At 48.9% G+C, this 68115-nt stretch overlaps 6 protein-coding genes across 10 annotated transcripts; 3 read left to right on the forward strand and 3 right to left on the reverse strand.

Moving 5' to 3' along the window:
• The first annotated feature begins 4673 nt into the window (after positions 1–4673).
• TMEM91 (transmembrane protein 91) lies at positions 4674–10249 on the forward strand. 4 transcript variants are annotated; one of them, XM_063111689.1, is made up of 5 exons: positions 4674–5109; positions 6128–6357; positions 9193–9342; positions 9708–9789; positions 10039–10249. In XM_063111689.1, exons 1-4 carry the CDS (start codon positions 5097–5099, stop codon positions 9783–9785), a joined length of 471 nt encoding a protein of 156 aa, XP_062967759.1. In that variant the 5' UTR covers positions 4674–5096; the 3' UTR covers positions 9786–9789; positions 10039–10249. The 4 variants fall into 4 exon arrangements, with proteins under 4 accessions (XP_062967759.1, XP_062967757.1, XP_062967760.1 ...); XM_063111687.1 differs by lacking the exon at positions 9708–9789 and having other exon boundaries at positions 9891–10249; XM_063111690.1 differs by lacking the exon at positions 9708–9789.
• Positions 10250–11495: 1246 nt separating this feature from the next.
• Positions 11496–21014, reverse strand: EXOSC5 (exosome component 5). The gene is made up of 6 exons (XM_063111990.1): positions 20798–21014; positions 16743–16856; positions 16070–16191; positions 14453–14593; positions 13183–13272; positions 11496–12202 (listed from the first exon to the last, which is right to left on the reverse strand). The coding sequence occupies exons 1-6, from the start codon at positions 20913–20915 to the stop codon at positions 12110–12112; spliced, it is 678 nt and encodes a 225-aa protein (XP_062968060.1). The 5' UTR covers positions 20916–21014; the 3' UTR covers positions 11496–12109.
• A 232-nt stretch (positions 21015–21246) lies between these two features.
• BCKDHA (branched chain keto acid dehydrogenase E1 subunit alpha) lies at positions 21247–43204 on the forward strand. 2 transcript variants are annotated; one of them, XM_063110580.1, is made up of 9 exons: positions 21247–21541; positions 30380–30565; positions 30671–30757; positions 35475–35583; positions 38922–39083; positions 40730–40933; positions 41198–41339; positions 41572–41743; positions 42490–43204. In XM_063110580.1, exons 1-9 carry the CDS (start codon positions 21434–21436, stop codon positions 42658–42660), a joined length of 1341 nt encoding a protein of 446 aa, XP_062966650.1. In that variant the 5' UTR covers positions 21247–21433; the 3' UTR covers positions 42661–43204. The 2 variants fall into 2 exon arrangements, with proteins under 2 accessions (XP_062966650.1, XP_062966649.1); XM_063110579.1 differs by having other exon boundaries at positions 21248–21541; positions 40727–40933.
• A 292-nt stretch (positions 43205–43496) lies between these two features.
• Positions 43497–45495, reverse strand: B3GNT8 (UDP-GlcNAc:betaGal beta-1,3-N-acetylglucosaminyltransferase 8). Its single transcript, XM_063112803.1, has 2 exons — positions 45399–45495; positions 43497–44908 (listed from the first exon to the last, which is right to left on the reverse strand). The coding sequence occupies exon 2, from the start codon at positions 44874–44876 to the stop codon at positions 43683–43685; it is 1194 nt and encodes a 397-aa protein (XP_062968873.1). The 5' UTR covers positions 44877–44908; positions 45399–45495; the 3' UTR covers positions 43497–43682.
• Positions 45496–48543: 3048 nt separating this feature from the next.
• DMAC2 (distal membrane arm assembly component 2) lies at positions 48544–54755 on the reverse strand. Its single transcript, XM_063110689.1, has 6 exons — positions 54719–54755; positions 53107–53300; positions 51609–51689; positions 50415–50551; positions 50153–50315; positions 48544–49651 (listed from the first exon to the last, which is right to left on the reverse strand). The coding sequence occupies exons 1-6, from the start codon at positions 54734–54736 to the stop codon at positions 49489–49491; spliced, it is 756 nt and encodes a 251-aa protein (XP_062966759.1). The 5' UTR covers positions 54737–54755; the 3' UTR covers positions 48544–49488.
• A 3011-nt stretch (positions 54756–57766) lies between these two features.
• Positions 57767–58872, forward strand: LOC134387419 (glutamate-rich protein 4-like). The gene is made up of 2 exons (XM_063109898.1): positions 57767–57940; positions 58720–58872. Exons 1-2 carry the CDS (start codon positions 57767–57769, stop codon positions 58870–58872), a joined length of 327 nt encoding a protein of 108 aa, XP_062965968.1.
• The last annotated feature ends 9243 nt before the right edge of the window (positions 58873–68115 follow it).

Here is a 68115-nt window from a genome sequence, read left to right on the forward strand (position 1 = left end):
AAATTTACCATCTTAACCATTTTTAACTGTATGGCTCAATAGTGTTAAGTACATTTACGTTATTGTGCAACCAATCTCCAGAACTATTTTCATCTTGAGAAACTGAAACTCTGCTCGTACCCCCATACCAGGCAACTGCCAAAAAAAAAAAAGAAAGAAAAAGAAAAACTGAAACTCTAGACCATCAAACAACTACACCTGCCCCCATTCCTTCCTCTTTCCTAGCCCCTAGCAATCACCATTCTATTTTCTGTCTCTATAAATTTGGCCACCCTAGGTACCTCATATAAGTGGAATCATACAGTATTTGTCCTCTTGTGACTGGCTTTTAAAAAAAAAATCATACCTGAGGGGACAGCCTGTGGCTCACTTGGAGAGTGTGGTGCTGATAACACCAAGGCCACGGGTTTGGATCCCCATGTAGAGATGGCTGGTTAGCTCACTTGGGAGAGCGTGGTGCTGACACCAGCAAGTCAAAGGTTATGATCCCCTTACCGGTCGTCTTTAAAAAAAATTTTTTTTTAAAAATCATACCTGAATAAAGCTGGAAATGACTGGTTTATTTTCCTTAGCACAATGTCCTCAAGGTTCATCCATGTTGTAGCATGTGACAGGATTTCCTTCCTTTTAATTTCTGTTGTATGTATATACCACATTTTGTGTAAACATTCATCTGTTTATGACACTTGGGTTGCTTCCACCTTTTGGCTATTGTAAATAACACTGCTATGAACATGGGTGTAAAAATATCTTTGAGACTCTGCTTTTAGTTCTTTGGGTATGTTCCCAGATGTGGAGTGCTGGACCATGTGGTAATTCCATTTTTAATTTTTTGAGGAATTGCCATACTGTTTTCCATATCAGCAGTATATATTGTTTTACACCTTGCTTTTTCCATTCAGTGATAAATCTTGGAAACTTATCCATGTCAATATGTAAAGATCTAACTTACTCTTTTTCAAAAATAACCTTTTTGAAGTATAACAGATGAACAGAAAAATGCACAAGTGCATAAATTAGCAGTTTGATTAAATTGCATGAACTGAACACACCTGGTAACGAGAACTCAAGAATAAGACCAGCCTCCCAGGATGTCCTTTATGCCTCTTCCAGGATGCCCCTAAGGGTAACTACTAACTGGATTTCTAACAACATGGATTAGTTCTGCCTGTTTTTGTACTTTATATAAATTAAATCATACAATATGAATTCTTTTGTGCCTGCTGTCTTTGCTCAGTGTTTTGTTTGCAAAATTCATGGTGTTGTTGCATGTAGCTGTAGATCTTTTGTTCTCATTGCTGTATAGTTTCCTTTTGTGAAGATGGCAGAATTTATTTATCCATCCTGTTTATAGGAATTTGCCTTTTGGTGGACATAGCTCACATCTGGTTGAAGTGAACTTGCTGGGTCACAGGATATGTTCAGCTGTAGTAGAAACTGCCAACGCGTTTTCCTAGTCCGTGAACCCACTGCACTCCACCAGCACTGTGAGAGCTCCCTCTCCTCCAGATCCTCCCCAACACTTGGTTGTTTTTGTTCTTCATTTTAGCCACTCTGGTGGGTGTGTATTGGTATCATATCGTGATTTTAATTGGCATTCCCCTGATGACTAGTTGAATAATTTTTTTGTGTATTTCATTGTTCCCTTGGATTTCATCTTTTGTGAAGTTTCTGTTCAAGTCTTTTGCCTGCTTTTCTGCTTCAAAAAAGTTTGTGGAAAAAAATGGAGTTAAAAGATAATACGCAGATCCCTGTACTGGCCAGCTGCTAAAATAAGATAAAAAGATAATACGAATCTTTCCATTAACTTTTTGAAGACCCCTCATACACACACACACACACACACACACACACACACACACACACACACACACACACACACACACACACACACACACACACACACACACACATACTATACAGGAGATAATGTAGGCATAGGCATAACTCATTTCTTTTTGACAAGGGAAAGCTTTTAATTATGTGCAATTTTACTGGTACCACCTAAATAGGTTCCTGCTGCAAGGAATTTGAGGACCTCCTCTTCATTTGCAGGACATCAAGGGCTCCAGATATTGTGAAATGTTCCCGTTAAGTTATGATGGGCATACAGAACAACACCATATAGTAAAATTCTCCAAAGAATAAGGGAACTCTCATATAATTGTAGTACTGATTTAACATCACAATATCAATTTATGCTTTTTTTTTTTTTTGGTGGCTGTCTGGTATAGAGATCTGAACGTGGTGTTATCAGCACCATGCTCTAATCAAGTGAGCTAACTGGCTAGCCCTTCACTTAACATTGATACAAAACTGTCATCTAATCTGTAGCCTATATTCAGATTTCCCTAGTTGTCCCAATAACGTACTTTGTCACTATTCCCCCAGGATCATTCCCCCCCCCCTTTTTTTTTGCAGCTGGCTGGTACAGGGAACCAAACCTTTGTTACAAGTCTGTGCTCAAACTAATTGAGCTAACTGGCCATACTTTGCATTTACTTGTTATGTTTCTTTAGTTTCCTTTCATCTAGAACATGCCAGCCAGCTTTTTTTTATTATTATTATTGTTATCATTTTGTTTTGTTTTTTGGTGGCTGGCCGGTACAATTATTTTGTTTTTTTCATAATATTGACATTTTGAAGAGTACAGGCCAGCTACTTTATACAAGGGTTTTACACAAACCCTCATTTTGGCTTTGTCTCCTGTTTTCTTATTATCAGATTCAGGTTATGCATTTTTAGCTTTTTTTTTTTGTTTTTTTTCCCAGCTGGCTAGTACAGGATTCCAACAGGTTATGAATTTTTGGTAGGAAAACCACAGAAATGATGTTGTGTCCTCCTCAGTGTATCATATCAGGAGGCACATGAGGTTGCTTTGTCCCATTACTGGTGATGTTAAATTAATTTCTATCACCTGGTTAAGGTGATGTCTGCCAGTTTTCTCCACTATTTTTTTTTCCTTTGTGATAAATAATCTATGAGAAGATACTTTGAGATGAAATAAATATCTTGTTCCTCTAAACTTTCACTCAAAGGTTTAAGCCTCCATTGATGATCCTTGCTGGAATCTGGTGTTTAATAATCCAGGCCCATCTCAAACTCTAAGATGCCTGGGCCTATCCTGACCTCCTGAAAGGGGTGGGGTTGGGGAAGCTATAAAAGGCTGGTGGTGGCCAGAGAGCTCTAGCTGGAAGTGCATTAATCTCTAGGGTGGCTTAGGAGGACAAGGAGACTCACAGAGCTTAGTGACTCAGTGAAAAACTGAGGCTGGTGGGAATTCATGCCCCCAACCCTCAAATATGTAAGGAAGGCCCACTTTGTATCAGGCACTGTTTTAGGCTTTGAGGCACAGCAATGAACAAAAGAGGTTAAATCTCAACCCTTGCGGAGTTAACACTAAAATGTGGGAGGATTCAAACCACAAACAAAAGAAATACATAATATGTTTCATAGTGATATGAAAAAACAGCTAGAGCAAGGTTAAGGAGATAGTAACAGGGTACCTCTCCTGAGCAAAACAATCCTGCCTCCTTTTCTCTCACCTTCGCCTCTGTGGGTCTCCATGCCTCTGTAGTCTGCCAAAAGCTCTGGCTGAGCCAAGTGCACTCGCAGACTCCATCTGTTCTCCCCAAGAGTGGGGCCTGTGCCAGCTCCTCCGTCTGGACTCTTGGCACAGAGCCCTGGAGTCCTGGAGTGAGGGAACTCCAGCTGGCCCCACATCAGGCTGGGGAATCCTCTGGTCTGATGAGATGGAGCGCCTCTAGTTGATAAGGGGAGGCCAGTGCAAGGCTCCCTGAAGGAGGTGGAGGCTTGCAGGGCGAGGAGATTCCCCTAATTAGACTGATGGAGATGAATACAAATAACAATATTAATTAACATCATCAAACATGTTCAGAGTTCTTACTTTGCCAGGCTTTGGGTAAATGTTGGACATTTCTTATCGTATGCAATCTAAGTACTTTATTATTTTATTTTATTAAAAAAATTTTTTTGGCAGCTGGCTGATATGGGGATTCAATGAATACTTTATGTACATTATCACATCTAAGAAGCAGGGAGTATTTTCCTCATCTTACAGATGAAGAAATAGGGGTTTGGAGAGGTGAAGCCATTGTGCAGAGGTCACACAGCAAGTGCCTTGACGGGCTTGGAAAGCAACCCAGGTCTGTGTGGATCCAAATAATGTCTCACGAACATCACTTGTACCACCTAATAATCAGCGCCTCACCCCACCCCGGGCCCCACTCCTCAGCCTCCTTTTCCTAGAAGCCTCCACCCCACTTCTGTCTCTGCTTCTTCCCCTTCCCTTGGGTCAGCAAGGAACACAGCCCTGGATTATAACCTGCTGGTCCTAGTACCAGTTGTTTACCTTGACCAAGTAAGCACTCATCTCTGAGCCTCAGTTTATCTGCAAAATAGGGATAAAAACAGAGCTACTGAGAAGAGTAAGTGCGATGATGCTAAAGCATTTAACTCAGGGCCTGGGGCATAGGCTGCACTCAATGCGCCAGCAGAATGCTCTCTCTGTGCCTGTTTCTTCCCCGGGCAACAGGACAATCATTGACAGTGCCTTTAGTACTGTTCTGAGGAATAAATGTGTAAATGTGTATGTAATGCACTAAGAATAGGGCACACAGTTAGCCAGAGTTGCTGTTACCATTATTGGGTATTATTGGGCAACGGGGCTGTGGAGGAGGAGGCTGCGCCAAGCCAGGAAGGCCCCGGGGAATCGGGGGAGCCCCCTCCACCGATCAGCAAAGCGTGGGCCTGTGCTCAGGGCTTGGGAGAAAGGCCACTGTCTCAGAGACCCCCACCCCACACCTGGGCGTTACGGGCCAGCGCCCCCGCGCCGACGTCGGCCTTCAAGGCCTCCTCCCCGGCCACCGCGGGGGGCGGAGCCGGGAGGCCATTGCCCCGCCTCATCCCCGCCCCCGCGCGCCGCGGGCCTGGGGCGCTGAGACCCGACTGAGCAGAGATCGCAGACCCGGCGTTTCCCGGGCCGGCCCGGGGATGCGGCATTCGCTGTTTGCCCACCCCGCGGGCGACAGTGTCAGGGCGGGTGTCGAAGCAGGGGGCCCAGGAGGTCCTGTCCTATGACCGTGGGCGGTGAGTGAGGGGCCCAGGTGGCGGGCAGCATCCCTCTCCTGAGTCCTGGAGTTGGGGATGGGGAGGCAATGGTTCAGTCAAGGTTTAGAGAGAGCAGGCAGGAGGTTTAGGGGTCCCCCAGGGGGAATCGAGTGTGTATGTGTATGTGGGTGCTGGGTTTGTGTTATGGGGCGAGGTGTGCAAAGGAAGATGGGTAAACGAGGAAGTGTCTGGCGAGCTGGTGGGTGTGTGGGGAGTTGTGTGGGGTCATGGGTGTGGGTGGAGTAGGGCAGGAGTGTGTGGACCTGGTGAGTGTTTGGGGCAGGTGTGCAAGGGAAGTGATGGGAACAGGGGACAATGTCGGGGTGCACATGTGGGAAGCCTGTGTGCGTGTGTGGTTTCTGATGCTAGAAGGATTAGGTGTGCGCAAGGAGTCATTTGGGATAAACGTGTAAAGAGGTTTAGGGCATAGAGGTGTTTTCTGGGTGCTGATGTTGTTTGGGAAAGTATACAAAGAGTCATTTGGGAGATGAATGTGCGCAGTGGGGCTTGGGCTTGCCTGGATGGGGATGTGTTGCAGGGGACTTGGGTACTGAGAGCGTGTGCAGGTCTGGGGGGCATAGAAGGGGGAGTGTGGACTAAAGTTCCAGCCTTGATCGGGGGCGGGGAGATGGGTCTGTGTACAGAGGAAGTGTGTGTGAGCCTGGATGAGTGTTGAGGGGGTGTGAACCGGAATGGGTGTGTTGGCGGGGAGTTCATGGAGCCAGTAAGTATGTAAGGCATGGTTTGGGATAAGTGTGCAACAAGTATGTGGTTTTTGCCTGAGAGAGATACCCCAAATTGAATGTCCAGACCCCTGAGTTCTTTTCATAACTTGGGCCAACCCCTTTTACTCTTGGCCTCAGTTGTCCTATCTGTAAGATGGGTCTGAGGGTTGTTGAACTAACTAGTCTCTGCTTGAGTCTCTCCAAAGTCAGGGGTCAGGGGATGGGTGAAGTGAGACTTTTACAGCTTGTCTTTTCCTTCCTCCTACCCCCAGGAAACTCCTCCCAGAGTCTCTCTCCAGCCATGGACAGCCCTAGTCTTCGTGAGCTTCAGCAGCCTCTGCTGTTGGGCACAGGCTGTGAGCTCCCTGCCCAGAAGCCTGATTTGGGATCTCCCTTGAGAGAGACAGCCTTTGCGGAGTCCCTGAGGGGTTGGCAGTTCCTGTCACCACCGCTTCCCTCTGTAAGCGCTGGCCTGGGAGAACCAGGGTCCCCCGATGTTGAGGTAGGAGCAGCAAGCCTTAGTGGAAGCTAAGGGAAGGGCCTGGAGTTCCGGCACTTATGGCCAACATCTGATAGACTGGCAGCTGGAGGTCTCTGCCCTAGGCCTGGAGTCTCATCTCCCAACCATGTGTTAGTTCTGGGATTTCCAGTTATGGTTGTTCCTGTTCTACATCTCTCCTGGGTTCTTTACCTTTTTCTCTTCAGGTTTGTCTCTCATCTTTATTCCCTGGCCTTTAGCTCATCGTCTTCCCTCTGATCTCTCTCTCCAGAGCAAATGCACTTCTGGCCTCTGTCAGCCACAGTCTCTTTTTTTCAGGTTAATGTCACTGATTATAATTTCTTATTCCTTGCACATACTGTCAAACTTGTCTTTTATTTTCATTTATTTTTTGGCAGCCAGCCGGTACAGGGATTGAACCCTGGACCTTGGTGTTATCAGTATCCATGCTCTAACCAACTGAGCTAACCAGCCATATGAGAAATAATGTTTTTATTTCTTAAATATAGTTCTTCAGTTACTGTTGCTATATAAGAAATCGCCCTAAAACTCTGTGGCTTAAAGTTAACAACAGTCATTATTATCTCATGGTTTCTGTGGGTTGGGAGTTTGGGAAGGACTCAGCTGGGTGGTTCTGCTTTAGGGTCTTTCTTGAGGTTGCAGCAGCGGGAGCTAGAACAGTCAGGGCTGGCTGGGTATTTCTGTTTTCATGTGGGTAGTCTCAGTGCTTCTACATGTGGTCTCTCCCTGTGGGCTATTTTGGGATTCCTCACAGCATGACGGCTTCAGGGCGGCCAGACTATCGTATACCCCCAGCATGAATGTTTCAGCAAAGCAGAAGCTGCCTCACCTTTTCTGACTTAGCTTTGGAAGTCACGTAGCATTACTTCCACCACATACTGTTAATTACAAGTGAGTCACGAGCCTGCCCAGATTCAAGGGGAGGGGACACAGACGTCATCCGTTGATGAGAGGAGTATCAAAGTCACACTATAAAAACATCATGTGGGATGGGAGTCTTGTGACTATTTTTGGAAAACACAATCTGCCATACATAGTAAGCATAATTTTGACATAGATAAATACAACATCTGAAGACTTTGAGGGCCTTATTACTTCTGCTCGTTCACATTCACTTTCTCATGTGCCTGACTACCTTTGACTGTATGCTGCTCATTGTAATTGAAAAATCATTTTTAGGAAAAATTATTTTGAAGCCTAGAATGAAGGTTCCTTCCTCCGGAAAGGATTTGGTTCGCTTCTGTCAGCTGTCTGGGGGCTACCAATGTATTAGTCTGTTTTCCGTCACTTTTAATACCTGAAACTGGGTAACTTATAAAGAGATTTCTTACAGTTTTGGAGGCTGGGAAGTCCAAGGTTGAGGGGGCACATCTGGTGAGGGCCTTCTTCCTGGTGGGGACCCTCCTCAGAGTCCTGAGCTGGCACAGGGCATCACGTGGTAAAGGGGGCAAGAGTGTTACCATGCTCCCTTGGTCTCCTTCCGAAGCCACCAGTCTACTCTTTAATCAATGGCAGCCCATTAACCCATTACCCACAAATGGGTCAGTCTATTCATGAAGGGCACAACCCACATGATCCAATCACCTCTTAAGGGCCCCACCTTTCAAATACCATAGGCTGACTTCCTACCCTCTTAAAACTGTTACAACAGGGATTAAGTTCCAACAGGAGTTTTACAGGGGACATTCAAACTAGAGCAACTAGTTAGAAATCATTTGTAATCTACTTTGAGATTTGAATGAGTCTATTTTTTTAGTTGAGCCCCCTTTTTACTGAGGCTTAATTTGCATGCAACAAATGTGAACAGTTTAAGTGAACAGTTTCATGAGTTTTGATGTGTATAAAAGATTAACTCATAATCCTTTAGTTCTGGGACATTTTCCTAGAATTTTTTTTTTTTAAATATAATTTCCTACCTACTCTTTTTTTTGTTTTTTTCCTGGAACTTTTTATTTTCAATTTAAATAAAATTTTATTAGCATAGTCATTGTTACAAATCATACTTATTCTTTATGCCCCTTATCCAATCTCCCCTCTCCCCCTCCCACCTCTAACCATAGATTTGTTCTCTCCATCTGATAGATTAACTCTTCCTCTGTGGGTCTGTTGCCTAGATGATCTGTCCAGTACTGAGACAGGTGTGATCAAGTCCTCCACTATCGTAAATCAGATGCTGCTTCTATTACTCTGGTGTGTTTTGTGGACAGAGGGCCTTTTTTATGGGTCTCCGCTGGTGCCTCTCTTTGTGTTAATGAAGTTGAGTCTGGCATGCCATCTGCATGGTGGATGTGACTGCGACTGCTGCTATAGACTAGTTGCTTTTGCGGGAGCCGTGGCAATTGTGGTGGCTATGGAGGGCTACCTGTGTGAAACTGGTGTTTTTGGTGTGCTCTTTACCTGGTTGAGGCTGGGTTCAGCTTCATGCCCCCAGCTCCATACCTCAGGGCCCCAGCTGGGTCCCTGAATGAACGTTTAAATTTTCTGAGATTGGTAAATGCCTGCAGGTCAAAAGGGGCCTCTTGTGGTCACTTAACCTGTTAAAGCAATTGTAGTGTCCATGATTGGACCTGTGATCCCCATGAAAATGAACTCAAAACTTTGTTTTGTGGGGCTCTTCTCTTGACATGATCCACAGCTTCCCCTCAAAAAGATCCAGAATCCAGAAAAGTCAAAAGTCCATCTCTTTGAGCATTTCTGTCTCCGTGTCTCTGGGGAGGTTTTGGGGGGAGGTATTGGTCTTTGGGGGCTACGTGGAGCAGAGCAGTGAGGCAGGAAAGGTGGGTGGAGATGCCCACCCAGGTCCTCTTCTGCCCATAGGACACGTTATCCAGCGACAGTGACTCGGACTGGGATGGGGGTGACCGTCTCTCTCCACTCCTACCCCATGACCACCTTGGCTTGGCTGTCTTCTCCATGCTCTGTTGTTTCTGGCCCATGGGCATCGCTGCCTTCTGTCTGGCCCAGAAGGTCAGTTTGTGTGTGGGACTGGGAGGGGACTGGATATAAAAGAGAAAAATGCATTAGAAAAACCAAAAGCAAAAGAGGAGCCATGTTGGAGTGGGGGCCACATGGAGATGGAGAAAAGGATCCACACAGAAACACGCAGGGGTGAAATGAGGCATGTTTTCTAGAGGGCAGCCCAGGGTGGTAGTTTAGAACCTGAACTCAAATCCTGTCTGCCACTACCTGTAAGATTTTGGGCAAACCACTTAACCTCCCTCTGCCTCATTTTCCTCATCTGTAAAATGTGAATAATTCCTACCTCAGGGTCACTGTGAGAACCAAATGTGTTAGAACAATGGCATATAATAATGTATGTATGTTTTTATCAGTCATTCAGTATCCCCAGTGCCCAACTGTGCCTGACCCATAGTAGGTTCTCCACATCTGTTTTTAGAATATATGAATGAATAGGTATGTTGGGTGAAGGAGGGGTTGGGGAAGGGTCTGGGATTGTGGGAAGCAGGGTGGGGATGAGGGGATGCCTGGGTCACTGCTGTCCACTGCCTCTACAGACCAGCAAGGCTTGGGCCAAGGGGGACATCCAGGGGGCAGGGGCTGCCTCCCGCCGCGCCTTCCTGCTGGGGGTCCTCGCTGTCGGTCTAGGCGTGTGCATGTATGCGGCTGCTCTGGTGACCCTAGCTGCCTACCTTGCCTCCCGAGACCCACCCTAGTTGCCTGTGACCCACTGTGAACCCAGAGTCAAGCAGCCCAGTGCACCCATGGGCACAGAGTGGAGAATCCTGGTTGAAGAGGAAGCGGCATCAGCATCCAGAAACGGGAGGCAGCTGGACACCCTCCTCCCCTTCCTGGCCACCACGCACTGAGCAGCAGCAATGTGAAAGATTAAACACCAGACACTCTTGCAACCAAACCTGTGTCTGTCTGTGTGTGTGGGAAGGTGGAAGGGGTTGGGAGTACCTGAGACCAGAAAGGGACTGGCCAGGTAAGAGGCTGTGCTGGGCAAGCCCAGGTGCTCCCTGAGACCTCAGAGCTGGAGAAGGGGGTAAATCAGGGGGGTGGAGGATTTCCAAATTACAGAATGTTCACTTCACAACAGTAGTGGTTAGCAATTAGAGGGCTGGGTTCCAAGCCCTTCCTCCAAAGCTGTGTAACCTGGGCGCAAGTGACTTCTCTTTGAGCTTTTTTCTCATCTGCAAAATGGGACTGGCTTTCTTCACATCCCAGCTGTGATAAGGATTAAATACATCCTTCATGTAAATGGCTTTCTGCTGTTTCCCTCTGAGTTCTTTTCACAGCAAGTGGCCCAACTGTGGGACAGTTATTCTTTGCAGGAAGCTCACATATCCTTGGCTTCTGCCCACTAAATACCCTGGAGGATAGGGGGAAAGGGGCAGTCAAATGGTAACTAAACTTGCCCCCTATATTTCCAAACGTCCCTTAGTGGGTGCTACCATCCCTGACTAAGCACCAACAAGCCTCAACTACTTGTTTATAGATGGGGAACCACAGTTCAGCATGTGCTGGTGTCTCCCTGGGCTTTGTTTGGACAGTGAGGGCTCTGGGACTGGACTTCCCCAGTGGGATCTTTGCTCCACTGCAGGCTAGCTGGGGACCTTGGGCAGCTAGCTGGCTTATGAGCTGGTTTTCTCATCTTAAAATGGAAACTGTCATAGGGCCGGCCCGTGGCTCACTTGGGAGAGTGCGGTGCTGATAACACCAAGGCCAAGGGTTCGGATCCTTATATAGGGATGGCCAGTTCGCTCATTGGCTGAGCATGGTGCTGACAATACCAGGCCAAGGGTTAAGATCCTCTTACCAGTCATCTTTAAAAAAAAAAAAAAAAAGGAGACTGTCATAACAGCTCCTCCTTACAATGTTGCTGGGTGGGTTAAAGCAGCACTCAGAACCAAGGCCCTATGAGCATGCTGCACCTGCTCCTCCCCCAATCCCATCTCCTCCCTTTCCAGCCACACTCGCCACCTTGCTGTTCCTTGACCCCTGAAGGATGTCCCCCTATGTTATCCAACAGCCCACTGTCTTTCCTCTTTCAGATGTCCCCATCCATGGGAAGGCGTCCCTGACTGACGTACTGAATTTACCCTCCCCAAACTAACTCTCCCAAATTCCTGTTCCCGGCTTTTTAATTTTTCATAGCATTTACCACCATCGGACAAATACCAATTTTATTTGCCCATCACCCCACTGTTCCTCAAACATGGGATCTGAGTCTCTCTTGTTCATTCCCAGTTCCTTAGCACCTAGCAGGGCCTGCATATAGCAGGTGCTCATCACATTTGTTAGAACAAATGAATATAAGGGTACTTCAAAATGTTCATGGAAAAATAGAATTAAAAGATAATATGAATCAGGGACTGGCAAGTTAGCTCATTTAGTTAGAGCACAGTATTATAACACCAGGGTCAAGGGTTCAAATCCCCTTACTGGCCAGCCACCAAAAGAAAACTTTGAAAAGACAGTACGAATCTTTCCATGAACTCTTTAAGTACCCTTTTGTTGACTCATTCAGTCAATAAATTGAGCTCCTTTTAATGTTATCCTTGCAGAGGGAGAGGTCATGCCCCCATGCCTGGGGCTGTCAGGGGCTGAGGCTCTGTCCTCCTCAGCAGGAGCCCCTGCAGCTATGGAACCACAAGCTCACATGTGCACATAGGGACAGAGAGGCAAGACTGGCTGCTGGTTTACTTGAGGCTGGAGGTGGTGGGTGGTGGCAGTGGGAGGGGCACCCTGCTCCAGCTTGCCCCAGCTTGCCTCAGCTCTTGGAGTAACGCCTCTGCAGGGATTCCCGGTAAAAGCGGAAGATGTGTTGCGAGGCAGCCTGAGCTGCAGCCAGGCACTGCTGGAGCTGGAAGAGGAAGAGACTCGTCAGCGCTTGGGGCCTTGCCCTGCACCCCCACACAGCCCAGCTGACCTGAGAGGTTCCCTAACCCCACTTGACTCCATTAGCCCCCAAACCTACCACTTCCTCCCCACCCCCCACCCCAGGTGAGGTAAGTGGTGAGGGGATTATTTCAAGTGCATTTTCTTCTTTCTCACTTCATAAGCTCTTAGAGGGGAACAGGAGGGAAAACAGCATGGCTTCAGGGATCAGATTCTGACAGTGACAGGACCTTAGACCAATGGTATCAGGCAACACCTTGGAAGAGACCCCAACCTTGTAGAGCCTATGAAAACTGAGAGCTCTCAGATTTAGACAGGTCTTAGGATTTTAGAGCCACAGACCCTTTGGCCCCAAAGAATCTTAAGAGCCATGAAATCAGAGACCCCAAATCTTTACTGCCACTTATTCTTACATTCATAGAAGGTCCAGAATGGAAATGCTCTTGGAGACCATTTGGCCTAACTGTTCCAAACTCTGTTCCTCAGACACATAGAATTCCAGGTGGCTCACCCTTTGAGCTGGAAGTTGGTGGCCTACAGATCCCCACACCTCCTGATTTCAAACTGAGCTCCTCCTCTTGGGCTTCCGTTTAAAATTTCTACCAAGAGGGCTGGCCCTCTGGTGCTGATAACAACAAGGCCACGGGTTTGGATCCCTATATAGGGATGGTTGGTTAGCTCACTTGGGAGAGTGTGGTGCTAACAACACCAAGACAAGGGTTAAGATCCCCTTACAGGTCATCTTAAAAAAAATAAATAATTAAATAGAATTTCCACCAAGGTTTCTATGGTTACAAAGTCTGAAAACTCTCTCTTTTTTATAGACAAGGATGCAAGGAAGAGGCCCTGCTTAATACTCTCAGAGTCCTGGGCAGAGTTGGGACAAAATCTCATGTCAGGATGGGAAGGAAGATCTGGCTTTCACCCCCACCCCCATGCTGGTACCTCAGCATTGGAGTAGAGTCCCTTGGTGGTAGACATCAGCAGCTTCTGTTCCACACTGTCGAGTGCAAAAGTCAGGACTGCCCGGGCCTCCTATGTACAATGGGTAGAAGGTGGTGAAAGACCTAAGGCTCTCCTCAGATAAAATCTCAATTGGTCCCAAAGAGGGGACTCCAGACCCTCAGCCTCAAGGCCTTGCCCTTCCCACAGCCAGGTGCTTATATATGGAGTACAGTTGTTGTCAACATGCCACCCCTTCCATTTCCCTAGGTAACAGTGCTCTACCTTTCCTTTGTAGAATGCTCCTCACCTGGTCCATCTCAGCCTCCCTTTCACCCTTCCATGCTCTATACTGCAGGCGCTGGAAGCCAGCAAACTAGATTTCCCAGGCTACCTTGCCAGTTAGGGTCTACCAGTAATCTTGTGGGAGACTGGAAGGAGGAGAGAGAAGCATCCTGGCCCTCACTCTGACAGTGGCAGTTGCCATAATTGCCATACAGAGCTGCTGGATTCTGGACTTTGGCAGCCAGGACAGAGGTGGAAGATCTTTTGTGCAACCAGGACCAACTGTGACGTCTCCAACAGCACACAGCAGGAGCTAGCTCGCAGGTTCAGCCCAGGGCTGGTAAATGCATTCAATTCCCTCTGAAGAAAATACCACAAGTGATTTGTTTTCCTGACTGGATGTGACCATTACAACAGTGGGCAGATAACTCATAACCACAGCCCTAGGACACTATGAACCTGAGTGGATGAGGAAAGCTCTTTTCTCTTCCTATTTGCTTTTGAGCCTCTTAAGATGGATGTATAAAGCTTAAGGGGCCAGTCTCAGCCTCAGAAAAGATGCTGGCCAGATAGAGTGTAGTTTTGTAACACCAAGTCAAGGGTTGGGTATCCCATATCAGCCAGCTGCCAAAAAAAAAAAAAAAAAAAAAAAAAAATGCTGGCCAGAGAGAATGAAGCTGACGTGCAGAAAAAAGCAGGCATGAGAAATCAAGCAAGGAAATCCAAATGGTGTTTAAAGTCCTGGTTTTAGTTAGATCTCTGTTTTTTGAGTGTGGTAATAAGTCAATAAATTCGCTTTTTGCTTATGCAAGTTTAAGTTGGGTTACTAGCACTTGCAGCTGAATAATCCCTGAAGAATAGAGCAGAGCTTTGCCAACTGGGACTGAGGTGGCATAAGGCAACTGTTCCGCAGAGAAGCCAAACCTGAAAGAAGAGAGAGAAAGCTGTCTGGCCTCCACCCTTCAGCCACTTGGGTCTTCCAACCTACCTTTTCTTGCTTGGCTGTGGGGTCCAGCATGAGTGTCCCATCAGAGTTCAGAGCACAGGTGACCCCACAGAAGAGAGCCCGCATGGGCACACCTGTATCCACCAATGCCATGCAGGCAGCATTCAGGCAACAGGCTAGGAGCTGAGCACCACAAGGAGCAGTTAAGAAGAGTTTCTACTGTAGGGCTGGCCAGCAGAACGAATCTGTGCCTCCCTTTACCCTGGTGATGCCTGTGGCAGACATCACTAATTGATCACAGAAAGGCAGTATGGCAGAATGGTTAAAAGTGGTTCTGGGATCAAGTAACCCTGGGTTCCAGATTTGGTCTTGCTCTCAGCTATGTAACTTTGATTAGGTGACTTACTCTGAGTCTCCATCTCCTCATGTTATACAGGGATTACATTCAACAGATACATGCTGGAGTAAGTACCAAGCATCTCAGGGAAACAGAGTCAGAGGGAAAGAAACCTTTCATCACATGGGAGAGGCACTGGCAAAGCCAGACTCAGAACTTGGAATCTAATAGGTAGCCACTGCATAGGTGGTAGAGCTGGCAGGATGCTGCTGCCCTCGGGGAGCTCTCAGTCAAGGGTGGGGTGTGGCTGTGCACCTTCTGCAGAAGAAGAGCACAGGCTGCAGCCAGACAGCAGCTCTGTGTGGTTTCCTCATATCTTTCTTCCCCAGTCCTAGCAAGTGGGTGAGGGTCCGAGGTTTAGAATCAATCAGTTACAGCTCTGTCGCTGACCCTCTGTCACTTTCACTGAGCTTTAGTATCCACCTCTATAAAATGGTGTCACAACATCTCCTCTACCTCCATTATAAAGTGCCTGCCCAGTGCAGGGCCATGTACCAGTGAAGCCCTCTAGAAATGCCCATTTCCTGGGCTGGCTGTTTAGCTCAGTTGGTTTTAATGCAGTCTTATAACACCAAGGTCACACACACGCACGCACGCACGCACGCACGCGCGCGCGCGCGCCAGCCACACACACAGACACACATACCCACACAGACACGCCCCCCCCACACCCATTTCCAGTCCTCAGTCTCAATCTCATTTGCCTACCAAAGGGATCTTTCAAGGCTGAGCTCCTGACTCAGCTGCTCTGCCTGCTCAGGGCTGCCCCAGCGTGGAGAACCTGAAATCCATGGTACAGAGCAAAGGTCACTGGTACAGGCTCTGCAGTTAGGCCTGGGTTGAGTCCTGCCTCTGCTGCCTTCTGACTGTGACCTTGGGCAAACCAAATCCCCATTCTGGGCCTCAGTTTCCTCACCTGAGACATGAGAACATAAGGACACTCATCTGCCAGGGTCCTTGGGATCTTAGAACCAGATGGCTTGGGCCCAAGTCTTGGCTCTGCCACTTATATGGGTATTATAATGGCACCTGTTTCATGTGCTATGAGGATGAAACCAGTTAACATGCATACAGCACTTAGAACAGTGCCTGGCACATAGTAAGTACTAAAGCTATGTTTTTTATTCTTCAACAAGTTGGTGCCTATCAAGTGTTTGGAGGTCTTCTGGCTAGCAGAGGGTAGGTACATGGCCATCAGAAGGGAGGCAATCAGCAAGGTTCTGGAGAACCTCCTGGAGAAGGAGGCTTGAGGGAAAGGATACAGAGCCAGCATCACTGATGACCTGCAGCACCACGGTGATGGAGGTGCGCGGGTGCAACGCTCCCAGCACCACCGCCTCACAGGTATTTCTGATCAGCCGCTCCCGGGACTTCTCTGCTACGCCTGGGGAAATTGAGGGGAAGCTGTCATGCTCTTCCCTTCCATCTGGCTCACCTTCCTCCATACATCCTACCCAAGCTCTCTGGAAAGGGACTTGCAGTCTCAGCCTGTGATGGTGCAGGAACCTGCACGGATGACATTCCCAATAGGAAGGAGGCAGGGCCTGACTGCCACCCACTCCACCCTCGCTACCTCCAGCACCCACCAAGGGAGACATCTGGGGGAGGAAAACCTAGGAGTTCCCATGTCTTGTGCTGCTGCCCACTCCCATCCCAGTGGGTCCAGCCCATAGGGAGTGAGGGAGACAGAGGGTATAAGGGCAGGAAAACAGGTTAATAGAAAGAAGGGGAGATGAAGGCATGGAAGAGAAAACAGAGAGGAAGGGAGGGAGAAATGGGAGGCAGAGAGAAAAGTGACAGAAACTAAGACTCAGAAGCAGAACTAGCTGAGGGGAGATGAGAAGAGGAAACGGAGACTGGGCACAATAGGCAGGGAGGAGCTGGGGAAAGCTCCCGACAGACCAGGCACTCGCAGGTTCAGCTGGGCCCAATTACCAGGAAGCCCGATCTTCGGCCTTAGGATCACTTCCAGCGTGGCCTTGTTGAAGATCTCTTTGCTGACCTTCACCTCAGCTGGCCCATACACACCTGCCAGGACGGAGGTATCACCTGCGGAGACAGCAGGACTGGCCTCACCCACATCTTCCCTGCTTCTGGGGCCCAAGGCTTGGCACTTAACAGTATAGGTACTGAGCCTGGTGGCCAGGACTCCCCATGTCACCCCTGCCATTTGTTGGCAGTGATTCTTTGGCCACTCACTTCATTTCTCTGCCTCTACTTTCTTATCTGTAAAATGAGGATAACAATGGTATCTACTTCATAGCATTCTTATGAAGATTAAATGACACAATTCATGTAAAACTTAGAATGCTTCCAGTACATGCTGAGTGTGCAACAGACATTAACTGATATTAACTTTAACAGAAAGTTCTTCCTGAGAACTAATCTTCCTCCCTCTTACTGCAGCTGGTCTCAACTTCTCTTTCCAAAGCTTCCCCCAGCCCAGCTCTTGTCCCTCAGGCTCTCATTTCCAAATTCTGCAGCAATGCAAACACCCGAGAAAGGGAAAAATATTTGGGGTGAATCCTGACTCCTCTTTATATCCCCAGAGTGGGTATGAATAGGGTATGGGAGGTAAGACTTGGGAAATAAAAAGCCTGGCTTCTAGTCCTGTCTGCCTCCTCCTGGCTCTGTAAGCTCCGGTGATTTTACTCACCCCTCTAGGCCTCAGTTACCATCTGTAAATGAAGAGATTGGACTAGAACAGTGGCTTTGAAACTTCTCTGACTACAACCCCCAATAAGAAATACATTTGAGGGCTGGTCCGTGGCTCACTTGGGAGAGTGTGGTGCTGATAACACCAAGGCCACGGCTTCAGATACCTATATAGGGATGGCCAATTAGCTCACTTGGGAGAGCGCGGTGCTGACAACACCAATTCAAGCGTTAAGATCCCCTTACCAGTCATCTTAAAAAACAAACAAACAAGCAAAAAAACCAGACCCCAACTCCCAGATCCTTCCCCAGAGCTCCTAATTTAACTGTTTAGGGGTGGGGTGCAGGCACTGGGAGCGTCAGAGCTCCTCTGGTGATTCTGATTTGCAGTGGGCCTACCATCTGCAGTGTGAAAAAATGGAGCTCTAGCACAGCTTCTAAATACTGGCATGCAATCAGAATCACTGCAGGAGTTAATTAAAACAAAGAGGGCCATCCTTGGTAGGCATGGGGTGGGTACCAGGGCTCTGCATTTTTACAACTTTGCCAGAGATTCTGAGAACAAAATTGCTTCAAACACACTTTTTGAGGGTCTGCCAAGGACTTCTCTTGCTTCATGGCCCTTGAGGTTTTAGAACATGGAAGGGGCTGCCCTTCTCCTTATTTATTAGGTTCTAAAAAACTTTAGGCATCTGAATTCATTAAGAGAGCTAAGCCTGAGGGACTGCCTGGGAAGGTCCCTGGTTGGGGCCATTTTTCCTGGGAAGAGGAGCTGCTACACAACTGAGGGATTCTCTTTCCAGGAAACCCAATTTGCCCTCACATGGGAGGTGCACTTAGCTACAGGAGAATCTGTTCTGAAGGGGGTAGTTCCCCAAGAAGAACTAGATCCTCACTGGGGTTTTCATCTCTGCCACACCAGTGTCTGTGTTGCCTGCCACTCCAGTGCCTGCCACTTATCAGCTGTCTGTATTCTGCTTGAGCACAGGAATCCCTTTCCTCTCACCTTGAGGACACAACTCCAGCAATTCTCTCCTAGCTCAATCCTACATTCAGCTTTAACTTCTGCCTCATTTATCTGATCCTCTTACAGCAAAGCTTCTGAAGAACTCTTCTTCTTCTCTTCCTTAACCCCACCACTCTACTGCAGCAGCTCGACAGCATCATGTTCCAAATTATCAACCTTCACGTGACCCAGCCTCCCAGTAAGATGGAAACAGCAGCAGCCCTTCATCTCAAGCAGGGCCTTTTCCTGGCTTTGGGTCACGACCCTCTCCTGGTTTCCCCTACTTCACTGGCAACTCCTCCTCAGTTTCCTTTGTTAGCTCCTCACACCTCCATGATCTCTCAAAGTTGTAGGGCCCAGAGCTTGGTCACAGGACCTCTTCTCTTTTCCATCTATAATCATTTGATCCAATCAATAGCTTGAAATACCATCTATAGCCAGAGGGTTCCAAACTGTCTATGTCCAGCTTGGGTCTCTGCTGAATTTGACTTGTATGTCCAGTTGCCCAGTCCACACTGCCATTCTGATGTCTACTTGGCACTGCAAACCTAAGGTTCCAAACTGAACTCCTCATCTTCCCCCATTGCAGCTGATCTGGGCAGAAACCTTAGTTATCCCTGACTCTTTTTCCTCATATCCCAAACCAAACCATATGTAAATTTTGTCAGTTTTACCTTCAAAATACACCCATAATCACACCACCTCCACCGCTTCCACCCTGGTCTGAGCAACCATCATCTCCCCGTTTTCTCCATAACCCCCTACAAGAGCAACCAGAAATTTTGTTAAAATATACTCAGACCATGTTACTCTATGCAAAACTTCCAATAGCCGTCATCTCACTCATGAGGCTTACATGATTGGCATTCCTCCTTCTCTCTCTCTCTGATCTCCCCTCTCCTACTAACTACTCTCCACTCACTGCTCCAGCCACACTGGCCTCCCGACTGTCCCTCACACATGCCAGGTAAATTCTTGCCTCAGGGCCTTTGCCCCTGCTGTCCCCCATGCTTGGTGTGCTCTTCCTCCTGATAATTTCAAAGTTTACTCCTTCACTTTAGGTCTTTTTTTTTTTTTTCTTTCTTTCTTCCTTCTCACGACCACCCACACAGTGAAACTGCTAGGATGCTCTACCACCTTTAGGTCTTGATTCAAATGTACCTTCTCAGTGAGGCCTTTCCTGACCATCCTATTTAAGACTGCAACCCTCTCCAACGCACCCTATTCCCCTTCCTGTTTTTCTCCACAGCATTTTACTATATATTTTACTTAGTTATTTTATTTATTATTTGTCTCCCCCACTAGGATGTAAACTCCGTTAGGGCAGGGATTTTTTATGTTTTGTTTAATGATGTTTCCTCAGTGCCTAGAACAGTACTTAGCACAAATACAAGCAGGCTGGACGGTTATTCAAGTGGTTAGAGCATCATCTTGTAACACCAAGAATAAGGGTTCAGACTCCCATGCTGCCAGCTGCCCCCTTCCCCACCAAAAGCATAAATACATATATGTCCAATGAATGAAGGAATGAAAGAAAGCAGGTTATGTACCTGGGTAGAAGGTAATACTCAAATGAGGAGACTGAAGAATTTATAGGGGTGAACCCCAGGCCTACCTCCAGAGGTATATTTACCAGGGCCAGGGAGTTGAATCTAGTTTGAGAGGTATTTAGCTATGGGAAGGGGATATTTGCCCAATAGGTAACTAATAGGTACCTATCCCAATCTTGGGGATATTTACTTATATGGAGAGAATGTAAATCCCAATCACAGAGATATGTACTCAACCGGTGGGGTGGAAGTGGAGGAGATACTTCTCAATTCAGGGTGGGGACATCACTTCACCTTTAATCTGAGGAGTATTTAGTTGAGTATAAGATCTAGGGAGTAAGCCCATGGTGGTGACCTGCCAGTCTACGGAGTATTTATGCAAATAAACAGATTTGCCTCAGTCCGGGATGTATGGACCCAGGGGTCTGTGTGGGAGGTGGAGGAGGAATCTAGTCAAGGGGGATATGTACCCTGGTGAGATTTCCCTTTTCCGGTATGTTCATTCTTATGGGGGAGATCTGCCCCTGTTTCATTCTAAGAGGCATTTACCAGGGTGGAGATACCTTCTCCCTTCTAGTCGTAAGATATGTGTGTATCCCGGCGCATCTAGTAGTATCCACCCAAACAAGAAGTTCTGCACCAGTGCAGGACGGTCATTTACCAGCTAGTATCGCGGGGAGGGGGGCGCTCCGTTGCACGGTACACCACAGCCGCTCTCTAAAACAAACAGGACCTGGTTAACGTGGTCCGGACAGTATTCACCTGGGTTAAGTCCTCACCTTGCAGGAAAGAAGCAGAGCCATCCGGCCGGGACAGCAGGTTCTGTTCGCAGGCAAAGTGCCGAAGGCTGCAGCCGGGGCCCCGAGGGCTAGACTCTATTCCGGGTTCAGCGCGCATATTGGCGTCAGTATACACGGTGTGGCCCCATATCCCGACACTCCTCGTGCGATTAGTATTGGCACTTCCGCTCACCAGCTGCGCTTGCGTACAGGCTTCGTACTCAGCGCGCAGGCGCAGAGCCGGGGGCCGTCCGAGCGTGCTTTAGCGTTTACCAACAATCTGGCTCCTCCCGCTCCCGCCTCCTAACTCCGGCAAAGGTATTGGATAATAGAAAAGAGGGCCTTGGCATGGGTTCGCCCTACCCGAGGCCCCTGGGTCCTCAGTGGTTTTCCTGAGGCTGTGGTTAGGTTGCCCTCTTTTTGGCCTGTTACAGGAGGAACTACTCTGAAGAGATCGGAGTAATTTTGGAGAAGAAAGATTGTCTTCCCTACCCATCTGTGCGTCCTAGCGACCACGGGAGCGGAAGCAGGCGTTGTCTTGGCAGAGTAGTGCTAGTATTTGAGTCAGGCTCATGAAGGGGCAGCCCCCAGTCTAGAGTAGGAGAGGGGCGGATCGCCGGGTGGTTGTTAGCCAAGATGGCGGTAGCTATCGCTGTGCCGAGGGTCTGGGGGCCAAGCCGCAGCCTGAGGCAGGCTGCCCTCCTGCTGCTGCGGCGGCCTGGACCTCGGGGGATTGCTAGAAATGTGAGTACCTGCGGCCCCAGTGGGGAGTAGGGACGTAAAGGCTATCTTCCGAGTGTGGGGTCCCTGCAGGTTGTGAAGGAAGGGCTGTCATAGAAGGGAAAAGGACTGGGACCACTTGGAGAAGACACTCAAGGAGAGAACTTGCACTTCCTTAGGAGAGGGAAAAGCGAGGTAGCTCTTTTGTGGACCCTATGGGAGGGAGACATTTTGGAGAGAGGGATGAGGGTTCCTCACTAGTTTCTACACATCCTCAGGTTTGGCTCCTTGGACGGGCAGGGGAGGGCGGCGAGACCTTTTCCCTCAGGGGTTGGAAAATGAAACTAACTTAGTAAGGGGGAGACTTCTGAGTAAAGATTCCTCTCTCTCTTTTTCTCTTTTTTTTTTTCTTTGTGACTGGCCAGACAGGGATCGAACCCTGGACCTTGGCGGTATCTCCACCACGTTCTAACCAACTGAGCTAACCGGCCAGCCTAGAGCCCTCTTCAAAGAGGAGAAAGGAGAGATCAGGTCCCCGTCACGGGCTTTTGTAGGGCTCTGCATTTCTTGCTTTGTCACAATTCTAATTTTAAAATTATTGTGTAAAAAAAACCCTCTCTTTTTTTGGTGGTGGTAGCCGGCTGGTACGTGGCTCCAAACCCGTGACCTTGGTGTTACAAGGCTGTGCATTTTTTTTTTTTTTTTGGAGATGACCGGTAAGGGGATCTTAACCCTTGATTTGACTTGGTGTTATCAGCACCACACTCTCCCGAGTGAGCCACAGGCCAGCCCACAAGGCTGTGCTTCAACCAACTGAGCTAACCCGCCAGCCCTCGTTTGATTCTTGTCTCCTCTGATCGAATGTCAGACAGGGACTTCGTGTGTTCTGGACACTTCACAGAGGAGATGACCAGTAAGCATTTGTTGAATTAATGAGGGGAGAAAAGAAGGGAGAAAGGTGCCAGACAGGGCACTTTGCCCACATTTATTAGAAACATTTGAGAAAAGTTTGTTTCCTGTGAAAAGGGTCAGAATTCTTTTAGGTAGATGCTGCTAAGGGCAAGATCACACTACAAAAAATCTAGCTGGAAGCCCCCGTTTAGAAGGGGAGAGGCATTGGGCTGCCGAAGAGATTTGAACTAAAATTGCGCAGGTAAGAGAGTAGTGGTGAAGTGGGTCGGTTCTGGAGCTAGACCAAGTGAGTTCATCCACCTGCTCTGCCACTTTCCAGTTGTGTAGCCTTGGGCCTTATATCCACGTCTGGACCTAATATCCATATCTGTAAAATACTAACAGTGGCCACCTCATAGGGTTGTAAAAATTCAATATGTAAAGTGCTAAGACTGAACCTGGCACATCGTAAGGGCAATGGGAATGTGGGCTACTGTTGTTAGTGAGGGTGGAGGGAAGGGACAGAAACTGACCTTGGAGATGGGGAGAAGAAAGGAGATGCCCTTGGGAGGGTCTGGATTGCCAGGGCCCTCGGGAAAAATCTATCAAGATCTCTGATCCCCAATCCTTAAGGAAAGGTGGAGTCTGTAGGAGAAGCTCTGGGTAGGGGGAGAAACGGGGAGGAGGGTGAGTAGGAGGGGCCTGGAGTGGAGGCGTGGTTATCTAGGAAGGCAGTCACTTGAAGCAGGTAAATGCAGGTTTGCAAGAGTAGGATGTTGGAAGGGCAATCTCCTGCCTTTGGGATGTTCCCTTTTGCTTTTTTATTTTTATGGATCGGATTCTTTACAGCTGATCTAAGTCCCAGGGGCCCATTGGCTGGGCAAGTCGGGTGGGAGGTGGGCAGGGCGGGGGCACGCACAGGGAAAGGTCGTTTGTGGCTGATTAAATCCATTTCCCTCCTGGTTTAGTTTCCTTGTTCCCTTCACCCCTGCCTCCCCTCCTTCATGTTTTGGGGGAAGGGAGGAAGAAGGCCCTACTTTTTATTTATATGTTAAAAAATTTATATTTTCTTGAGTCACCTTTTTCTCCTCACTTGTATATCTCCCACCTGTTCTTTCTAAGATTAAAAAAGAGACTCAATTTTTTTCGAGTGGGGGGAAAGGGTAGTAGCATTTGGTTAAAGATTTTAGACCAGGACTATCCAAAAGAACTTTTTGTGATAGTGGAAATGTTTTATATTTGCGTTGTCAAGCACAGTAGCCACTTAGCCACACATGGCTAATGGACACTTTAAATGTGGCTAGTGTGACTGAGGAACAGAAGTTTTAATATTATTCAATTTTTTAATGAATTTAAGTTTATTTAATTAATTAATTTATTTATTTAAAAAAGATGACCGGTAAGGGGATCTTAACCCTTGGCGTGGTGTTGTCAGCACCACGCTCAGCCAGTGAGCGAACCAGCCATCCCTATATAGGACCCAAACCCATGGCCTTGGTGTTATGAGCACCACACTCTCCCGAGTGAGCCAGGGGCTGGCCCCACTAATGAATTTAAGTTTAAATAGCCGTAAGTGGCTGGTGGCTGTCATATTGGGTGGTGGAGTTTTTATGAAGGTGGAGAGGAAGAGATAGTGCCTTAGGGGAAGGTTTGGGAGGTTGCATTGTGATGGACAGATTGGATCGGATTCCTGGGGCAGGTCAAGTGGGAGGAGGGATGGGGCTGCCTTACTTCGTCCTTGCTTTCTTGCCACTCCTCTAACCACCCCTTATACTGAGTACACTGCTGCCCTGGAGGTGTTTGCCTGTTTTCCACCCCCCTTCTTCCTCCTGCTATCATATCTCAAGGAGAAGAGGAGGAAGGTAATTCAGATTGTCAGGGAGTTATGAGTCAGTTTCTCAGTCACCACCCCAGCCCTGGGCTTGGCCAAGCCATTTCACTTCTCTGACTCTTGCAAGTGGGGTAAATTTAGTCCTTAACCTATTGGAAGTCAGGGAGCACCTAAGTTCAGTCTGCTAATGATCAGTAATGTTATTTTTCCTACCTAGCTGTTCCAGGGCAGTCTGTCACAGGCTCCAGTGCCCTGTGCCGTGTCTCCAAGCGGTAGGTGCCCATTGTGTATTGTGTGATGAATGGAGATGATCATTACTGATCTCTTAATCAATTGGGTCCAACTCCCTCTTGGCTAATATCTTAAGAAACCTGGTCTCTTTTGACATCATGAAGCACTTCATGACATAATGCCAGCTCACATCCATTATTATATTTAATACAGGCACACTGCAAGGTCTGTACTGGTAGTACTCTGCTATTACAGGGTGGGAAACGGAGGCTTGGAGAGATGAGGTCTGAACTTGGAGCTCTGGACTCCAAAACCCAATTTCTTTTCATGGTACCAGGCTGCGAGGAGGAGAAGGAGTGGGGCTTAGGTTCAAGTCTTGCAACATCCTGCTTAGTCCAGTCCTGGCATGTATCACCAGCCTCTGCCCAAGCCACTCTGCCTGGGCTGTTGGGGATTGTTGGAAGTTAGGTTGGGAAGGTCTGGCCTCAGCCCCCAACGTGCCTTCCCTTTCAGTGCTTTAGCTCTGCTGGTGATCTTTTCCTTCCTTGAGTATGTGGTCCTTCAGATGACAGCTGACCTGCCACTTCCTCAGGGAAGCTTTCTGGACTCAAAATGCCAAGTCTCCATCTATAAAACAGGAACAATAATAGTACCTCCCTTAGAGAGCTGTGGTGAAGATTAGAGAGAATGCAGTCAGGCCTCAAGAAATGGGAGCTGCTGCTTTTCTTCAGGTGTAGTAAATCTGGTGTTGTCCTGACTGAGTCAGACAGAGAGGTAAATGCCCTCCCTGGGCTCATAGCACCTTCAGTGCCTGGGGGAGCCTGGTGCTACTAAAGCCCCTGGGTCCCTGAGGCCAGAGAAAGCCTGATTAATCTCCATATCTCCTCCTCCCAACCAGAAATCCTCGGAAGGGGAGGCTCAGCTCTTTGCTTTTTGAGGACAGAGTGTGTCAGAGCCCAGGACAGAGTGGGTTTGATTGGCCTTAACTGTTCTAGGTATGGAGGACTGGGAGTTAACTGGCACCATCCACAGAACTTTCCATGCTCTGGACCTGACTTTTCTTCCAGTCTCCCCAGGCAGTAGTGGTCAGGCTGCCTGGCTGCTTATGCTAATATGACCCCTCTCATTATCTCTGTGGCCTCAGACAAGTTGCTTAACCCCTCTGGGCCTCAGATGCCACCTCTCTTGTGGAAGTATAGTAATAATAGTGCCTGCCTCACCTGGATGGCACATGGGTTCAGTGAGCACATAGGCATAAATAAAGTACTTTGTGGAGTGCTGTAAAGCTGGGGACTATGCCACTTGTCGGGTTACAGAAATAGCTACACCAGTTGTATGGCTAGGCATTTCATAACTAAAGCCAAAACGTTTCATTATTTTAGTTATACTAAGTTTCCATGTGTATTGTCAGGGCTAGGGCTCAGACCCTTCAAACCCATTGCACAGACTGGTTTACCAGGCCTCTCACAAGCAGGTCCACGCTAGGTCATTGGGAAAGGTTCCGGAGCCGTTGGCAGACGACATAAGCTCAGTCCTCAACAACGGCAGCAGTGTAGTCTCGGAGGGTCACAGGAGCCCTGGCAGCAACAGCCTCCAGCAACAGTGACCATCCCGGGGGCAGGGGGCCCTGTGGCTCAGAGCCACTCATCCTTTATACTTAAGTCCATAATCCAGGACACTTGGGCACACATGCGTGATTACGTTAGACAATAACCAAGGAGCACCTGGGTGCACGTGCATATTTACATCAAATGCTCGGCAAGATTCTGAACATCTGAGAGGCCCTGAGCATTTTCCTATATTTTCCCAACAGGTGCCTAGACACATAGTTGGCTCTTGTTAACCCGTTCGAGCCATACTGGTCTTCAGTGTTCCAGGCTCTCTTCTCTTGCCTCAGAACCTTTGTTGTTACCTAGGACTGAAGTGTTCTAACCCTGTAGCCTTAAGGCCTCATCCCTGCCTGCTGAGCAGGGCTTGGCTCAACTCCCCCTTCTCTAGGAAGCCTTTTCCTGGTGCTTCATCTGATGCTTGCTAGTGAAAGATTCCTCCTAGAGCTATGACTGGTGTTTTACCTGCCTCTCCATGAGCCTGTGAGCCAGATATTATTATCTCCATGAACTGACATAGGTTCCGGGAGACAGGCTTTTCTGCCCAATGTCACATGGCTGAAAAGGGACAGAACCAGGCTTTGAACACAGACAGTTTAGTTCTTAAGTCCTCCTCCTACCCTACCTTGTGGTGAACCATTATACTATCCTGTCTCCTCTGAGATTGTCCCTCACGATGGTTACTTGTGTGTTCAGTGTTTGTCATCCCTCCCTCCCCATCTCCAGTCCTTAATTCAGGGCCTGACTTGCAACAGATATTCAAAAGCTACCTGTTTGGCAGTAACAATCATCAAGTACACTTGTTAGCTGCTTCTATTTATCAAGCATTTGTTATGTGCCAGGCACTGGGCTGAGCAATCTATATGTATCAATTTGTTTAATCCTTATGACAACCCTGAGATAGGTACTCATGCCACCCCCAGTGTACAAAGGAGGAAACTGAGGCTGAGGGAGTTTTTATTTTGTTTTTTGTTCTTTCCAGGGAGTTTTAGTTACATGATCAGGAGCCCACAGTCTGCTTAGAGTCTGCGCCCTTAACCATGGTGTCTTAGGGAATGACTCCACTGGGCAGACCAGACCATCCAGGGAAGGCAGGTGGTGCTCTTCTGTGTGGTGGAAGAGGATGTGGCTTCGAGGTTTTGTGTAAATCTGTGCAGCCTCTGCCACCAGGCCAACCCCCGCCAACACACACACACACCAAAAAACAGAAGGAAAAAAATAGGTGGAGTCGTATCCTTCCTCTGTAGGCATTTTTACTACCCACTCCCATAATGGAGCGTTTCCTCAGAACTAGGCACTGTGTGGAGCCTTTTGTGTGTCTCATTGGATCAGCACAGTAACCCTGGGGGACTGCCATCATCTCCACAGGCCCAGGAAAGAAGGGGAAGGAGGACAGAGCCCAGGCCCAGCTGAGGTGCCCTAATGGTAGCTTTACAGTGTGTGGAGTATGTCAGGGTGCCCTGATGGTAGCTGTCCGGTATATGGTGTGCATTGGAGTGTCCTGACAGCTTTCCAGCCTCCAGAGGCAGACAGTCCTGCCCTGACACGCTGGTTTATTGTCAGCCCTCAGACCCTATACTCTTGACTCCTGCTGGCTCTGAGCCTACTCTCTCAGTGCCCCTCCCCATACTTCAGCCTTCAGTCCTGTTCTGTCACCATGTCTCCCCTGTGCCTCAGTCTCTGTCTCTTTCTCTCTCTGTCTGTCTGTCTCTCTCTCTCTGTAGTGTCTGCTGGGGCCACAGTCTGATGTTAAAATCCAGTTCAGGGTGCAGTCAGTCCTCCCCAACTCCTGTTTTCCCCCATCTTTTTCCTAAGGTGCCATTCATTTCCCTTTTTCCCATGTTTTAACCTTCCTAGGTTTTGTTTTTCTCCCTTTTACCAGTTTTTGAGCACATAACACGTCCCAGGCCTGTGCTGAACCCCTTGTGTGCATTATCTTAGGAATTTTTCACACAGCCCTCTGCAGCCTTTTTACATAGGAGGAAATTCAAAGAGACGAAGTCTTTATCAGAGAACCACGCAATGACCTAAGAAAGTGGAACCCAGGTCATTCTGACTCCAGAGCCAGTGAACTTAACCACTTGTTCGTGCATTCTGTAATTAACCTATTGAGTGTCTGCTGTGTAAGCCAATCTGGATGCTCTTCTTGCCTTCCTGGAACTTGTGTGTGTGGGAGACAGACACAAGACAAAGGAATCTTCTAGGTAGATGTAGGAGTCCAGCTATGCTTGAGTGCTTAGAAGGGAGAAGCTTGGTGCTATAAGAAGCTGGCTGCTTCCTCCTTGCAAGGGGAGGGGAAGTCTGCTGTGATGTTCTCAGGCCTGAACCTGCCTTGCTGTTGGGAGTGTAATCTCTTCACAACCACAAATGCAGATAAATGAACACACATAAAGTGTTGCCCCTCTGGAACCTTGGATAGCCTGTTCATTGCAATTAAAGGAAGGGAGGGGGAAACACTTGAGCACCCACATGTGAGATTCAGCTCCTGGCAAACCTAGTCCTTCTTTAGCTCCCATTCAAAGTGAAGCCACAATTACTGAACTAAGGAATTGGAGCAGTGGGAAAAAAGGCACAGATGTGTGAAAACCAGGCTGGCAATGTCAGTTGGGATTAGGAGCATGCATTTTTGGGGTCTGGATCTCGGCCCTGCCTACATTTGAAGTCCAGTCCTGACATAATTTTTTTTTTTCACTTTTTTTTTTGGATAGCTGGCCAGTATGGGAATCCGAATCCATGACCTTGCTGTTATAAGGCTGTACTCTAATCAGTTGAGCTAGTAAACCAGCCTATTTTGTTTTTAGATTTGTGGCCTCATGCAGGTTATTTTACCTCTCCAAGCCTTAGTTTCCTCATCTACTCAGGGGCAATAGCAAATAATCCAGCCTCACAGATTTTCTGAGTACTCAGTAAGACTGTGCATGACAAGTTCAGCATGGCACACAGCGGGTGTGGACTTCATAAACCTAACCCTGGTCCAGTTCAAGGCTGTCTGGCTCAAGAGCCAAAAATTCTAATTGGTCCACATCCTACTGAGTATTTAGACTTCTCACAGGTCTCTTGGGCTTTCCCAGCTATGCTTCCTCTCTGATCTGAGGATGTGTGATGTCCTCACAGGAGTCCTCCAGCCACTCTGAGCTCTTTCCAGTTTCCACAGAGTACATGCCTTTCCTCACTTTTTGTCTTTTGCATGTTCAGTTCCCCCTGCCTGGAATGCTATTTCTCTAACTCCTAGTTGTCCTTCAGGTCTCAGTTGTAACATCACTTCCTCAGAGAAGCCTTCCCCTCCTTCCCCTCTGTTGTAGAATAATAAGAATCATTACTTGTTCAGCTTCTGTCTTCCCTGTGAGGCAGCAAGGACAGATGTCTTGCCTGTCGTAGGCTCCCAGAATGAAGCAGAGGGGTTGAACAAAGCAGGTGCTCAAATATTTGTTGAATGAATCAGCCTGAGCTTGCAGGGAGAGCTGGGACTGGAGTAGAGAGGGCACTGGAGCATGTGGAGCAGTTTGCCAGGGGATGGGGAAGAGGCCTTCTTGTAAAGAGATGAGAACAGAGGTGTGATGGTAGAACGATAATAGCCAACATATTTTTTGAGCATTTACCATATGACTTACAGATATTCTTCTGCACATTTTATATGCGTGATCTCATTTAAGCCTCAAAGCATTTCCATGAGGTGTCTTCCATTTTAGACAAGGAAGGAGACACTTGAAGGGGAGAAGTCACTTTGCCATGTCACTCAGAAAGGGATTTGAACCCAGGCAGTCTGACTCTTAAGAGCTCTAAGAATTAAGATCTATTCTGTGTGACCTCCCTAGTATCTGGAATAGGGGTCAGTAAAGAGCCTGTCTGGCTGCCTAGAGGGTACTATGCAGAGGTGTATGTGCCTTTGGCAGCAATGGGAGATAGAGAGGAGGGGATGTCTGTGTCCAGACTGGGGCTTTGAATGCCAGGATGAAGAGTTTGAGCCTGTGATAATGAGAGTAATAATAGCTACGAGTTCTTGCGCTGCCTGCCACTTTATTGAGTCATTTAATGTTTGCAACACCTCTATGGAATAGATGTTATTGTTTTTATCCCAATTTTACAGATGAGGAAACAGACAGAAGTTGTAGTAACTTGCCCAATGTGTCACAACGAGAAAGTGGTGGAGCTGGGATTCAGACCCTGTGAGTCAGGTCCCAGAGACCACTAGGGCCATGGTGACTTAACCACCCTGCCATCCTTCCTACCAGCAGGGTTGAGCCAACTGGAACTTCAGTGCTTCTCCTGACATGGGCGTCACCCTTGCCCTGTCTCTCCCAGCACCTCCATAGGCAGCAGCAGCAGCAGCAGTTCTCATCCCTGGATGACAAGCCCCAGTTCCCAGGGGCCTCAGCGGAGTTTATAGACAAGCTCGAATTCATCCAGCCCAATGTCATCTCTGGAATTCCCATCTACCGCGTCATGGACCGGCAGGGCCAGATCATCAACCCCAGCGAGGATCCCCACGTGAGAGGCTGCCTCCCCCACTTTTGTGCCCCCCCTGCCCAGGCCCCTTTCCCATCTATTTTCTAGTCCCAACTTCCGCATGTCTGTCTCTGCTTCCATCTGCAGTTGCCGCAGGAGAAGGTGCTGAAATTGTACAAAAGCATGACGCTGCTCAACACCATGGACCGCATCCTCTACGAGTCCCAGCGGCAGGTCCATGGGGACAAGCCTGGGGAGGGGGGTTTGGAATTGCCTGAGGTCCTCCTTACTTGCGTTTGGGTTGAAGGACAGCTTCCAAGGAGGGGAGAGAGGGATGGAGATCCTTTTGGAGGTGCTTAGAATTCCTGGGGCTCTGGGGGAAGAGTGTGGAAAGGGTCCTGCCCAAGGGCAGAAGGATGGATCTGACCACTAAAAACACCTACTGTGTGCCTGGCTGGGAGCTTTACCTGTGCTGAGAGAGGGCAGGGAGGAGAATGCCTGACAACGCTTCCTCTTCGGAACTCACAGTCCCAAGAAACTGTGTGGCCCCGCAGTGCTTCCTACAGTACTCTAGAGACCACCCTAGACCCATGTCAAATGCGCTGTGGTCCTCAGAAGTCTTAGTATCAGGGGACAAGGACCCAGTCAAACCGGTGTCAATAAAGAGGGAATTTATTGACTCAAGTGCAAGTCTAGAAGGCCCTGTTTTCAGGCACAGCTGGATCCAGTGAGCTCAAAAGATATTATCAGATCTTTTTCTCTTTGTGTGTCTCTTTTCTACTCTTCTTTGCCTTGGCTTCATTCATTTTCAAGCACTGGTGGTCTCTGGCAGCTCCTGGCTCTTGAAGAGGTGGCAGAGAGAAAGGGTTCACGTTACAGGCTCTGGAGCAAGTCTGTAAGATTGAAGTCCTACTTCTTCCTCTTTCTGCTCTGTGACCCTGGGAAAGTTGCTTCTCAGTGCTTCAGTTTTCTTACATGCACCTACCTCATGAGGTTGCCATGAGGATTGATGGTGGCATATGTACTGGCCTTAAGAATAATGAAACTGGCATTTAGCCAGCACCTAATAAATATTAGCTATTACGGTTGTCTGTTGGTACCCCATGGGGGATTGTTTCCAGGACCTCCTGCAGATACCAAAATCCAGAGATGCTCAAGTTCCTAATATAATATCTGCATATAACCTATGCACATCCTCCCATATATAGTAATGCAGCACATAGTGATGTTTTGGTCAATGACAGACCGCATATGCAACAGTGGTCCCATAAGATTACAATGGAGCTGAAAATTTTCTGTTGCCTAGTGACATCATAGCTGTTGTAACATCATAATGCAATGCATTATCCACGTGCGAACAATAGGCTGTACCATATAGCCTAGTTGTGTAAGTAGGCTATATCATCTAGGTTTCTGTGAGTAAACTCTATGATGTTCACACAACAATGAAATCGTCTAATGATGCCCTTCTCCAAACATATCCCTGTCATTAAGCAATCCGTGACTGTACTTTATTTTATTTTAGGCCACTGGCTGGTGTGGGGATCTGAACCCTTGGTGTTATAACACCGCGCTCTAACCAATTGAGCTATCTGGCCAGCCCCTGCATAACTGTACCTTAAGTCACCTCTAGATTACTTATAATATTTAATGCAATGTAAAATGCTATAAAAAATAGTTGTTATACTATATTGTTTAGGGAATGACAAGAAAAAAATTCTGTACATGTTAGTACAGATGCAATTTTTTTTTTCTGTATATTTTTCATCCTCAGTTGGTTTAATCCACAGATGCAGAGCCCACTGATATGGAGGGCCAACTGCCTTATTTATTATGATCCTACCAGTCTTGCAATTATATCTTTCCCACTTAGCAGTGGAAAGAGAATGGTCCCTAGGGTTCTAGCAGAAGGCCCAGGGCTGGTGCTCATTGGCCAAGCTTTGGTCATAGACCCTGTCCTGAACCAATCACTATGACTGGTTGGCCAGGCCCGGGCCACATGCCCACCTCCTGGAACCAAGGGAATAGAGGAGTGGACCTCATCCTTCCCAGGCTGCAGAGACTGAGATCAGGGGCAGGGGATTCCTATTAGAAATGGGGGAAACGTGTTGGGCAGGCAGTCCCTCAGATGTTCCCCACTCCTGCTGCAACAGAAGTAGGAATTCTGTGAGACCCAGCAGGTAAGGTCCCTGCTGCATCAGAAGTGGGGTTGGGCTTGGGACTCCACATTTGTATCAGGCCCCTGATCCTGCTGCAGACTAAACCATGAGGCCCCTTGGGCTAGAGGATAGTACTGAGCAGATTTGGGTGGGTGGCCCACTCCCAGACTTCCACTCACAGGAACACTGTGTATGGGTTCCCAGGTTAGGGTAGTGTGTCCACCCTGCCTGGAAACTTTCCTCAGCTCCCACCATCTACAGGATCAAGTCCAGCCCTTCCTGACCACCCCGTCTTCCCCATTCCACTGTGGCCTCAGTGCTCTCTGCTCCCCTTCTGCAGCCTCAGTGCCAGGCCTCACCACTCCTGCATGCATAGACTCCTTCCTGCCCCTGCCTGCGCTTTGCAGACGGGCTCTGGAATCTGATAGACTTGGGTACAATCACAGCTGTAACTTTGGGTAGGTGATTTTTTTTCCCTTATCTTTGCTTCAGTTTCCTCATCTTTGCCTCAGTTTCCTTACTGTGTTAAAAAATGGGGCTAAAGGGCCGGCCCGTGGCTCACTCGGTAGAGTGCGGTGCTGATAACACCAAGGCCGCGGGTTCGGATCCTATATAGGGATGGCCGGTTTGCTCACTGGCTGAGCGTGGTGCTGACAACACCAAGCCAAGGGTTGAGATCCCCTTACCGGTCATCCTTTTAAAAAAAAAAAAAAAAAAAAAAAAAAAAAATGGGGCTAAAGATAGAACTCACCTTGTAGGAGTGGGGTAGGAATTCTGTGAGACCCAGCATGTAAGATCCCTGGCCTATTGGCTGACACAGGTCACCTTATCCATCACAGTTCAGCATGTATCTGTTAGGATTATGTTTAGCTGTAAGTAACAGTGAGGTCCCATCATGATCCAAATGGCTGCTGGAGCTCGCTCCATCACATCTCATTCCAGACAGCAAGTAGACGAAGGTGGAATGTCAGACATGACACTTCATAGCTATCTCCCCACCGCCTCTTTTATAGAACTTTCCAGGTAGTTCCACCCAATAACATCTGCTTACATTCATTGGTCACTCCTGGCTGCAAGGGAGACTGAGAGATGTAGTCTTTCAGTCCAGGCAGTTGCTCTCTGTTAACAGAGAGGAAGGGTGATAGGATGCTGGGTAGGCAGCCAGTAGTCTCTGCCACTAGCCCGTCTTGTTTCCTCAGGGGGCCCATCTCAAGCTCCTCCCCACGCTAACCTTGACAGCCCTGCCAGGCCCTCAGTACCCAGCATCTGCCTACTCACTTGGCACTAGAAGGTTGGTTAACTTTAATTGGCTCCCCACTTAGAAGAAAGCACTTATTCATTGGTTTCTCCTGCAGCAACTGGAAAGCCAGGCCTGAGGAACACATGAAGGAGGGCACTGCTGAGCCCTGAGGGGGACTGGCCATGGGGTGTCCCTCAGGGTGCCATCACAGGCTCACTTTGTTTCATTCTACATACAGTTCTGGGTGATCTCACTTCCATGTGTATGCTAGAGGTTCCCCAGATCTCCAGCCAGACTTCTTCTTAGAGCCCCACATCTGTTTGGCTTCTTGCCCTGGATGTCCCACAGCAAACTCAGCTTGTCCAAACTTGACCTTGGCATCTTCCTTCCAGACCTGCTCCTCTTCCTCCCCTAGTCCATTTCTCAGTGAAGGGCATCCACCCATTTGCCCAAACTGGAAACCTGCATCTAATCCCTTTCTACCCCCTCATTCCCTGTGTCTCTAGATATTTCATTAGAAATTGTTCAGCTGCTTGGCAGCACCGCAAAAGCCCCAGACCCTTCCTCTCTTTCTGCTTCACTGTTGCTGGCAAACTGGCTTTTACCCTATGCTTGTTGCTTCATGGTCACAAGATGGCTGCCACAGGTCCAGGCTTTGTGGCTATGTGCAAGGCAGGAAGAAGGGAGTAGGGACAGGGACTAGCTGTAGTGGTCCCTTTTATCCAGAAAGTAAAAACAGACTTCCATTGAAGTCTGTGGCTAAAACTGTGTCCCATAGCCACCTGTAGCTGCAAGGTAGGCTGGGAACCAAGTGTTTGTCTTTTCCAGGCTCTGAGATTGGGGTGTTTGGGAGCAGGGCACTGCCTGGGCACTGGTGTGGCCAACCAGCAGGGTCTGCTGCTCCCTAGCACCACTGACTCAGCTTCTTAAGAGTCATCCATGTGCTCCTCTCCCTGCCTCCCACCACAACCAAGTCAGGTCACTGCCCCCTCTTTCCTGGCTTGCTGCAACCAGCCCTGTCCTCTCCATCTGTTTCCCAGATGGCAGCCTGAGAGAGATTTCTAAAACACAAGTCTGACCACATTGCTCCAATGAGGAGAACCATCAGTGGGTTATCACTGTTCTCGGAGTAAAGTCCACATGCATCCTTCCCTGCCTTGTCTGGGTGCTACCTGCCTGTCCTGCCTCATCTTTCCCCACCCCTCCCACTTCGTGTCCTAGCCTTTCTGGTCTCATGGCCTTCATTGTGCCTGGAACCTTCCACCCACACCCCCTTTGCTCAGCTTAGGCAGTTTTCCCTGATATCCTTCCATGGTGGGGCAGGTACCTTCTTTGGACTTCCATCACAGAGATCTGATCACTCTGGCTGTAACCAGTCCAGCAGTTCCTCCATGAAGGCAGGAACCCCAGCATGGCCTGGCCCAGGGTTGGCCTTGAGGAAGACTGTTGATTAATGGAGTCACCAGAAGCTGGGCAGGATTTGACTGGTTCTCTGTCATTGCCCAGCATAACCAAGCCTGGGCCTCTGCCCCCCCCCCCCACCCCACCCCAGGGCCGGATCTCCTTCTACATGACCAACTATGGAGAGGAGGGGACACACGTGGGGAGTGCAGCCGCCCTGGACAACACGGACTTGGTGTTTGGCCAGTACCGGGAGGCAGGTATGTCTGCCCATGGTTTGGTCCTGTGGTCTCCATCAAAGTGCCCATTTTAGTTACCTCAAGTGCTCCTCCAGGAATAGCATAATGGCAGAAAGGTCTGAGGAGCTGGAGGAAGAATGTTCTAAGCACGAAAGAGACAAGCCAGGGACTGGACTTTGGAAGCGGTTGACTTCCCCTCTTTGAAGGCTGAGAAGTGTAGTGGAAGCCTGTGCTCTTAACCATTTATTACCAGTTGTCAGACTTTGGGTAAGTCACTTCCCTTCTCTAAGCCTCAGTTTTCTCATCTGCAAAATAGGGCTTATGAAAGTGCCTGCATTGAGGGGTTGTTCGGAGATATATTGAGGGCCAGGCCTAGCTGTGGGTGTGGAATGTGCCCCTGTCCACCCAGTGTGGGGCTCTCCTGGCCTCTCTTCAGGTACTGTATCCTCCAGGTAGAAGGAGCAGGTGGGAAGGCCTGCAGGGTCCAGCCGGGGAGCTTGCTAAGTGAATGAGTGAAAGGAAGGAAGATCAAAAATAGGAGTGAAGAAAGTTGGTAAGCATTAATGAGTGCTGGGGAGTGAAGGAGTTAGCCCAGGGGGCAGTGATTTGGGTGATCTGGGTGTTGGTGTGGGGGCCCTGCAAGGGAGCCATCTGTGGGCATCAGCGAGTACTGATTCTTCCAGAGAGGCAAATCTTGACCCTTCCTCTTAGGCACTGCACGACCTTGGGCAAGTTGCTTAACTGCTTTGTGTCTCGTTTCCACATTTATAAGGGTCATGGTAACCCTTCCCAAGACAGCTGTTGAGGGGAGTTGTGGGGCAGTTGGCAACAAGCCCTCAGCACAGGGTCTGGTACAGGGTGGGCACTCAGAGTTGGAGGCTGATGTGATTGGGGCCTCACTGTGGCTCTTCAGCAGGGAGGTAGGGCCAGGCCAGGGTGGCTGTTCAGAGCCCTCTCTGGACCAGCATGGCATTCCAGTCTACTCTCAGACTGTTAACTCCCTTCAGCTGGGCCAGGCCCCCATCCCCCATGTGCCTAGGAGGGCAGATACTCTGGGATAGTTGTCTGAGGTTCAGCATCACTAGCAAGGAAACAGATTTCCTAGACATGGGTAGCAAGCTGGGCCCCTGCCAGGTTTGCTGAGCTCTTCGTACATGTTTTGGCTGAAGGAGTCTCTTTTGTGAGGGCTCCAAGCAGGACCGAGTAAGGCTAGTGGGAATCACTAGAGACAGCTGGGCTTTCCATATGGCTGTTTGGTCATGGGCCTCCTCTGCAGGAGTAAAAGCTCTGAAGGTTGGCAGAAGGCCCTGCATCTGGGTAGCTGTAGAAGGGTTTCATGTGGAGTGAGTCAGACCTGCACTCCAGCCCTGACTTGGCAGGCCACTTGCCATGGTGATGCTGTCTCTAGGCTGTGGAGTGAGGAGAAGAGCAGCCTTCATAAGAGCAGCCTTCATAACAATAGCTGGCATGGAGGTTCCATTGCTTTGCCTGGAGTAAGGGCAGACTCCCCAGTTATGTGAGGCAGCATTACTATTACCTGTAAAAGCCAGGTAGAAGCCTGAGTCAGAGAGGTGAGGTCATGGGGTCCAGGCCACAAAGCTCCTAAGGAGTGGAATGGTGTCTTCTTCATGGCAGTCTGACTCAGAGATGGCTCTCGCTCTTTGCTCTTTGCCACCATAGTTGCCTTCCCAGGGCTGTTTGGCCAATAAACCAAGGACTGTATGTGGAATGCTGATTGTGGCACTGGCAGGCAGTGGTGCTTAGTGAAAAGGAGTGTTAAGAGGTGTCGGGTGTCATGCTAGAGCAGTAGTTCCCACTGGACCTGCAGTTTTCTGGTGCAAGTCAGCACCACCTGGGCATTGGGCTTGTGAGTCTGTATTTTTAACAGCTCCTTCCCCTGCCTCTGCCCTGGTGTCTCAGGTGGTGGACCCAATTTCTGGGTCTTGTGGTGCAGTACCTTAGACAGACTCCAGTCCTCCACAAGGTCCCCCTTTTCCTCTTCAAGCAGAGCACCTCCTCTTCTGTTTTGTAAACAGCACAGCTACACTTTATGTGAATTTGTATTATCTTCATTCAAAAGTGTGTGACAGAAAATCCGAATAAGCTTGTATCAAAAGTGGATGTTGAAGTAATGCTAAACACCCTCAATCCTAATGAAAATTTCAAGTGTATCATTTCAAAGCCGATTGTCCAAGCAGTATTGAACTGTTTATGTTGGTGTCTCATGATGGCATTCTTTTAACCGATAAACAGAAATACTTCCCATTCTCAGGCTCAATCTAGAACTGTGTGAGTTTTGCGTTATGCCAGCTCCCTACCCTGCCACTTAATGGTGGTGTGAAGTGGTGCTAGTTATGGGAGCATTCCCTACATCAGTTTCCTCATCTGTTAATGGGGAGGAAAATCCCACCTGCTTCATAGGGTTGTTGTGAGGATTAACTGAGTTACTCTATGAAAAGTGCTCAGAGTAGTGCTTGGCACGTAGTGTTATATTCATATTTGCAGCTGTTATTCAGAGAAGATGTGCATCCCTTGCGCAAAATGTGACTGCTGTGTAATGTGATCCCTATTAAATTTTCATCTGAAGAAAGGGTTCTGCAGTAAAGAAAGGGTTTGGAAACCACTGCACCAGATAGCTGCTTCTGTATAATGCTCATGCTCTCAGAGTGCTTCCGCAGAACATCACTGACCCATGCACTGCTCCTAAGGTGTGGCTGTGAGGACTATTCCCCACTATAGGTGGGGCAAAGAGGGTCCTAGCTTGTCCTAGGATAATCGCAAACCCCCTCCTGTCTTCTGACTTAGCATGCGGGGCCCCGTTCACCCAGACTGGATCTTAGATGTTGAGGTGGGTGTCCACCAGAGGGTTTGTTTGAAGAACGGGTTTTAATACCACAAACAGGTTAGACTATTTCCTCTCTAGCCCAGAAGTTATGAATTAGTGGCCTGTGCTTTTATTTGGTTCGTAATGATGATTTTTTTTTAAAGTAACTGAATTAGTTGAAAACATTTAAAAACTTCACAGTTTTTCATTGAAAAAGAAAGAACGACGAAAGGCCAGATTTCTGCTTTCTTTTGAAAAACTGGATTGTCTGGCCTCCCTGGTCAGCAGTCAGTTGGTTTGACCATTGGCCTCCATTTTGAGACAGGTCTATGCTTTCTGGTCTGCCCATCAGGTCATGTATCCGTGGCACCTGCCTGGTCCCCATGAGTGTCCAAGTTTGCCTCCCCTGCTCTGGTCCAGCTTCTTTATTGTACAGATGGGGAAATGGCAGTCCCAGATCACTGACAGGGTTGGTCTGACCCTCCCACCCCCCCACACTACCCACCAGGCTAACCACTGCCTCCTCCTTACCCAGGTGTGCTGATGTATCGGGACTACCCCCTGGAACTGTTCATGGCCCAGTGCTATGGCAATGTGAGCGACCTGGGCAAGGGACGCCAGATGCCTGTCCACTACGGCTGCAAGGAACGTCACTTTGTCACCATCTCCTCTCCACTGGCCACACAGATCCCTCAGGGTGAGGACGCAGACCAACCTCACACCACTGTCCAGGCCCCAGCTCTTCTCCATCCCATCTAGGTGGGCTTCCAGGTTGGCACCAACTTCAGAGCCCTGGTCTGTGCTTCAGACTTTCAAAGTACCTCTTGTCTAGGACCCTTCAGAGGAGGTGCTCTGGTGGTTTTCAGCAGTCTTGAGCTAGTATGATCATACTCTGGATTTCCCAAACTTGTGTCCACCCCATTCGCCTGCTCACAAACAGCTGGTGCATTCCTGAGTGCTTACCAGGCTCCAGGCACTGTGCCAATGCTTCTCTTTCATTGTCTAATAGGACATTCACTGTGGCCATGGAGGTGAACGTGATTATTTACTGCCATTTTAAAGAGAAGGAAATTGAAGTCAAAGAGGGAAGTCGCTTGCTAAAGGTCACATGGCAGGTAGAGAGCAGAGCAGGAACTCAAGTCATGGGCTGTGTGACTCCAGGGCTCAGGTTCTGATTCTAACCTATGTCTGCTTCAGTCCTTGGAGTCAAGCAAACTCCCCTGAAGCTCACTCTAGGTGCTTTGAAGTCCCCTCTATTAAAAGGGGGACCGTGTGGGAAGCAGACCCACCAGGTGCCAGAGCCAGGGCAGACAGGGTGCATGAGTTGTACCACTGCAGGCTTCAGCAGTGTGCCTGGCACATCAGAAGGCTCCACACACCTTAGCTCATAGTGTTCTGTTTGGGAACAGCAAGCAGCTCAAGCCTCTTAGGTAGGAGGTGGCAGGGAAGCTTTCCCAGAGGAGGTGGCATTTGAGCTAAAGGTAGGCAGGATTTCCATAAGGGTGGGCCCTGGCCCTAACTGTCCATTTGGGTGTCCACTGAGTCACTCATTTGGCGGGAGTGGTTCATGATGGGGGCAGGTAGCGGGGAGGCACCACTAGAAGGTGACATTTAAGCACAGACTGGAGGAGGTAAGGGAGGGGACGCATGGGTGTCTTGAGGCAAGTATATGCTTCATGTGTTTGAGGAGCAGGAGGGAGCCCAGTGGGGCAGGTGTGATGTGGGGGACGAAGAGCATGGGGAGGGTGGCTGGAGACAAAGTCTAGGAAGTGGTGAGGAGGATATAGGTGGTCAGACTGGTGGGGCCTTGTGGCCCTTGCCTTTGGTGGGGACTTTGGCCCAGAGTGGAATGGGAGCTATGGGTTGGGGAGGAGTCCATTGTGAAACAGCTTGGGCTGGCTCACATTTTAAGAGTCCTCTGGCTGTCCCGTGGGTAACAGATTGGGATGGGGAGCTGTGCAGGTGGCCAGTGAGGAGGCTGCTCAGTAACTCAGGCAAGAGGTGTTAGTGGCTTGACCAGGGAGGTATGGAGGAGGTGGTGAGAAGGGGTAAGATTCTGGCTATATTTTGAAGATGGAGTAGATATGGGGAATGACAGAGAGTGTGGCATCACAGACGATACCAAAGTTTTGGGCCTGAGCAATTGGAAAGTTGGAGCTGTGGTCAGCTGAGAGGGAGAAGACAGGGGTGGAGGGATAGGTTCATGGGGGGATAATCAGGAGGTCAGGTGTTTTCTTTCCCCTCAAAGCTGTTGACACCCTGCCTGAGCCCCCGAGCCATGGGCTGCTGCGTGTGTGCGTGTGTGCATCCTGTCCTCACCGCCCTCTCATTCCCCTGCAGCAGTGGGGGCGGCCTATGCGGCCAAGCGGGCCAACGCTAACAGGGCTGTCATCTGTTACTTCGGCGAGGGGGCAGCCAGTGAGGGGGACGCCCACGCTGGCTTCAACTTCGCCGCCACACTTGAGTGCCCTATCATCTTCTTCTGCCGGAACAACGGCTACGCCATCTCCACGCCCACCTCCGAGCAGTATCGTGGGGACGGCATCGGTATGGGCCCTGCTGGCCACCCCCCACTCTGGATCATCTCCTTCCCTCTGCCTCGCTGCCACCCTCTGTCCCCGTCCTCTGCTCTCTTCCTGTGGTGTCTGGCATCAGCTAGGTTGCTGGAGAAAGGAGCAGAGTGCTATTTTGCCCTCCTTTTCTCACCCTGTCTTCTTTCCTTCCTTCTGTCCCTAGTTGTTCCTTTCTGGCCCTGTGCGTTTTCCTCATCTGAGCTCTGGGACCTGACCAGCTTTCTGTCTGTCCCCACAGCGGCACGAGGCCCTGGGTATGGCATCATGTCGATCCGCGTGGATGGCAACGACGTGTTCGCTGTGTACAACGCCACGCGGGAGGCCCGGCAGCGGGCTGTGGCAGAGAACCAGCCCTTCCTCATCGAGGCCATGACCTACCGGTGCCTGCCTCTCCCGCGCCATTGTCCCCACAGCTCTGGCAGCCACTGTCTTTAGCATCTCCTTTATGTTGATCACTGTCTCTAAAACATGGCCTCATCACTCCATAGTGCATCCCGTTCCTTGCCTTTATTCCATTTTTACCCCTTCCTCCCTAGTCTATCCCCCTCCCTCCCTCCTGATTCCCACTCCAGGGGGCCCCAAGCTGACCTTGAGCCCCCTCTCCCTGGGCAGGATCGGGCACCACAGCACCAGTGACGATAGTTCAGCATACCGCTCGGTGGATGAGGTCAATTACTGGGACAAGCAGGACCACCCCATCTCCCGGCTGAGGCACTACCTGCTGAGCTGTGGCTGGTGGGACGACGAGCAGGAGAAGGCCTGGAGGAAGCAGTCTCGCAAGAAGGTAGGGGCTGGCCCACACCCAGGGGAATGTGTGGTAGAGGACTGGTCTGTCGTGGAGAACTCTGGAAGGAGGGGATGCTGAGATTGGGGACATTGACTGGAGACTCAGGGACAGCCAGCCCCAGTGTTGTCTCCAGGTGTGGCCTGGGGAGCCAGGCTGCCTGGCCCATCTGTACCTCTGAAAGTCCTAGTTGTGTGGCCTTGGCAAATTATCTGTTCTCGGTGTCCTTGTCTTTGAAAGGGGATACTGGTGGTACCTGCTTCAGAAGGTTGCTTGAGGATTAGGTGACTTGATCCATGTGCAGTATAAGTGCCCTGCCCAGAGTCTGCATGCTGCCCACCTTGGCCTGGTCTTTAGGAGCCAGAGGCAGTGCTGTCCAGTGGTAAGGCAGACCCTGGTGTCAGGTGGCACTGTGTGTCCTGTCTCTGCCCTTAACGACATCAGTGTGGGCAAGTTCCTTCTCTTCTCTATGCCTCGGGTTACTCATCTCCTAGCTGCCCACTTCTTAGGGCTGCTGAGAGGCTTAAATGAATCCATAAACTTGGTACAGTGCCTGGTCCCTGCCTAGGATGGAGATACTGGGATTTGGGGGTTATCCATTTCATTGCTATTATGACGATCATCTCCATTGCCCAGATGAGAACACAAATACTCAGAGTGGTTAACCCCGTGCCCAGGTCCCACAGGTAGGAGGCCAGGCTCTGGGTGGGAGTGGCTGCTTGCCTACCGACTCATGTCCCCCACAGGTGATGGAGGCCTTTGAGCAGGCTGAACGGAAGCTGAAGCCCAACCCCAACCTCCTCTTCTCAGATGTGTATCAGGAGATGCCCGCCCAGCTTCGCAAGCAGCAGGAGTCCCTAGCCCATCACCTCCAGACCTATGGGGAGCACTACCCCCTGGACCACTTTGAGAAATGAGGCCTGGTCACCACACCCCTGCCTACCCTCAACTATCCTGAGAGGTAGCCCCACTCTGAGGGGAGGAGGGAGAGCTGGTAGGACTCTACCCCCTTCCCCAGCCAGCTCTCTCTAAAATGCTCAGGGGCCAGGGTGGCACCTGAAACTGTAATGAGGGCAGCTCCTGCCCCGATCCCTGCTCCTCCAAGCTGTTATATTTGGAGGGGCGGGGCATGTTTGCAGCAGTTGCTGAGGCTCCAGCAGCACCCCTACCTTATCTGTTGTTACAGTGCCTTCTCCCAGGGTCTGGGCAAGGGAGCCTCCAGGACTAGGAGCCCTTCTGGCCTGGGGGCGGGCTGGCAGGTCAGCCTATGGAAATTGGTTTGCAGTGAGAGGCAGTCTGCAGAAATGGTGAATAAACTGTGTCTCTGTATTTGGCTCTGCACCACCTCTGGTCTCTGTTTCCTGGGGGTTTGGGGTGGGGGAGAGTCTAGCAAGACTCATTTGGGATCACCCCCCGTTTCTCTACCTCAGATAAATAAAGCCAAAGCTGTTGAGATATCTACTTCCCCTGGAATCTTTTGCAAGCTGGAGGGTCAGCTTCAGCAGACAGGGTGGGGATGGGGGTTTTCCACAGATTGCCTCCTGTTCTTCCACAGAATGGGACAAGCCTGGTGTCCACCAAAGTGACAAAGAAGTTCATTGGAGCTGGCCCTGCCTACTAAGGGGGTTGTCTAATATGAAAGTCAGGGCATGGCTGAGCTCTGCTCCATCCCATTCTGGGGCCCACAGACGCAAAAACAATTCCAGGCCTCAGAGTGGTGAGTGCATATTTTTCAAAAACAAAAAGCAGACAAAAACGATTCACCACTTATCCTGCCTGCCCAGTGCACTGGCTGGGAATGTCCCAGGAGAGGCTCAAGAAGTCCAGCTTCTTGGACCTCCTCCCTCACACCAAGGCCTGGAAGGAGGGACCAAGCAAGGGGCAGGCATCGGTCCCAGGCCAGAGCAGCCTTCCCTACCCCTGCCCTCCCCACTGAGGCTCAGCATTGGAGCTGTGGATCTTGTAGTTGTTTCCAGAGCCGAATGCTGTCCTGAGGGCTGAGGGGCCGTACCAACAGCAGGTTGCGGAGAGTGCAGGGATCGGTGGTGCGGTCTGCTGGCCAGGCTGTGAGGAAGCCTGGGTGGGCCCGGGGCACCAGGCCCAGAGCACGGAAGCAAAGGCCAGTGTAGACATCATCAAAGGGGAAGGGTGCCACACGGGCTGCCGCCCGCAGTAGCCAGGGTGCCAGGCGCCCCGCGATGACGTAGCCACCTCCACTTGCATAGGCCGGGTAGCCACCTTCGAAGAAGGACCCAGGCACATAAAAGGGTCCTCCAGGCTTCCGGAGGGGTTTGGCCTGGGTGAAGACCTCACCCAGGTAGAGGCTTCGAGCCCAGGTGGGTGGCAGGGCCTGCAGGTGATCCAGCAGGGCAGAGGTGTGCACAAAGGCATTGTCCTGAGCTTGCAGAACAAAATTCACGTTGGGGCAGTGGCGGCCCAGCCAGGCCAGCAGCAGCAGGTCTTTGAGCGTCTGGTTGAAGGGGACATCAAGGAAGTCCCAGAGCAGTAGGTCACTGTAGCGATGGCTCTCCCAGGCCACCAGTGAGCCTAGGTCAGGCCCCCCATCACCTGTCGGAGACCCCAGCAGGAAGAGCAGCCGGATCCCAGGGGCTGGACTGCCCCACGTCTCCCTCACAGCCTGTCGTTCTGCAAAGCGCCCAGGTTCTGACTTGACAGCCAACAGTAGGTAGGGGACATCAGTATCCGAGCAGCTGGACACTTGGCTGCCTCCTCCTCCAGGCAGCCACTGCGGGAAGCTCCGACAGGCTGCTGACAGCAAGAAGCGGCGGAGGTCCTCAGGGTAGGAGGGAAAGTCAGGGATTTCTGCCGCGGCAGCAGCCCCCCAGGCCTGGCAGCCCCCTTCCTCAACGCTGTCCCCACTGGGCAGGGCCACTAGCCTCCACTGCTGCTGGTTCCAGTAAGCTGAGGGCAGTGGGCCAGTCTGGCCCAGGCGCACTGAGAGGTTGGCAGGCAGGGTGGGCTCAGGGTTGACTGGCGTGGGGCCTGGCAGGGTGCCCCGGGATCCTGGATAGGCCTTACTAAGCCGAGACTCGGATGTCCACTCGATGTACACTTTGAGGCCCAGGAGCGTGAGCAGTGCTGACAGGCAGAGAAGGCACTTGGGACAGCGCATGACCCAGCCCAGGGAACGGGCAGCTACAGGAGCTACAAGGGAGCCACAGGGAGCCACAGAGGCCTTTAGGGAGCAGGGATGGGCCCTCTCTGGAGGCCCCAGGCAAACAGCCTCTCAGTCTCCCACAGTCCCAGCCAACCCCTGTAATAGCTTCTCTCAGTCCCAGACCCTAAACAGCTCCTCCCACCCAAGGACCCAACTCCTCCTTACTCTTAGACCGAGGAATACCCTATTCCAATCCCATCCCAACACCCTGTTCTTTTGACTCTGGGTACAACTCCTTACACCTTCCTAGAAACCCAGAAGGTCTACCTATTCCCCATCTCCACCCCGGGGACTAGGAATTTACCATTCCTGTCTCCTCCCTCTCCCTCCATTCATCCCTCTCACCAGGAATCAGGATCGCTTGATTCCTAGTTTGCTGGGATTAGCTCCTTCCACCTTCTTAGAAGCCCAGCCTATCTCCCCCCTATAGCCCCCCCCCCCAGGGTCTGGGGAACCAGAGTTCCGGCTCCTCTTTACCTCTGGGTCTGGCTCCTGCCAGCTCCGGCACCCTGCCGGGCCTCCGGTCAGGCCCTCCCTCGTCTCCCTCTGTTCTGCCCTTGCCGGTGCGGCGCGTTGTGTCTCCCAGCCCAGCCTAGCCCAGCCAGTCCAGTGGGGCGGGAGGGGAACAGGAGGCATGGAGAGCCCCAGGGGCCGGGAGGGGCTGGGGCGGGGCTGAGGGAGGAGGGAAGGGAAGGAGGGCAGGAGGCCGACCTAGAGACAGACTCTGGCGTGTTAGGGCTGGTTTTCTGGTGAGACAGCCACCGGAAAGGTGCAGGGGGTGGCCACAGGAACAGACGGGGATCCCTGCAAGGCCTGGGAGGGGAGAACCAGGGGCTAGGGGAGAGAGTCCAAGGGAGGGAGAGGCTGAGGACTGGTCCTGAGCCGGGGCTGGGTAGTGTCAGAGTGACCTATGGTGTAGAGTCCCAAAGAGGCAAAGACGGGGAGGCCAGGGTGCTGGCGCCAGTCTGTGGCCAGCAGACAACTGTGAATGTGCTGAGTGGGAATGGATCGGCCTGCCAGAGATACGAATGTTTGTTGTTGCTGCCTAGAGTCAGGGTGGGGGGTGGGTGAGGAGAAGCAGGGAGAGGCAGAGACCTGGAGGGAAAGACAGCCAGGCCGACCTCAGGCAGAGAGGAGAGAGAGGAGAGACAGAGAGGGTGAGTCAGGAAGTGGAGAGAGCTGGGAGAAGAGAGAGACGGGGAAGGTGGATGGGAGGGAGGGAAGGGTGGAAATGGAGATGGCAAGAAAGAGATAAGGGTAGTCAGGAAACCCCTGTTGGGGAGCGTGGAGGGAAAGAGATTTAGAGAGGCAGGTGGAAGGCCGGCCCGTGGCTCACTCCGTAGAGTGCGGTGCTGATAACACCAAGGCCACGGGTTCGGATCCTATATAGGGATGGCCAGTTTGCTCACTGGCTGAGGGTGGTGCTGACAACACCAAGCCAAGGGTTGAGATCCCCTTACCGGTCATCTTTTAAAAAAAAAAAAAAAAAAAAAAAATAGAGAGGCAGGTGGAGAGCAGAGAGCAGGGATTCCAAGAACACAGAGCCAGACCCAGGGAGAGGCAGAGAGGGAACTGAGGAGGAACAAGAGAGGAAAAGAAAGGGAGAGGGCAGTGGTGGGTGATGGGCTGGGGCACATGGGGCACACAGGGAGCCCCCAGAGGTAAACTGACCCTCTGCACGTCCTCCATCCCTTTCAGTGTCTGGGCTGCCTGCCCGACAGGGTGGGAATCCATTCCTACTCTGTACCCCACCTCTAGCCCTACAGCCAGCCTTGTCCTGGGGCCTGGCCCTCCCACAGCTGCAGAGCAACTCCAGGAACACTCACATCCGGCCCCTCTGGGACAGGAGTGTCTGCCTGTGTTTATGTCCCTGCCCTCCAGAGGCCTCTGCTGTTGGGGCTGCATCAGCTGTCTGGGGATGTGGATGGGTCTGACCTGGGGTAGGACTAAGGGCCACCCATTAAGCCTGGGCTGACTCCCTTCACCCTACCCTGGTCCAGATCATCTCAGGAACCCAATCTGTCAGCCACAGCAGTTTATTATCTGTCCAGCCATGATTTCCTCCCAAGTTTGAATAAAGGAGCCCATGGGAATAGCTAGAGGAAGAGAGTGGAGAGGAAGTGGTGAATGCTAATGGAATGAAAGCTAGAGTGGGAAATGACAGCCAGGGGCTGGGGGAAGGGGTCTGAGCACCTCCGGAAGGAATCTCCAAGTCCACCTCACCCCAGGACTGGGAGAGTGCGTGGCAAGGCCCCCTGAGCTCTCCTGACTCACCTATCTTCTCCCAGGGGTGGTATTGCCCCTCCTGGGGTGTTGGGAAATCTCGGAGGGTGCAGTGCTGGTTGCTATGTGCACCAGTCAGTCTGGGTCCAATCAGGAGAAAGAAACCACTCAGCAATTGGAACAGGGAAGTTCAATGTAAAAAAGGATTAACTATGCGGGCTGTCTGGTTAGCTCACTTGTTTAGAGCATGGTGCTGATAACACCAGGATCACAGGTTCAGATCCCCATACCAGCCAGCCACCTAAAGGGGGGAAAAGTTTACCATAACACGAGCTTGGAGTAATGAGAAACTGGCTGTAAGAGGTGCCTTCTTGTGGAACATAGTTAGGGTGGATGGGTATGCCTGTCGAACATGATCATTCCAATCCAACATTTCCATCTCCCTAAGTCTGTTGGTTTCCCTTTGTCCATATTATGCCAGAGTGGTCCTAGTCTCATTAGCTGTAGGCCACTGTTGGGTCCAAGTTCCAGTCAGCCAACCAAGTAAGCTGTTAGACCACTTCCAGCTGCACAAGGTAATCCATTAAATCTGGAATCTTGTATACCAATGAATTTGGCCTGAGCTAGTGTTATATCCACCTTATTGGTCTAATACCCTGAGAATCTACTCCTACACACATTTTCCAGGTTTCCCGACTGTAACTGTATATATATTTGCAAAGTCTTGTTCTTTAGTGTATTAGCTGTTTCCTCCTTGGTCCTCGTGGGCAGCTGTACCCCTGGAGCAAGTTGAGATTCGACCATAGATATGGCACCAGGAGGTACTTGTGGTGTCTTAAGACTAAACACCCTCTTTCAAGGCATCTGCCCCAGGTGAGATCATCACAAGGTTCCCAGGCACAGGACAGCTGGTGGGCTCCTCAGACACTGGTAAGGGAGACTCGGAGTAACTTGGGAGTTCCAGATTGTCTGTATGCCCTGGGTCCAACAAGATGACCTCATTCCAAAGAAGTAAGAACATTGGGGCTATCATGGAAGCTCTTTAGTTCTCAGACTGTGGCGCTAACAGACCGGAGCTTGTCGTTGTCTATTTATAAGCATTCAAGGGCACTTCAAAGAACCCACCCAACACTCTGGTCTTTAGAATTGTCACAACTGTCATGCACAGCAGCTCCTAGGGCAGGTGCTTCAGTTGTACCTCATCATTGTCCACCACAGGTAAGAGCTGGACTGTGCTATCACTGCATGCTGTGGATTTCTAGCCTCCCGTTTCCCATCAGCAAGGAGCTCAGTGCTGCACTCAAGCCCAGAGGCAAAACCGTAACAGTCCCCGAATCTCATGAGTCTATCTCCTGGGACACTGTCTGGATCCAATCAGGAGAGAAAACCCACACAGTAATTTGAACAGGGAAAGTTTAATATAAAGAATTATTGACTTTAACAGTGAATTGGATAACCAGGGATTCATTGGTAAAATGCCTTGGAATCACCTGGGGTGCTGGGGAAAGTGGTTCACAGAGCAGTGCCTCAGCAGAGGCACTATGCCTCCTATGAAAGTGCTGGTGGATGAGGGGTGGCAGGGGAAGCTGCTGACCATCTGGCACTTCAGGAGCTGTGTACTGGGGAAGCCACAAGCACTGCAGGACACAGACGCTGGAGAAGTTGCATGTGTGGGAGGAGCACACCAAACTGAAGCAGAACCCGGGAGCAAAGTCCTTTCCTCCCGTAATGTCTCTCAAGCGCCCTCTACTGACAAAGCCTATCATGTCAGTTGGCAAAGGAAAAATATTTCAAAAACCCAGATCCATTTTCACAGGGAAGACGAAACAGTTGAACATGCAGCACAGAGTCAATAAATTGGTAAGCAGCAACACCACGGGACTTGGGGTGCTACTGGTCTTTAGTGAGCGTGGGCCAAGGATGCCACACATCCTACAGTGAGACCAGTCCTGCAGGGGAAGCACCATCCCTGTAAAGTGCCATAGCACCCCCCTGTATCAGTCAAGGTCCCTGCAAGAAACAGCAGCACACTCATGAGGACAGTTTGAGAAGAGTCTCTTGACAAGGTGTGGGCCAGGTGTGGGGAAACCACGAAGGTGAGTGTGCAGCTCTCTGAGGCTACTTGCAGCCTGGAGCCTTTCCCTCCACACACCTCTCAGGAGTGTGAACTCCAGCCAAGGACAGCCAGGAATAAACACCCTGACCTCATGCTCTCCTTTCCTCTGATCTGCCAGTGCCACACCCCACCCCCATGTTGAGTGAACCCAACTGGAAGTGTGCAGAGCTGCTGGACATTCCACATAGCCCCACTGAGGTCCTGCTTGAGTGGGGAGGGGGCTGAAGGCTAGGCTGTGTCCCGAGGCTGTTCCTCCAACTCTAACTTCAGACTCTGGGCCCAGTCAACCCCCAGAACCTCACAGTTGGGCAGCATCTCTTCCATCAAGATCTGAGTGAGGCCTGGGTTGGCCACGGAAGGGAGGTCTGAGATATCCAGTCTGCGGAGGTTCCTGAAAGTGGCAAGAGGGGCAGGAGGCCGGCATAAGGATAGTGTGTGAGTGTGTTTGAGTGAGTGTTAGTGTGTGTGTGTGTGAGAGAGAGAGAGAGAGAGAGAGAGAGAGAGAGAGAGAGAGAGAGAGAGTGTGTGTGTGGGGGGGGGGATGGGTACTGGCCCCAATTTCAACCCCTACTTTCCTAAAATAAAAATAAATCTTTACAGCTGTCCAAGTACATGAAAGCCACTGTGTTAATTACACAGTGGTTCCTCTGGTTCTGCAACAATGTAAATATCATGGAGTTTTTATTACAACAACAAGGAAGAAAACCCAGGAGTCTTTTCATTCTCCCAGAGACTCGCTTTGACTGTTCATCTGTGCTTACCCACCGCAAACACTCTCAGTTTGTGGAATATGGGGAACTGCCCAACAGCACCCCCCACCCCAATTTCTCTCCTTCATCTGTGTTGGGTGGGCAATGCCCTGCATGAGGTCCAGCCTGAGGTGAGGACTCACTGGAGGTGGTGGAGGCAGGCGAGGCCCCGTTCGGAGACTTGGGGGCAACCCGCCAGCAAGAGCTCCTGTAGTGAGTTGGCCAGAGGGTGGAGATGGCTGAGACACCAATCATCCACATGGGGGCAGCGCTTCAGTGACAAGGACTGGAGCTCCTTCATGGACACTGCAGCGGGGAGAGAGAGGAATGGCAAAGGGCCCTTCTGGAGCCCCCCACCAAAGAGAAAACACGAGGCCTTTCCCATCTCCACCCCGCCCCACTCACATAGGTTGTCTAGGCCCTGGTAGTTGATGGCACAGCCACTGGCATCAACAGCCTCTACAGGCACGGCCTGGAACTTTAAGAACTCAAGAGGGAAACGACCACGCCCATCTGGCCTGATCCACTCCTTGTCCTGAAACCTGGAAAAGGGTGAGAGAGGGAGTGTCAGCAGGGCACCCCACCACTCCCCAGGCCTCCAACCTCTTGAGAATTCCCCCCAGCGCCATATAATAAAATAACTGTACTGTGTATGGTGGGCTTCCTAAATAGTGGGCCCTGTACTAAGGGATTTACATGGATGATTTTATTGGATCTTGTGACAATCCCATCAAAAATGGAATGTTTCACCAATTTTACACACCTGGAGTCTGAGATTACTAATAACATAATGGCAAAGATCTACAATGCAAGAATCTTCGTAGATGGGTAAAAGTTAAGAGACATTTTCAAACATGTTTCTAAGGAAGTTATTGTAAGTGCTCAAATCAGATAAAAGTTTTAATTAGAACAAAGATGAGGGATAGATGTAATCTACATGAGTCATTTTTCCAAAAAGAAGAAAAAATAAGGGGGGGGGGGAGAGGAAGAGAAAGGGAAGGAGAAAGGAAAGGGGGTAGGAGAAAAGAGAGAAAATTTAACATGGAGTACATAAGCTATGCCAGACCTAGCTGCAAATGTTTAGATTGCAAAATCCCGTTCAGTCTTTCTTTTTTTTAAATTTTAATTTATCAATATACGATATAGTTGATTTTTTTTTTTTTAAAACATGACAGGTAAGGGGATCTTAACCCTTGACTTGGTGGTGTTAGCACCACGTTCTTCCAAGTGAGCCAACCGGCCATCCCTATATAGAGATGCGAACCCTTGGCCTTGGTGTTATCAGCACTACACTCTCCCAAGTGAGCCACAGGCCGGCCCTGATATAGTTAATTTTCATGTCCCTTTACCAATTCCTACTTTTCCTCCCTCCCTCTTCCCCCATTCAGTCTTTATAGTAAACTTTGCAGGTTAGATATGATCACTATCCCATTTTACGTATGACAAAATTGAAGCTTAGGGACAAGTCCCAAGCCACACAGCCAGTAGGTAGCAGAGACTGGGGGTACTCACAGCAAAGCCTGTCTGACTGCAGAGCCTGGGCCTTAGAGAGACACTCCACCACCTCCCCCACCCGTTCCAAAACCTTTGCTGTCATACTTGACTGCGCCTCCCTGCTTCAGGATGAAAAAGGCACCTCCGATGTATGGGCCGTATTGCTCCTCAATGTGGGTGAAGGATCTGCCAAGAAAATGGTAGCCAAGGGTGAGTCCTGGGGAGCACCGCACTCCTCAGCATACCTCAACACTGCCGAGGGGGTTGAAGTCCAGAGCACAAGGCAAACAGACAGATTGAGTCAGGCTGCAAACATTTATTGAGTGCCTGTTAAGTGCTGGGCACCAGGGGCACAGCAGTGACCAAGGCTTTGGTCACATAACCGTCCCTGCCTTTGTCAAGTTATTTACGAGACAAGATGGATAACCAAGAAATAACAGTAAATTGAAGAGAGTATAAATTCTGTGATAAAAGTAAACCATGGAAGAGACTGACTGGGAGTGGCTTGGGTCGGGGTGGGGATGGTGGAGGCTAATTTAGTTTGGGTGTTAAGAAATGCTTCTCAGAGGAGGTGACATTTGAGCAGAGCCTTGGGTGGTGAGAAGGAATGTGAAGGTCAAGGCAAGGGCCTGCCAGGCCAGAGGAACCGAGTATAAAGGCTCGGAGGCTCAAATGAGGATGGCTGAATGAACAGCAATAAGGACACCATGCTGGTGGGGGTGAGGGGAGTCCCTGGCAGGGGTCTCAAAGCTCAGCAGTGGCCAAGTTTTAGGTCTTGGAGACTGGCTTTTATTCTAGTTTCTACCGGAAACCATTTGAGAGTTTTAAAGCAGGGCGGTAATATTATCTATTTTACTTTCTTAAGAGTCCTTGGTAGACTATATATAATAGGGGTGAATAGGGGTGAAAGGTGACCAGTTAGGAGATTACTGAAGTAATCCAACCATAAAATGAAGGAGTTCAGACAAGGCTATGAACAGTAGAGGCAAAAAGAACTGGCCAAATTTGGGACATTCTAGAATTTTATTGATGGACTGGATGTGGAGGGCAGGGAAACAATGAGATCAATCGGGAATGACTCTTTAGAATTTGGCCTGAGCAAGGGCTGGCCAGTGGCTCACTTGGGAGAGTGTGGTGCTGATAACACCAAGGCCATGGGTTCAGATCCCTATATAGGGATGGCTGGTTAGCTCACTCTGGAGAACGTGGTGCTGACAACACCAAGTCAAGGGTTAAGATCCCATTACTGGTCATCTTTAAAAAAAATAAAAGGAATTGGCCTGAACAACTGGGTGGTACCATTTACTGAGATGGGGAAGACTTGGGGGTGAGATTTTTTTAGGGAGAAATCAAGGGTTTGGTTTTAGCCATGTTAGGTTTGAGATGCCAGCTAGACCTTGAATGGAGCTGGTGGCTGCAAACTGCCTCGATGAGCAGGAGTCCTTGAGAAGGGTGTAGGATGGAGATGAAGACACAAGGGTTGGCAAGGCTGGCATGGAAACCATGATGTTGCCTGGGAGTGGTAAGGGCAGGATCTGGGCTCTGACTGGTGAGGTCTGAGCAGCAGGAGCTCCACACAGTCTTACAGGCCAGGCATTCTCACCGATTTTTCTGATGCACATTTGACAGTTGCTTTTGGAGCAAGTACTCCCTCAGAGCCTCCACGTCACGGAAGCAGTCAGTCAGGAGCTGCAGCAGTGTCCTCTTCCTCTGATTGCCCTCTGGGGCCATCTCCCCACTCAGGCCATGTATGCTCCTGGTACTCCCATTCCATATTGGGGCCACCAGGCGCAAGAACTGGGGGAGATGAAAGGAGGGACTGAGCCTGGAACCTCCTGTGAGAGACAGTGGATCCCCCAGTTCTTGCTCCAATAACCCTCAACCCCCCTGCTTCCTGACTCCTGCTAAATTCTCCTTTCAGGACTTCTAAATTCCTTCTTTGGGATTCCAGAAACTTCCCCATGTTTTTCCCAACTTCTTCCCCTTAGTCAACCGTAATTCTCTCCTTCATTTAGCCAAACATTCTTGGTTTTCTTAAATTCTTCCCTAATTTTTCCAAAACCTTATTTTTCTCTCAAAACCTCCATTTTCTGACTTCTTAATTTCCCACATATTAGCCCCTAAATTTCACCCAATACTCACTGGGGTCTTCCTGAATGACCCATTTCTTTCCCCCAAATGTAACCTTAATTTTTTCCCCCAAACCACCCATAATTTACAATGGAGATGGTGCTCCGAATAATCCCTAAACTGAGAAGAGTAAATATGCAACACCTTTAAGAGGAACGTAGGAAAATGAAGAGAGGTGGCTAAAGAAGAAGAAAAAGGGGAAGAAGCCCCCAAACTCTTCAATTTCCTTTCCAAGGTCTCCTCTAAATCTGCCCAAATTTCTCTTTGCTTTAACCAAATTCTCCTCTTTTCCACAAATTCTCCCCATAATTTTGCCCAAACCCTAATTTTCCCTCAAAATTTTAAAACTCCCAATCTCTTTCTTTAATGGACCCTAAATTTATTCCTTGATTTTACCCAATTCTAAGTTCTCTTAGCGAATATCGAAAATTCTCCCCTTAATTTCCCCCAGGTCCCTCCCTTGAAACTCCCAAATACCCTCTTGGTCCCTCCCCTTTCCTCCAATCATAACTGGTTTTCCATCAAAATTCTTAAATCTCTCACGAATTTCCCTTAAATTTATCCTTTGGTCTTCTACCCTAGGACCTAATCCCAGATTCTTGGCCAATCCCTTCACAAATCCTCTTCCCCTCTACGTCCCACCCTCGCCTTCCCATTGGCTCCCTGAGCGCGCGGTCGTATCTTTCCCTCTGATTGGCTAGGCGCTCCTTCCCTCAGCACACACTTCCTCCTTCCCCATTGGTTTCTCTCCGCGTAGTCCCCGCCCACCCTTGCTCTCTAAAGGTCCTCCGCGGGCTGGGCGGTTGTTCAGTTGCTTAGAGCGCGGTGTTATAACACTAAGGTCAAAAGTTCGTGTCCCCAAACTGGCCAGCTGTCAAAAAAAAAATTAGATAAAGCTCCACCACCTGCAACCCCCAGGGATCCTTCCCGGCCCCCAATAGCCACACTCCCATTGTAAGGCTTAGCGAGAGGTGCTCCTACTCCCTCACAGCTCTTTGCTCCCCTGGGCGCCGACAGAAGCCCTAAAGGCAGAGGGTGCAGCGTGGATTTCAATTTTGGGAGTTCTAGGGTATCCGGTCACCTACCGCTCTGGGCGCTGCCATCTTGTGAGAGTTACGTAACCGGAAGGGGCCGGCCTTTTCTTATTCAACCCACCTGGTTCAGTAGTGAACGTCTTCTCCTGTGGCCACGCCCCTCCGTTTTCCAACCCTCCTCTTAAAGGCGCAAGCACTTTTTACTAGGGTTTTAGGATTGTTCCGAGCGCCCTGTCTATGGGCCTTAGAAGGGCTCTTTCCCTAGGAGAGGGTGGGCGGTTCTTCCTGTTACAGTACCCTCCTTTGCTCTGACTGCAGTGGTAGTCTCCCTGAGCTTCCTTGTTCCTCCAGTCCTTACTCGCTACCTCTTTAAAACAGGGAATGATGTGGTTGAAAACTCGCCGTTTCATTTTTCGTTGTTGTTTTTCGCGTCTGGCCTGTACAGAGATCCGAGCCCTTGATCTTGGTGTTACAAGGCCACGGTCTAACCAACTGAGCAAACCGGCTAGCCCGGGTCATTTTTAAAAACCAGGGTCTTGCGAGGGAAAGGTCGAGTGGGTGTCAGGGTTAGACTTCAGGGTAGGAGGCTGAGGTGAGATCTCAAGACTAGTATTGTTAAGTATTCAACTTCAGTCTGGAGTTCAAGGCTAGATCTCAGCGTGAAGGTTCATTGTGAAGTCTTGTGGGTAGAAATTTATTAATTTATTCCACAAATATTTACCGAGCACCTACCAAGTGGTGACAGACACTATTCTGAGTGCTGAGGTTACCGTGGTGAGCAGGACAGACCCAGCCTCTCTTTCAGGGAGTCAGCATTCCAGGCAGGGAGAGGACGGATAGGAAACAAATGAATAAGCAAGATAATTTCAGGTAACGTTTGAAAGGAAGCAGATAAAGATATGCAATATAGTAGGGGTGACTGGTATAGGGCCATCAGCAAAGGCTTCTTTAAAGAGGTAACATTTAAGTGGAAGTGAATGATAGAAGGAAACAGCCCATTCAAAGATCCAGGGGGAAAGTGTTCCAGGCAGAGGTAACAGCTAGTGTACAGGCCCTGAGTGGGAATCAGCTTGCAGAGACAGGTAAGAGACTGGGTCAGAGAGGTAGGAAGGAAGCTGACTGCACGCCTGGGAGGGTTCTATTCTATTTGCGATGGGAAGATAGGAGTGTCAAAATCTGATTTACATTTTGTAAAGATCATTTCTGCTAGGTAAGAACGGACCTTAGAGGGCCAGGGTGGGTGCAGGGGTCCAGCAAAGAGGCTACTGCAGTAGTCCAAACAAGAGATGGATGGGGATAGGATCAGCAACAGGTAAGTGGAAATAGTGAAAAGTGCTCAGATTCTGGACCTGTTTTCAAGGTCGAGCTTGAGAAACTAAGAGGATAGTGGTATCACTTACGGAGATTAGGAAACTGGAGAAGCAGTAACTTTGGGATGGTGGGTGTGACAGGCTGAATCCTGTCCCCCTCTGCATCCCCCCACCCCAGATATCCATGTCCTGTGAATCCCTGGAAACTGAGACTAGTAGATCTGCAACATAACCAGCACCATCTTAGACAAGCCCAAGTACAAAATGGCGCTGCCCACCTCCTCTCCTCCCCGCTTCCCTTTACAACAATCCTCCTGACTTAGAAACAACTTTCAGGCTTCTGCGTCGGCACAGTTCTCTACCCAGTTACATCAACCTAATGGTCCCCCCACCCCCCTACATTTCGTGCCCAAAAGCTAATATAAACTCTCGCAAACCCATTGTTGGGGCTGTCCACCATTTTCAGGGCAGCCATGGGCCCTGTGCCACTCTGAGCACAGCCTAGCAGATTTCTTTCTTTAATAAAGCTTGAACGGTACCTGGCATCTCGGCTCACTTTCTTTCAGAGACTATGTTACTTTATATGGTAAAAGGGATTTTGCAGATGTGATGAAGTTGAGAATCTAGATGGGGAGATTATCATGGATAATTGGATGGGACCCATGTAATCACAAGGGTCCTATCAGAGGGAGACAAGAGGGTCAGAGTCAGGAGACGTGATGGTGGGCTCAAATAGTTGGAGTGATACAAGAAAGAAGTATGAACCAAGGAAGGCGGGTGGCTTCCAGAAGCTGGAGAAGGCTAGGAAATGGGTTCTTCCCAGAGGCTCCAGAAGGAAGGCAGCCCTGTGAACCCACTTTAGACTTCTGACCCTCAGAACTATAGAGAATAACTTTATGTTGTTTTAAGCCAACGTGTTAGAGCAGCAACAGGAAATTAATCCGATGGGGTAGGTCTCAACTGAGAGTTCTGTTTTGATCATATTCACCTTGACATGCAGGACATCCAGGTGGAGCTGCTGAGGAGGGGTCTGGAGCTCAGGAGGAAGGTCAGGACTGGAGTTTGCGACTTGGGAGCTAATAACATATACATGGAATTTCAACACCTTGGGCCTGAAAGAGGGGGTCAAGGCAGAGGGTGGCCTGCAGTGCTTCCCAGACTTTTCCATGGCAGGGCCCACCCTGATAGTGATAATAACTGTAGGCGAGTCCAGGGTCAGCAGAATTGGCTGCTTAGCTGTAGGCCAGCAACATGGATACTGAGGCACCCCAGCTGAGGGGGCCATCTTCTTGGCACCCCTGGAAGCCATTCCCCGCCCTCAGGCTCACTGGGGGGTAAGTCCTAGGATGGCTCAAGCCAAGGGTACAGATAAGGACCAAGCTATGGACAAGCTAGAGGTCACATGGAGAAAAATGCACCAAAGGAAGCTGAGGAGGAGAGGCTGGAGATGTGGGAGGAACCCGGGAGAGAGCAGCACAGATGAGGACAGGCACCAAACTGAGCACCCATCAGGGTCAGGCCTGAGCAGAGGTGGGGAGGGTTGGAGTTGGACCTCCCCAGGATAGTCTGTGGTTGAACCCTTGTGAGCAGAGTTGAGTTAAACTTTAGAGTTAAACTTTAGAAGAAGAAAAAAACATGAGGTCAGCTGATTCTCACTGAATAATGGACTTTGGGATGCCTCTGCCTGGCCTTTTGTTCACCTTTACTCTCCCCACCCATCGCTCCCCAGGGGACTGGGTCAAACTGAACCTTGCTACTTCCTGCTGCTGGAAGCCACTGCTCAGAGACTATGGAGCTGTGGAGGCAGCTGAGGCAGGCTGGACTGGTGCTTCTGGAGCTGGGCCCCCCTCCCCAGGCCCTGAGGGGGGGGTCCCCAGTGGAAAGCACTGGCCTGACCCTTGTGTCCCCAGGGGCAGGCCCTGGAGATACCAGGGAGAGTCTGCTGTGGATCTGGGAGGAGCTGGTGAGTGAGGGAGGGAGGGAGAATGAATGAAAATAGAAAGGGTGAGAGATTGAGAGACAAACTGAGAGGCAGGAATAGAGAAATAGAGACAGAGACAGAGAGATCCACAAAGAGAGACACAGAGGTGGAAAGGAAAGCAGAGACTGAGAGACCGAACAGATATAGAGAGACTCAGACTGAATCTCAGAGAGAAAGAGAGAGAAGGAAGCATCCAAAGGCAGGGGCAGATAAATGGGGAAACAGAAATAGATAGAGACAGGGACTTTTTTTTTTTTTTTTTTTTTTTTTTTTTTAAAAGATGACCGGTAAGGGGATCTTAACCCTTGACTTGGTGTTGTGAGCACCACGCTCAGCCAGTGAGCGAACCGGCCATCCGTATATGGGATCCGAACCCGTGGCCTTGGTGTTATCAGCACCACACTCTCCCGAGTGAGCCACGGGCGGGCCCAGAGACAGGGACTTTGAAAGATAGGAACTGTTAGATAGGGACAAACTGGAGAGCTGGAGAAGGAAACAGAAATAGATAAGATAGACAAGAGAGACAGAGTGACCAAGACAGAGAGAGAGAGAGAGACAATGAAGTGGAGAGATAGAGACAGAGGTGGAGATGAAGAGACACTGTGAGAAGCTGGGGGCAGTTGCGGTCCAGGGTCACAGTAAGGACCCTGCCCAGGTGCTGTGGGCCACAACTTGAGCTGGGACCTGCTCTCACGTAGCTCCTGGGGGGACCCCTTGCCCTCTGGGGTAACATGCTCATGACCCTCCATTCCTACCTGCAGGGGAACCTGCGCTGTGTGGATGTCCAGCTGCTGGGCCGGCTGTGCAGCCTGGGGCTGGAGATGGGGGTGCTACGGGATGAGCTTGTCAGCATCCTGGAAGAGGAGGAGAGTGGTGAGGAAGAGGAAGAGGATGAAGAGCCCCAGGGGAAGTAGGGGGAAGGACCCTTGGGAGCCTCCTTTCCAGCCCCAGGCCTCCCTGACTTTGAGATGACTATATGAGGCTCTGCCAGTGCACTTTAGATGGACACACAAATGAGATGCAAATTTATACAAAGAAAAGGAGAGATCTGCAGGTCAAATCGGGTTTGGAATCAATGGTACTCCTTGAGCAAGTGCTTTTCTGGAGATGTGTGCAATGAGATCTAGGCATTGGCCTGTGAGTTGTGGGTGTGTTTGCAGATACCATGAGGCTGTGTATACAGAGGATGTGGGAGGTTTGCAGAGAAGCTGCAGTTGCATCAGCAGGTGAGCCCCAAGTGTGTTGCTGGAAGATGGGGATCTTTGAAAATATGATGGAGCTGCTTGTATAGGAGGTTTTAGATCAAAACTGTCCAGTATGTCAGCCACTAGCCACACATGGCTATTGATCAATTGAAGCGTGGAGAGTCCGAACTGAGATGTGATTTGAGTGTAAAATACATGGCAATTTTCAACGGCCAGTATGATTAAAAGAATGTAAAACATCTCAATAGTTAAAAGAATTAATTACACATAGAAATGGTAACACTTTCAGTATATTGGTAAAAAAAAATATATTGCATTGTGTTAGACTCAGAATAGTTTGACCAACTTCAGAATCATTTTATCAATATCCACAAAAGGACTTGCTGGGATTTTAATTGGGACTGAATCTATAGATAAAGTTGGGAAGAATTGACGTCTCAACAATATTGAATCTTTCTATCCATGAACATGGAATATTACTCCATTTATTTCACTATTTTTTAATTTCTTTCATCAGAGTTTTGTAGCTTTCTTCATACAGATCTTGTATAAATATTGTTAAATGTGAACCCACATATTTATTTTTGGGGGTGCTAATGTAAATGGTATTGTGTTTTTAATCACAAATTCTAATTTTTCATTGGTGGTAAAAGTGAAAGCAAATTGACTTTTGTGTATTTACCACGTATCTCAAAACCTTGATACAATTGCTTATTAATTCCAGGAGTTTTTCTGTTTGTTTGCTTGTTTCTGTTTTTGTTTTTGTTCTTCGTCAACTCTTTTGGGGTTTCTGCATAGATAATCATATCATCTGTGAATAAAGACTTTTTTTCTTCTGTTCCATTCTTTATACTGTTTATTTCCCTATCTTGTCTTATTGCATTATCTAGGATTTGCAGTATAATATTGAAAAGGAGCAGTGAGAGGGGACATCCTTGTGCTCCTGATCTAGTTTGTCACCATGAAGGATGACATTAGCTGTAGTTCTGCAGATTTTTATGTCTTTAGTTTGACGTGGAGTTTATGTGGATGATGAATGCGTCCATATGTCCTTCTGGGCCAAGCTATCTTCTTGGGTTTGAGATCTGTGCAGTCACACAGGGCCCCATGATGACAGGGGCCATCATTTGGTTTAATACTCTGCTCTGGTCACCTAGAAATTCTTCATAATTTTTGAACAAAAATTCTTGCTTTATCTCTTCACAGTGGGTTTCTCAATTTATATAGTTGGTTCTAACTCCAGGAATGACCGAGGGCTGGTAGGTTCCCTTCTGAAAAGAAAAAGGCTTGACCCTATCAAGAGCTGCAATTTGTACTTTAGCCACCAGTGGGCGGCACCAGCACACGATAACATGAAGGAGCTGTGAATCCAGATACAGAGATTTGGCTTCTACACTATCTGTGCATTGTAAGTCTCTAAACTACCCCAAAGCTCACAGCGGGGATGTTCTAGAGCCTTCCTATGCTTCAGAGTAGCAAACTGTTGAATTCACAAGTAAGGGAAGAAATTACAGCTACTAGGCTCAAATGCGAATAGCATTAAATTGAAACAATAAAGTCCACTGTAAATATTGCTCTTAGAAAAATACGGGAAACACAGGAGTGGCAAGGATGTGTGTGATTTGAGGCAATGGGGATAAAAGCAGCTGAGTCCTCTTTTTCCAAGAGAAAAATCTGAAGAAAATGCCTAAAAGTGAAAAATCAGTAAGTATTAAAGTATGTTATTTAGGAAGGATTTTTGGTTCCCACCAGAGGAGCTGCTGCTCTTTGGGACAGATCGCATCATTTTGACTCCAGACAGGAGAAGCGAGGAACCTTCCTGTGATCGCTATGAAACAGAACACTCAGAAACACAGGGCTTATCATAGCGAAGTCCGGCGTTATCACCTAATACAAAGGAGGACAACATTCAAGAGGAGAGTGCAAGGAACTGGTTTTGACAGTGTTACTATCAACAATAGAGTGATAATTTCATTTTTGCTGCTGCAGTGGTGGTGCAGGACACGAAGTGAAAATGTCCTGGGTTGTAGGTGGGTCCACACTGAAACACTATGACTGCTCTGGGCAGACTTTAGACACCTGTCAAGATTTGTGCAAGAAGCCTGGACTTTTTTTTTTTTTTTTTTAAAGATGACTGGTAAGGGGATCTTAACTCTTGATTTGGTGTTATCAGCAAACTGGCCATTCCTGTATAGGGATCTGAACCCTTGGCCTTGGTGTTGTCAGCAACACACTCTCCCAAGTGAGCCATGGGCCGGCCCTCTGGACTTTTTTGACCCTGGCCATGTGATATACGATAGAAGCTAACATGATTACTCCATTTGTTTTGGGTTCTTTTCTTTTTACCCATTAGGAATATGGAATTAACAAATCATATTCCTTCATGACCCAGCATCATCAGCACTCCATGAATGGCCTTTCTTCTTTTTTTCTAAAAAAAGCATTGTCATATTCTGCACATAAATTGAATATTATATGTATATGGGATATTCTTGAAATCCATGTAAATTAAAATAATTTCACCGCAAATGTCTGGTTTTGAGAGACAGGTCACAATTATCCACCTCGTAATGATCTCTGTAAAATAGAAGTCTTGGTGTGGGAGATCATAATTCATTCACAAATATCTTTATTAAGAATAAGAGAGTAATTTTGTTTTAGTAGTCTAATTGTCAATTATAAATTCAGTCATAATTGAAGTAACTGAATCTTCAGGAGACATAATGAGTGAGTCATTTGCTTCAGGCCCTGCAATGACATCAGACCTGGAGTGGGTACCTCTCATGGAGTCCCCAGTCTGACCTGTGCAGGCCCTGCACAGAGTGGGTGCTTCTGGGCAGTGAATGTGTGCCCTGTGCCCTGTCCCATTCTCACTCCTATGTCACTTCTCCCCAGCCAGACTGTCAGGTGTGAGGTCTGATGATGCAAATGTCCAAGAGCTGGGAAGGAAAGGGACCCTCCTACAGGCTGGGGGAGCATGAAGAGGTCCAACCATGTGGACAATGATTCACCATGATCAAGTCCACAGGACAGGAACAGGATAATGTTTTCAAAGCTCTTTTTACAAGATAGAACATTGTGAATCTCTTTTAACAATGTGGTAGGGTGCATAATTGTCCCCAGAGATATCTTGAGTATAATCCCTGGAGCCTGAGAATGTTCCATTACATGGCAAAGGACACTATACATTAGTGATGAAGTTAAGGATGATGAGATGGAAAAATATCTCAAGATTAACTGGATGGGACTCCATGTTATCTCAGGTGTTACTATGAGAAGGACAGAGAGAAGGACAGTGGGAGATTGTGCTACAGAAAGAGAAAGAGGCATGTGACCATGGGAATGGGAGAGGGAAGGTGCCTGGGACTTGAGCCGTGACCTGAGCAGTCAGGACATCTCCAGAACCTGGAAAAGGCAGGCAACAGCTTCCCCCAGAGAGTCTGAGGAGGCAGCTGGGTTTGCAGACAGACACCTGGATTTTGACACAGTGAGCCCCTTTTGGAATTCTTGTTCAAGGAACATTGGAGAATGAATTTGTGTTTTTAAAAGACAACAAATTTACATTAACTTGATACAGTGCCCATAGAAAATTTATTATACAGATATCATTTATACTAGATAAACATTGAGATTACCAAAGGATTATGCATTAAGACCTAAACTTTGTCAAAGCTTCCTTTTCTAGGAGGCACAGAAAAGTGTTTCCCTTTAATCAACAGCTCTGAGTGGTAAACTCTGATCATCGGAGAAAACAAAAGACTCTGAGGCACAGGAACTTAAGTACAGTAACATGTAGGAGGACACTGGGACCAACCCTGAGGGACATGACTCTGTGGTGAGGCCCTGAGATTAACTGTTCATGCACACCTCATGCAGCTAGTCAGACTCACTGGGTGTTAATCCAGGACTGCTGTACCTGACAGCTCATCCCCTGTAGGAGGGCCGCTCAGACCATGACCATTGCAGATGCCAGGACTTAGAAAGCCACAAAGGGCAGAGTTACTCAGGGAAGGGGAGGGAGATTATACCATGGTAGGGAGCTAGGCGGTAGTACCCAAGGTTGTGGGTAAGTTTCAAAATTGTGTTTAGAAAACAAACCCCTTGAGGTGTTCCTATGTAAAGTTGACTAGTGGCTTATGTATGTTTTATATCACTTTTCTTACTCTGGATGTTGTTACTAAATTAGGGTGTAAAATCCTTTTAAGGAGCTATGTTCTGATGGTGCAACAGAAAAGCAATATATATATATTCCTATAAATACTGATAGTTTTATGTAAACTGAATAATATACAAATTGGACTTTACTACATTGCCCATAAATTAAGGAAATTTCATTTTTTGCACCACCTTTGGTTACTCTCCCTGTAACAGGTGGGTTAGACCCCTACTCAGTGTCTTTGGCTCCCCCTGGAGTCCTCCAACCTCCCCTCCACCCCTGTTCAACTAGATTCTCTTAGTCCCAAATGATGCCAAATGCCCCAAACCCTAATCCAAGCTTTGAAGTGTAATCTTTTAGGCACATGGTCCCACTATCTCCCAATCTCTGGGGGACATTAGGAGCCTAATTTTAGTGGCTGCCTTTGATCTAATTTTTTAAACTATCTGCTGTCATGAATTTACAAAAAAGTTAACTTTTCTTTGGTAAAACCAATGTGCAAACTCGCCCCAAATCTAAAAACTCTCCAGCCTTTGTTTCAGCAGAGTTGAGGTCAGTCTCTCCCTGAAAATCTTCCATTTTCCTTCCACATCTGGCTAAAACTCTCTAAATGTACTCTTCCAATTTTCTTCTTTCCCTCTGACTTGGCGAATAGAATAGGACACAACCTGACTGCCCAGGTCCACCTTGGGACCCAGGTTGCCTCACACCTGGCTTTGTCCCCGGGATCTGACCAAACCCTACGAGCTAGAGCTGCAGGTTTCGAAAGTGACCTCTCAGAGCTTGCCACAGCAGTGACCCTAAGGACCAACATGCTTCCACCTCCACATCCATTTTCTCTTCACGTGGAAGTGAGGACATCACAGATTAAAAAGAGACTGTGTGGTAGAACTGGGACAGTGTGTGTGTGGTGTACGGACTCCTTCAAAAGTCAGGGCTGTGGGGATTGCACCTCTCATGCACAAACAGGTCTCATTACCTCACTCTTCCCAAACAGGGATTGGGAGTGAGGGCTGGGCTCTCACTGCCCTGTGTGTGTCCAGCACCTGCGAGGGGACATCCACTTCAGGATGGATCTTTATGTCCTCACCACTTTGCTTCCTTTGTCACTTTCACAACCTTAGTGTGTCCTCTGAAAGAGTCATACACAGGACAGAGGAAGTGGGAAATAGAATCCACCACCTGAGCTCACTTGTCATTGTGACTTCCCATGTTGGTCTCGGGGCATTTTGTTGGGCCCTTGAGAGAGCTGGTCACCAGGTGGAGTGTGGACACCAGAGGTGGGCAGCAAACGAGGGGTGGCCTGGATGGATGTGGTCCTAGGCAGGGGAGGGATAATAAATTGTAAATCTTGAGGGAGGTTTTGTGTGTCTGTCATCATTTGGGATTAAGAGGATCTAGTTTGTCAGAAAGGGAAGGGCTGAGGACTGTGGCTGGGGGGTTGAATCCCCTGCTTCTGGGAGAGTAACTGGAGTTGATGAGGTGAAGTCAAGAGCTATTCTTCCAGACTTGGGTGGGTGTGAATGTTGGGTTGGAGGGTTGAGGGAAATGTTAAGATCCATAATTTTCAGAGCCCAAAATGTGAGATTTTCAAAGAACAGGAAACTCTCCCACTGGTATCCTAAACACTCAGCTCTCAGCTTTTCTGTAGGTTTTATGTGGCTTAAGTTGGACACGCAATTTACATGGAAGATGAACAGTTACATGGAATATTTGCCCTCATGAACGGGCAAATTGTGCAGTCACACAGTCACTTAGAAGGGCATGTGATAGGGTTAACACTCTGCTTTCACATTCTTGAAATATTTATTGAGTTTTGAACAAGGATCCCTGCGATTTCACTTTTGCTGGCCCCTGCAATTTCACTTTACATCAGGTAAGTAGTTCCGCTTCTAAGAAGGAACATGGGTTGATGGGCTGCCTTTCCTTACAGAAAAGTCTGATGCTTTGAGGAGCTGCAGTATGGTCCTGGCCACCAGAGGGAGGCACCAGCACAGGGCAACCTGGAGGGGCTGTGAACTCACCTTCCATGACTTTAGCTTCCTTTACAGTATTGTGTCATTATGACTCTGAACTATCCTCTGGGAGCTCACAACAGGAACATTCTGGAGCCTGGATGTGCTTCAGAGATGCCCATTGTTGAATGATAATACAGTGATTTAAAAAAAAGAAACCACAGGGCTGGCCCGTGACTCACTCGGGAGAGTGCGGTGCTGATAACACCAAGGCCCCGGGTTCGGATCCCATATAGGGATGGCCGGTTGGCTCACTGGCTGAGTGTGGTGCTTACAACACCAAGTCAAGGGTTAAGATCCCCTTACCGGTCATCTTTAAAAAAAAAAAAAAAGAAATCACAGATAGTTGCCTTACATGTGAGTAGAATTACATAGAAGCGAATAGGACACTTTATTGGCCCTGGGAAAATAGTGTAAAGTGGTGATGAAAGCAGCTGAGTCCTCATTTTCCAAGTGGGAAGACCTTAGATAATTCCTAAAAGTGAAACATCCTTAGGTAAACTTAAATCATGTTATATAGAGAGGACTTTGGTTCCACCCAAAGGAGCTACTGCTTTTGGGGGCAGATCTCATCAGTTTGGTCCCAGACAGAAGAAGCAAGGAACTTCCCTGCGTTTACTCTGAATCACAGGGCTTATCATGGCAAAGTCCAGTGTTGTCACATGACAGTGAGGAGACAACATTCAAGAGATGGGTGCAGAAAACTGGTTTTGTGCACAGGGTTCCTATCAGGAACAGAAAAATAATTTCATTGCTCCAGCTGAAGTGGTGCTGCTTGACATCAAAGGAAAATGTCCTTGGGTTTGTAGGTGATGCACATCAAAACTCTGTGCTTGCTCCTGGCACGACCTTATGCATCTGATTAAGATTCTTCCAAGAACAGCCAAGTGTTTAAATCTTTGCCCCTTTGACACATAATGGAAATGACATTTTCTCTCTGAGTTTATTTTATTTTTATTTTACATCAGAAGCGTAAAATTAAAAATCATAGTCCTTGGTTTGTGATTTAGTGTTCTTGTCAGTTCATAAGTGTCCTCCTTTTATGTTTTGGAAAATTTTATTTTATTTCAATTTATTTACTTACTCATTTGGAAGCAGATTTCAGATGCAGCTTCAAAAAAGAACTCCAAAAGCTGGAATGCACTCCAGGCTCATTAAGAGAGACATTGCTACTTTCTGGATAAACAACATGGGAATTTAAGATGCTGGGGCCACATGTGCTTTGGGTCAGAGCACCTCTGCTGAAATTGTCCCCAGCAAATGCTTCCCACGCTTAGCCTCTTGGTAGAACCAAGCTTGGGACACGATGCTTCTGCCCCACACAGTCTGCTCCCTGCCTGTGCTTCTCGTCTCATCCTACTTATCCAGCTGCTCCAACCAGAGTGCCTTCCTCACCATCTCATCAACATGCCAAGGAGGCTGCTGCCCCAGGGCCTTTGCACTGGCTGTTTCTTCTCCCTGGAACAATCGTCCTCCAGAGACCTACATGACCGGCTCTCTCACTTCCTTCAGGTTCTGATCAAATGCCACCATGGAGGATTTCCCTGGTCATCTTCAATAAATTAGAAGACCCTCCCCCTCCACTGCTTTGCCTGTTCCTTTTCTCCTTCTGCCTGCTTTATTTTCTTGTGGAAGATACTTGTTTATTGTTACTTGTTTATTTCTTGACTGTCTCTCCCTCCTCACTAGAATATCAGCTTGGTGAGGCCAGTGACTGATTTATTCCCTCTGAGTCCTCTGCAAACTTTCTGCACCTGCACATAGTGTGTGCGCAATGTCTTTGTTTAAATACTGAATGGCCTCATCTGTGACCAGTGGGACTCTGGGAATTGAATGGAGCCGCTTCAGTTTCACTGTGTAGATAGTGAAATGTAGGTAGTTCAAGTCCTGTCAACCTTGTAGGAATCATGTAGCATGGGCCCCGTTGCTGATGTCTATTGCTGTGTAACAAAACGCGACCAAAGTCAGTGGCATAAAACAACCACCATTTAACTATCTGCCTGGATGCTGTGGATCAGGGACTCAGACGGGGAGACTGTAGATGACGCGGCTCTGCCTTGTGGTGTCTGGGACTCTGATGAAAAGACTCAAATGTTGGGGTCGACTTTGTAGAGGAGGCAAAACTCTACCTCTTTCTTCTTAGGTTTCTGGCTGGGCCCAAGAATAAAATTGACATGAGACAGGTGAACAGAAGAAAGCTCACAAATTTATTAAATACCAGTTTTACATGGAACGGGAACCCTCATAAGGAAATGAAGACCCCAGAGAAGCAGTTCGAGTCAGTGGCTTATCTCTATGAATTTGACTACTTTAGGCGCCTCATCGAAATGGAATCATAAATACTTGTCCTTGTGTGTCTGGCCTATTTCACTGAGCATAATGTCTTCAAAGTTCATCCATGTTGTGGCATGAGTCAGAATTTCTTTCCTTTTTAAGGCTGAATAATACTCCATTGAATGGATATGTAACATTTGATTTATCTATTTTATCCCGTGGACACTTGGGCTACTTCCGCCTTTATTGGCTGTCATGAATAATGCTGCTGAAAACATGGGTGTACAAATATCTGTTTAAGTTCCTGTTTTTAACTCTCTTAGATATATACCCAGAAGTGAAATTGCTGGATCATATGAAAATGCTGTTTAATTTTTTGAGGAAATGACGTGTCATTTTTCACAGCAGCTGCACTATTTTACATTCCAGCCAGCAAAGGGGATCCAATGTCTGCACATCCTCACCACCACTAATTATTGTCTGTTTTTTTAATACTAGCAATCCTGA

Source organism: Cynocephalus volans, chromosome 10, assembly GCF_027409185.1.
Source record: "Cynocephalus volans isolate mCynVol1 chromosome 10, mCynVol1.pri, whole genome shotgun sequence".
Classification (NCBI taxonomy): domain Eukaryota; kingdom Metazoa; phylum Chordata; class Mammalia; order Dermoptera; family Cynocephalidae; genus Cynocephalus; species Cynocephalus volans.

Excerpts from the sequence above, each read along its gene's own strand:
- TMEM91 (XM_063111687.1), top strand. Across the intron at positions 6,358-9,192 it reads CAGGGTCCCCCGATGTTGAG|GACACGTTATCCAGCGACAG; the intron begins GTAGGAGCAGCA and ends TTCTGCCCATAG. Across the intron at positions 9,343-9,890 it reads CCTTCTGTCTGGCCCAGAAG|ACCAGCAAGGCTTGGGCCAA; the intron begins GTCAGTTTGTGT and ends CTGCCTCTACAG.
- EXOSC5 (XM_063111990.1), bottom strand. The coding sequence starts at position 20,915 with ATGCGCGCTGAACCCGGAATAGAGTCTAGCCCTCGGGGCCCCGGCTGC. Across the intron at positions 16,192-16,742 it reads GCCGAAGATCGGGCTTCCTG|GCGTAGCAGAGAAGTCCCGG; the intron begins GTAATTGGGCCC and ends CAATTTCCCCAG. Across the intron at positions 14,594-16,069 it reads TCATCAGTGATGCTGGCTCT|CTCCTAGCCTGTTGCCTGAA; the intron begins GTATCCTTTCCC and ends TGTGGTGCTCAG.
- BCKDHA (XM_063110579.1), top strand. The coding sequence starts at position 21,434 with ATGGCGGTAGCTATCGCTGTGCCGAGGGTCTGGGGGCCAAGCCGCAGC. Across the intron at positions 21,542-30,379 it reads CTCGGGGGATTGCTAGAAAT|CACCTCCATAGGCAGCAGCA; the intron begins GTGAGTACCTGC and ends TGTCTCTCCCAG. Across the intron at positions 41,744-42,489 it reads GGAAGCAGTCTCGCAAGAAG|GTGATGGAGGCCTTTGAGCA; the intron begins GTAGGGGCTGGC and ends TGTCCCCCACAG.
- B3GNT8 (XM_063112803.1), bottom strand. The coding sequence starts at position 44,876 with ATGCGCTGTCCCAAGTGCCTTCTCTGCCTGTCAGCACTGCTCACGCTC.
- DMAC2 (XM_063110689.1), bottom strand. Across the intron at positions 50,316-50,414 it reads CCAGGGCCTAGACAACCTAT|TGTCCATGAAGGAGCTCCAG; the intron begins GTGAGTGGGGCG and ends TCCCCGCTGCAG. Across the intron at positions 49,652-50,152 it reads GCCTGCCTCCACCACCTCCA|GAACCTCCGCAGACTGGATA; the intron begins GTGAGTCCTCAC and ends TGCCACTTTCAG.
- LOC134387419 (XM_063109898.1), top strand. The coding sequence starts at position 57,767 with ATGGAGCTGTGGAGGCAGCTGAGGCAGGCTGGACTGGTGCTTCTGGAG. Across the intron at positions 57,941-58,719 it reads TGTGGATCTGGGAGGAGCTG|GGGAACCTGCGCTGTGTGGA; the intron begins GTGAGTGAGGGA and ends TCCTACCTGCAG.